Below are 72,089 nucleotides of genomic sequence, written 5' to 3' on the forward strand. Positions count from 1 at the left end.
CTAGTAAATTTATCGAAATTTGTTAAAGAAATGTTAACAATTAGGAATTCTATTCTTAATATGTAATATGTTCATATCTGTTTAACTATTAATGTTATGTATAATGCGGAAGTATTTGTACCATATATGATTATCTCGCTATGACTGTCACCTATTCGTTTATTTATTTGAATTTATAATGACTATGTACCATGTACACGTCTATGAAATAAACTTCTGTTCTGTTCTGATTATAGCATGCATCTGTTAATTTACTAATTTGCTGCAGTTAAATATTGGTGAAATACTGGTTTCTGCATCAATATTTTGTCTCGATTAATTTTGTCTCGATTAATATCTTATCATCTGTTAACAATACTGCTGAATATATATATCATATATATATAATTTATATACTTTTTTATTATACGAGAGCGTAATTTATTTGCCCATGTCTGTGATAGACTTGAAAATTTACAGTACATGGTACCTCACTTACGTACGTACAAATCAAACACATATTTAAAATAATTAAATAAGCATGTAATTTAAATCATTGATTTCTTCGATTTTAAACCATAATTGGATAGGCGCATAGAAACTGTTCAGTAAAATTGACCGAAAGTTTGAATAACGTTAAATTGTATACTGTATATTATTCGTGTAATATTGTTACAGCACACAATCGCCAGAAATTATAACATAACAAGTTCTGTGAACATACAGGTGACAATGAAAATAGCCAATGATGTCTACAAGTAAACAATGCTACAATTAATTTGATATTCACAGACAGAACAATAACGAAATTCATATTTTACATTCTTAGGGCATCGAAACAATAACATATTCTTTCAGCATTTTCACTTTTTTTTTTAAATAATTCCAAAATAGATGAAAAAAAAAAACAACAACAACACTAGACACGCATCTTAATTATTCTTGTTTAATCACTAATAAAGACATCTTATACATGAATTGGTGAAAAATGATTTTTAAAACAGTACATTCATAAGCGTTTTAAATCTTTAAATCGCCATATGACCTAGTGATGGGCCGACAATCGGCGACAATCGAATAATCGTCGGCGTTGCATTCATGAGCGCGATCGCCGACTTCACTTTTCCCTGACCGATTAATTACTTGGCACCCTAAACGGATAATTTAGTTGTTTCTGAACCTTTACTTTCTGGTATTTACGGTTCTTTGGGGGAATTACGCCAAGGGAAACTACTCTATGTACTCTATGTAAAAATGTCTCCCTCCAAAGTCTCGAAAGAAATTGAGGTCATCTGTGATCACGCAGATTTTTGGAAGATATATGGCTTTTACAAAATTAAGCCGGGAAAACCATCAACCTAAACTCTTGACATTAGTATGGCAGTATGCATAGCATGCCGCAAGCATATTAGCTAAGGTATTTTCAATTTTTGATTTTGTGGGATTGAAATCATTCCATTCGTTAACTAAGAATTAATAAATCGTTAATACTTTTTGCCTCCAAATATTTTTAATTTGATAACACAATATCACTGGATAAGTCCCTAGTAAAATAAAGACGAGTACCTGATTTGAAGTTTACTATCTTCACAAATATGTTACTTTTATGCTGTTCACTTACTGTGTTTATGAAGGGATACAATGAAAATAGGATATTTGATGTCAGTGTCGTTCTTTTCTTAAGTAATGACATAAAACATACACTGTGAGGCGAACTTATAGATATGCAACTAGAGTAACCGATTATCCGATTATATCCGATTAATCGAATCGGTTGGCTTGTCCGATTATGCCGATTAATCGGTTGGCAAATCTAACCGATTTGCCCATCACTAATATGACCTATGTGTCGCGGTGTGACGTTCACCCCAACCCCACATAACCAACATAATGGTTCTTTTAAGCAAATATGACCAAAAATAACTATATACGAGCATTTATCCAGAAAGGTTATGAATGCCCCTCTTACATACAAGGAAAGTAAAGAATTGTACGTTTTAGAACAAATTTAGCTTGTCATACTATAAGCAATTTATGATGTAATATTTGATTGTTGTATCGATTGTTTTTGTATCAAAACAACAGGCAACTTGATTAAGAACTTATTTACTTTTTGGTTTTCTTTAATCATACATAATAACTTTATTTATTTTGAAAAGAAAACAAATAAATATATTACCCAGAACTTATTTCTTGCTTGTGTTATCTGTTATACTAAACGCCTTTCTAACTACAAGACTTGACACAAGTCTGAGTTATAACTCAGATACCGTATTATATCAGTATTGGTATGATTAACCAGTGTATACCTTAAAACCTCGTTGATGAAAGTGACGAGTTATGAAAAGACCACGAACAATTTTGGTACAAGTTGTGCGCTACATTGTACGTTTCTATAACCTATGTTGTTTATTGATGTACTGTACAATGAAGAGACTATAATAAATGAATAAATACATGGTATTTTGGAGTTCCACCTGAGCGTGTCTGCAATTCAAGCACGTACTGCTCCTTTTATTTAATTGTAGTAAAGATTGAGCGGAAATGGATATATTCAAAATTTATAATCGATTATCAGCTTTACAGAGCCATTCTTGAATTCATGTGCTAATGTAAATAAGTCTGTCATTTTTCTGATAATGTAATGTGGTCTCTTTCGTTAACACCTACGATTGAAGAAACAATGGAAGATGGTGTCCATCCTCCGAGATGTCATTCGTGAAATACCACAGAATGCTGGTGATTTTTTTTTGTCAATACCATTGGTAACACTTACATGACTAGTATGATTTAGATTCAATAAGGTTAATGTACTGAATATTATGAAGTTCACTTGTCTTTCTGATATGGATCTTGCAACAAGTAAAGAGATTACCAAAAACTAACGGGAAAACGTAAAACTTTAAACCAAAGCATTTGCCTTATACTTTGACATTTTCTTATACGAGGTGTTTTAAAGGATGAAAGTATTAGTTTTGTAGACTTAAGCATAACTTACAACATGCCTGATTGTTCAAGCAGGGTAAAGTGTTAAATTTGCAAAATGTGGTAAATGCTACATACTGTATTCTGTGCAACTAAAAAAAGCTATGCGTGTGTTTTTAAAGTGCTCAGTTTATTATAAGGATATAGGAGTGCACGTTTCTAACTATAACCTATTCAAATATTAATCTGAAATGCCTGTTAACCTCTGTAGTAACATGAACTGCAGTAAAAAGCTCAATTCAATATTTTTGAAAAAGTCAGCTACGCCAACCACTGCCAGGAAAGACCAGATACACATACAAGATAAAATGTCTCTTGCCATCACATGAAGAATATTCTCGACTGCTTCTCTATACTGTATATCAAACAGGACTAAACCTTAAAATCTAACTGGTATAAAATTGCTATAAAGTGTGTGTAAATAATGCAACCTCGAGAGATGACGACTGTTGACAAGCAAATAAAAACATCTGTCAGAGGTTACCATAGATAACAATTTCAAATCAGACTGCTAAAGTTGTTTGCGCTTGTGAATTAAGAATTCTAATATGGCTAACATCACAACAATATTATGTTGACGTCACGTTAGCGTGATATTTAACGCCATGTACGCATCAAGAAATAGCGCTTTCAAATTTCATGAAATATTTTGCTTAATAGCATGTTTAAAACGAAATGTCACATTGCACAAATGTTTTGATTAATTTATACACATTCTGAATTAGTTATTCGCTTTGCTGAATAATTCGCAATAATTTTCGCTCGAACTAAATTCTGCCGCAAGACGTATTACCGTTTCCGGTCCTGGCGTGTTATAACAAATGCCTACTATTGGCGCCATGCTTTCGCGAAGAAACAGTTCCATCGTATTTGATATAAATTTTTCAATAAAGAACATATTAGAGTCGAAATAATTTATAGCAAAACAGTGCTTTATCAGCCCAAGTGTATTTATTTCGGACGACGTATAACTGCCCGAATGTATAAAGAGAGATAAAGCACTGTTTTGCTATAAATCATTTCGATTCTAATAATTCTAATTATTCTATCAGAGGTTGCTTTGACGAATCGCGTTAATCCCCTAATCAAATACGTTCTCAGATATACACCGAATTGCTCGAATACATTCTAGATTAAAAAAAAAAACACTTTCTTTTGGAACCTCCCTATACCCAACAATCCGTAGGAGAGGGAACCTACCCTTGTCCTTTCATGGCTCTACGCGCATCCAACTCCCAAAATATTCTGGTTGCGCACATGATGTAAAAGTACGCTTTAGATTTTAGGTCATTTTACTGTTAAATATATAAGATATTTAAATCCAAATATATTAAATTGACAATTCCCTAACTAAATATTAGAAATATCCAAATGTGTTATTTTCATATTATGACTGCACTTTTCACTACAACACTTCCATGCCTTTATCTGTCCGACATTAAAACTAAACATGATAGAAGTAGCTCAAATTAAAGGAAATAATAATACTTTTTAACTCCACTATTTTTTGGCTAATTTGCTTATATCCCTTTCACATTGAAATCGGAACAAAATTCAATTTTATTCAGATATACAGCGCATGAAAGTTTTTAGCCTATTTCTGGGTGCTACACTTGCCTCTTTGCTCGTGTCTAATAAAATAGGTGAAAGGCGCCATTACGTGCACATATCTGTTTTATTACAGGGCTGAGGACGATTTGAAATAAAAAGGTACACTGAGTGCGTGCTGAGGTAAATTCTGAAATAATATTGTTTATCAGTAATTTGGAGTAATTAAGAAGACAAAAAAAGATTACGAGCAATTTTCCAGTGTTTTATGTGAATGCGACATATTGATCTAATTATTATTTTGGTATAGATTGCTTTTTTGCGTTTGGCGTTGATTTATACTAAAAGTTTTCATGAAAATGCTTATATTCTAGTTACAAATTAAAACCAATTTTGCCAGTTTGTATTTATATATTGTGTGTTATACTTTTTGTTACATTCTTTAATAATCGTATTCAAATTAAACATAATAAAGTGTTTATAGTGTTTTTGTCTTACACCAAGGATAATTTGGTATATATGGCTGTAATTTTCAATAAGATTGGAGCGGTGTTACACACAGCAAAGCACTACTTGTCCGGTGATCTTTTGACATTTCATATATCAGGAACTTTATTTCATCTTTCTGCTTCTCTCTTCTTTTGCGGAAATGTCTGCGACTAATTTCATTATAAAAAGAACATCCTGTAATAACTAGAGATATGTTATAGAAGTTTTGTGGTAACAAAGCTCATTGAAATGAAAGCAACAACCTTATTCATTATAATAACTTTTGACCATTTTATATTTTAATCGAAGCTTCTGTTCAAACAGGATAATCTTAAGATATAATGGTTATTATGTTTTGTGGATTATTTTCATAAAATAATGTTTTATTGCTTTAATCAAACTGTTACATAGGAGAAGTAGAAAATGTTATTTGACATAAGACAGCGCATTATCATATATACTTTCGATTTTGTTAGCCATTTTACAACTTGCCCGGCTTGATTAATTTTATCCATAGCATATTTCTGTTAACAGTGTGTGCGTGAAGTTAGCAGCCAGAGTAGCCAGAATTCAGCCAGAGTAGCCAGAGTAGCGTAACTGGCCAGAGTAGCAAGAGTTCAGTCAGAGTAGCCAGAACTCTGGTAACTCTGGCTGGCCAGAGTAGCCAGAGTAGCCAAAGCAGTCAGAACTCTAGTTACTCTGGCTGGTCGGAGTAGCCTGAGTACAGCCAGAGTAGTCAGAACTCTGGTTACTCTGGCTGGCTAGAGTAGCCAGAATTCAGCCAGAGTAGCCAGAGTTTCTAGGATTTTAACATGAGTAGCAAGAGTAACCAGGATATTATTTGCTCTGGTTACTCTGGCTGGCCAGAGATTATAACATCTTCTGGCTACTCTGGTCAGAGTAATCAGGTCCCGTGTTCACAAAACATTTTCAGTCTTAGCTGACTTTGGTTATGAAACTTAATGTGTCATTTCTATCTAAATAGCATGTTTAAAACTGAATTTCAAGTTCATAACTATTTTCAGAACTTATGGTCAGTTTCAGTTAGAATGTAACCTTCAAGATTTCGTAAAATTGGTATTAAAATTTCAAACTCAAACTCAGCTAAGATCGAAAAATATTTTGTGAACTCATTTGCTCTGGTTACTCTGGCTGGCGAGGGAAATCGGCGATATTATTAAAAATCACCGCTCTTTGTGACCTCTCCAATATTATTCTTCGCTTCCATCATTACAATTGATAGAATCAAGTTGATCGTATGATTTATTCGAACTAGTTTTTGCAAAAACAGCTACGCTAAAGTTATAATTCTTAAATTATAAAAAAAAAACAATGAAGTTGTTTCAGGTTTTGCAGAATGATAAAATGAAATAAAACAATTTTAAGTTTTGGTTCCCAGATGATATTAATGAAATTAACATTACAAAGACTAAATTGTCACCACTGTTTAACAACCAGGCAATCAATAAAAATGCTGATTAATAAAAACGAAAGTGTCAGCTGATTAAACCTCATCTATATTACAACATATTAAAATGACATTCTACATTTCACTTTGAAGAAAAAAAGCTCTATTAGTATCGGATTTACTAGATTAATTGTTTTGTTTTGCTGTTAATTTTTTATATATTTTTGAATTTAATCAAGCTCAGAAAAGGTGCGGAGGCGCATTACGCATGCTGAATGATTCTTGAGCTTTGAACTTTAAGGCTGAATAAGACCAGTTATATTAAAAAACCTAGGGTTTCGTTGGTTAATACTTGTGTAACGTTAGAAGGGGTGGTATTATTAATGTTGAAAGTTTAATTGATTAAAAATGAGTGTTATAAAAGGACAGTTTTGCAACAGAACTGACCATTCCGCCCAATTTTCCAGACAAGGGAATAAAAGCGACAGAAAGCTAAAATACGTAGTAAAAAGAAAAAGTTTTGCCTATCTTGAAGTGTCAACTGCAAGTAAGTGCTTTAGTGCAAAAGCTTTTATTTATCCTTGTAGTTTGAATAGTTTGAACGGGTTTTCAAATAGAATCATATTTGCTCCCATTTGTTTTCTAAATAAAGAAAAGCTTTTGAACACGTCTGCGGATGTCTCTAAATTGTTTTTTGTGCTTGTAGCATGTGTAATGTTGAGTTCTGCTCAACCCGAGGCTAGAGGGCGTGGACGGTGGCATGCATTTCAACTACTGTCCATGAACAGGCTCAATCAAACAAAGCCTGCAACATTTACATTTTTGGTGTGTTGAGCGACCTGTGGCGTTTCCACTTTTTCTATTTTATTCCAAAGTTGAACTAATATGCAGTGTAGCATTAGTAAAGAAGTTTCGGGGAGCACATAAATATATAAATGTCACTTATTAGTACGCAATGTATTAGTAATTACCATAGGAACCGTGTATTTTATTATCTAGAAGTAATATCAATAATAATAATCCATTAAAATGTGTTAATAATTAAAATAGTAAGAATCAATTTACTTATACTTGGTAATCACAATTAGAATAAAATATTTGGTGATGTAGCAGTACAATAATATTTATTAATGTTATCTGCCCTTGAAAACAGATATGTTCCAGATTTTTTCCGACATTCAAGAGCAGGTAACTCATGATCAAGCCTGGGTACTTATGATTTTTAATACATATTTCCATTTTAAACTTGATTCTCAATTAGTATACAAAGTTTAAAGAAATTCTGCTCGTAGGAATTTTTTTACCCTATAAACATAAAGGTAACTGTCCCATTTACCCTTCAAAATACTTTGTTCGGTGACAGAGCATGTACTTAACTGTATATGATTAACACTACGAATAATGTGTACAACAACAATTATTGTTAATGACTAAGTATGAAATTTCTAAGAATCGCAACAGTATACTAGTAATTGTGTAGCCGGTGTCTCATATTTGGCTAAGAGTGTTTTTATAGTTAACTTTGTGTTTTAGAATATGTATATCTCTCTATGAATATGTTAAATAAAAATGAAATTGTAAAATGTGTATATTTATTTATGTATAAGAAAATATAATAATACCAATATATTTTGTGATTATTTTATTTGGTAACCGTAATTTATTAGTAATTATATTAGAAAACATTTTTAGTAGTTTATTAGCATTTATAACAATATATTTCACTTAGCAATGTGTTATATTAGTGTTTTGAAAGTTCTTAATAATATGTTCTTCTTAATTTTAAAAAAGAAAAGGGCGTTTTAATATAGTTATACCGACGTAAATGTCTGATTTTGGCAGATCGTGAAAACTATAGACACGTGTAGGATGACTTATGACATTATTAAAATGTGTTGTTATTTCTACATTCCATTTCGATTTACTTCAAAAGGGTTCTTCTGTATTATTGCTTAGATCTTATAATTTTAATACAACATAATACACGGATATTTACTAGTCAACCCAAGTCAAGTAACAATTCCTATTGACTAATCAGGGTCATTCACAATGTTGTTATTATCTTTTTTAAGATCTCCACGCATATATAACGAGCTTTAATCCGCTAGTGTAACGCTGTAGTTTTCACGATAGAAACTACACATCATTTTAATGTCACACGAGTAGGTGTGTTGTTTTGATGTCAGTAAGTCTGGGGGGGGGGGGGGGGGTTATTGTTTATGAAAAAAACGCTATTTGTGAAATGCCGTTCATTAATTTATTTTTTCATTTATAAATTGAAAATGCGCGAATTAAAGCCCGCGCGAAACAGTCCTTTTTCACATTTGCGCGAAATTTCATGCCAGCGAATTTAAATGATTTCACAGTATAAATGCGCAGTGGACGAAGTTATATTACTTCTGGATCAACCCTCGTATTTGTAATAAAAATCATCTACCGAAAAGACTGTTTTAAGCGGGAAATCAACTATTGAAATTGGCTAGTATATTTTCCCGTTGGTAACTATGGTTCTCATAGAACAGCTATCAAAAGGGTATACCAAGTACAAAGGCATCTTCTTTATGGTGAAGTACCAGCGGACCTACCTATCAAATGGATGCATTCAATACAATCTGTAGAAAGATACTTTGGAAGCAAATAATGCAACCAAGAAGAATGATAGTAGACTCGGTTTTCGTTTTTGGTTCATTCCCTGTTTGATATTTGTCTTTGTTTTATATGCGCACAACTGTGTTGTTTGTGCCGTGTGGCGGCCGTAAAAAGTCTCCCCGTACATTCAATCAATGTTGTTATATATTTCATCCTTAAGGGATTGTTATTCGTTCTAAACTCTCGGCCTCTGTCAAGATGAGAAGTATCTTATGTGTTGGCTTTGTGTGTGCGTGCGTGCGTGCGTGTGTGTGTGTGTGGTGCGCGCGTCTGCGTGCTGTGGGTTTCGTTTTGGGGAGGCTGCGTTTTTGGTGCGTGGCATTCCCTGTTTGATATTTGTCTTTGTTTTTGATTGAGTCTGTTCATAAGAGGTAATTAAATGTGCAACACATCTCACGCCCCCTAGCACCGACTTAAGCGGCACTCTATCACACACATGTTGAATGGACTCTATGGTCCCAAAGGAAACAAACTCACAGCGTGCATTTAATAAAATCAACTTTCGCTACATGTTATAGTCAATACAAATACGAAAATAAACTTTTCCTTCAACAGTCTCGCGACTTTTTTTAAAACAACTGAGGGCATATCTCAGACAGTTTGGTTGAAGCGCAATAAACGGAAAAAAACTGAACACTATCTAGTTAGAATCACCGAAAGCATATCGGACAGGTTACAATCTAGGACTTAATTATGTAAATATCACCCGCGCAATGGTTTTGCAAAGTAAAACATCTTCTTTTCTTTTGGAACTTCCATATATTGCTTGAGTAAACGCCACGTTTTCCTGCATGACATAAAAACTTAACTTTCTCCTTCCTTGAGTTGCTTTGATATACAGGCAACGACAGGTGCTGCGTCGGGGTCAACAACATTTTGCTTTAAATATATAGTTGAAAAGTACAAGAAAACAAGATATTTAACATAGCAACAGTATTTCCTTTAGTTCCATAGTAACAGTGTTCTCGGTTTTAAGAATGATATTTTGAGTAGTTCAAATAAAAATTATTACCATTCCCTAAAACTTTAATTTTATTCATTTAAATATGTGCAGATATATCAGAACTGTTTTCGTTACAGATTTTTCCGATTTTATCACTGCCGTGTGCTTTACTGTGGAAAGCTTGCTGAACAGGTTCCACTTTCAAAAATACAAAAAGGTAACATTCTCACATTACTGTAGTGCAAATTCTGTTAACAAACAATAGCCTAAAATATCATAACAAAAAAAAAACGAAAAAAGGTGAATCATGTAAATATGATCTTACCTTTCTGCTTATTAAAGTACTGTAAACTGATTTTGTCATAAAGCTGCAAACACTATTTTTTTAATATTAGACATTATTTAAGGCTTAAAAAAATTCTTCCTTTCCGGTAACATGCTCAAATATTAGGGTAGGTAGGTCGGAATTTCTGTTTTTTTTTTTTTTTTTTTTTTTGTTTTTTTTTTTATTTTTTTTTTTATTAAGGGAGACTTTTCGGAAATTATTTTTGTGTCACAAAATGAATACAAATCAGGGGATTATGCCTTTAAAGCATCACTAAATTGATTTCTAACATCACTGACAATGTTTAAAGCATAAAAAGTTGAAAAAAAAATTCTCCAAGGCATTTAGGGTCGGGCCAAAAATTTAGGGTAGGTCGGGATACCGGAAACGAACAATTTTTTTACGCCCAATGGAACAAAATCAAATTATTTTGTTTCCTCTATAAACAACCTAGAAGAATTATTTTGTGAAGCTAATTAAAACGTTCTAAAGTGATCCTGCATTCCTCGCATGACTCAAGATCTAATTTGGAAGTGACATTCATATTTTTCTATATATCATTCTGATGTTCTGAGAAATACTAAGAGTGCATAAAAGGCAGCTATCTAAGATCACCTTTGATACTTCTCTTCTAGCATATTTCGTTAGGCCCTTAATTTGTTTTATCAACTTTGTTTTACACCTGCCTGTTACTTTGGAACATGGTTAAGTCTTCGAGTGAGGCTTCATGCACACCATAAACCGGTTATACCCATAAAAGGTATTTTTGCCACAGACCGTTCCAAGGCGGTGTTCCCATTGGGTTATTCATTTGTCGTCAAATTGTTTCACTTTGTTAACGTAAATGTCAATCAGTTATACATTCATACTATGCATGTACTGCTGTAGGATTTCGTTTAACCCTTAGCCAGTTTGCCTTTGCGACTAGTGCAGACCAAGATCAGCCTACAGACCAAGATCAGAGCATTTCCATGGTCTGCGCTGTTCGCTTTTCAGCCAGTAAATTTTCAGTGAACACCCCTTTAAATAATAAGTGATACTGCCAAAATTCAATGATGGACCAGTCCATTTTAGAAATTTAGCAGGGCAAGGGTTAAGGGCATTTTGGATCTTTCTTCTTAGAAATAATCAGTTGGCATGCACTATTCTGTATTGTCAATATATAAATAGGATAATATAATCAAGCCTATGTCTTATGGTTTTTGAAAGACCCTTCCTAATTAGAGTATATGGTACGTCAAAAAGAGCATATTCGTACACGTACACGAACATGGCACACTATTTCCTCAGGGCAGTGACAATGTTTTGTTAAGTGACCCTCAACATACCTTATTTTCAGACTAGCATTTACATTAAAGGTACTGACTTCCAGATTTTGGCTAAAACTGATCTTTCTTTAAAATTGAACTTTGGTCATAATAGTTTCTAAACTATCTCAAAAATGTCAAAACAAGGAAGAAAAGGATTCCCGGGTCGGAAATGAACCAAGACCGCCACGGCAATACAAAGAATTCCGTTGTCGTTGCCAATACCATATAGATATTTATGCGTGCATACTTTCGCGTGTTATTTGAATGTGTCACGTTGTATTTGTTAATACATCTGTTTGTAACATGATGCTTCATGTATACGTTACAAGAAATAAACTTTGAATCTTGAATCTTTATAATTAAGACAGTTTACCTCGAGTAAAGCGTTACAAACGTTTTTCGATTATCTTTGTAACAAAAAGTAAAAACAACTAATTCTGATGCGTTTCCATAACATATTTTCGGTCAGCAATTAAGTTACAAAGCTTTTGTAAGAAATATAGCAATCAGTTTTTCTTTATTTGTTGTCGTACAATCTGGAGTCCAGTGCCTTTAAAGGCCTCCTTAACCAGTGCCAGATAAAACTATCTCGCTGATATGATATGAAATAAAATCACAGGTAAGTAGATACAACAGTGAGCAACAGTTTTATCTCGCTGATATGATATGAATTAAAATCATACTAACTTTCACACAGGTTAGTAGTTTTCATTGTTTGTAAAGCGCTGCTGAGCAAAAAGAAACTTGCGTCTATTTTAGATAATTTGTACTACGGAAGCCTAGTTGTGACATCTGATCTGAACATACTTGTTCGAGAAGGTATCTTAAGAATAACAAGATGTTAAATATGTATGTCAAGCGCATGAGATACAATGTTCTTTTCAAATAATATCTGAGTTGTACGCATGGTATATACATAGTACGCTAGTGTAGTAATAACTATTTTCACATGTCATCGACTGGCGTATCTGATAGGTAAAAATAGTTTGTTCTTTTCAGGAAAAATGATGCCTTTCAATGCTAGTGCAGAAAATTCAACACAGACGTATGGTGAAATCTATGAAGATAATCCTGAAAACGACCAATCAACAAACAGCAGTGGCCAGACGTATTATTATTATTATTTCAATTGGGAATCATTCTTTAGTCAGTTTCGATTTCAGCTTGACATATTTTTGTGGAATTACATCAGTTTTGTTATTACATTTATTTCAGTCTTTGGTAATCTTACTATTGTTTTCGTACTTCTGCAAAAAAGAAGCAGGCGTTTTTCAACGTCAATATTTATCACCAGCCTGGCTGTTGCTGATTTTTTGGTCTGCTTTAGTCCGCTAGAAGGATGGCTTACACTGCATCGATTTATAAAACCCACTTACTCTGACCTGGATTGTAAGTTAAGAATGTTTTTACCAAAGGCAGCCCAGTACGCCTCTGTTTGGATGTTAGCTATAATATCAATAGAGCGGGCAGTGAGCGTCAAAGTACCTCTGAAAGTCAAAACTATCTTCACCGTGAAGTTTGCACGTTGTTTTGTTGTCATTGTGTGGGCTTTAGCCTTTGCTAAAGCTGCTCTAGGTGCTAGCATTGTCTCTCTCATTTCTGAGTTGACCGGAAATGAATGCTATGTCAGCTTGTCCAAATACCACAATCTTTATTATGCGGATCTGGTTTTGTATACGGTGCTGGTGGCAATGATACCGTATCCCATAATTCTTGTTTGTTCTATTCTTACGATTAGTGTCCTTCTACAAAATGCATTGAGAAAAAGTAAATCAAAGAAAACACAAGTAAAATCAATCACTATAACGCTGCTCTTGGTAAACTTAATGTACCTGTTTAGCGTGACTCCCGCCGTTGTTCATGAAATATATACGTTGCTATGGTTACGTTTTAACAAGTACCTACGTTGGACATTTGAAGACTACTACAACCATGTAAACCTCACAAATCTATTTACGTTCGCGGAATTTTTCCACCATGCTTTGAATTTTTTCATTTATTTTCTTAGTGGGTCGAGATTTCGGAAGGAAACGAAAGACTTGTTACTTTCTTGTTGTAGTAAAAAAACAACTATGAATTGAATTTGAACAAACATGGACTATGAAACGGGATTTTGTCATTGGCATTGTTAATATCTGTATTTTGTTATTGCTGATGTAGTGGAGTAGTTCTTTTGTCTGTCTGCTATTAGTAGTATGCTTTGTTTGTGTTCCTTCATTATATTGTTCAGGTCAACGAAAACAGCATTACAGGAGCCACCACAAGTACATGTAACTACGGGATAGAGGAAAATAATTCACGACATCTGAATGGACGAATGCAATACTTTTCTCGAATCTGCAGTTAGGGTAGTGTCTTTTAATTATAATTTAAACCGTTTACGTAATTTGGCTTTGGTGTAAAAACAAAAACAACTTTAATATATTAACAGAAAGTACATTTTTAATGATTGGAGCATACACATTGATTCATTTCATATTTACATTTTATTAAATTTGACCATAAGACAACCTATACTGTATTAGTCGATTCCTTACATACAGCTTGGTCATTAAGTAGTCATTGAGTTCCTTACATACAGCTTGGTCATTAAGTAGTCATTGAGTTCCTTACATACAGCTTGGTCATTAAGTAGTCATTGAGTTCCTTACATACAGCTTGGTCACGAAGTAGCCATTGAATTCCTTACATACAGCTTGGTCACGGAGTAGTCATTGAATTCCTTACATACAGCTTGGTCACGGAGTAGTCATTGAATTCCTTACATACAGCTTGGTCACAAAATAGTCATTGAATTCCTTACATACAGCTTAATCACGAAGTAGTCATTGAATTCCTTACATACAGTTTGGTCACGAAGTAGTCATTGAATTCCTTACATACAGTTTGGTCACGAAGTAGTCATTGAATTCCTTACATACAGCTTGGTCACAAAATAGTCATTGAATTCCTTACATACAGTTTGGTCACGAAGTAGTCATTGAATTCCTTACATACAGCTTGGTCACGAAGTAGTCATTGAATTCCTTACATACAGCTTTGGTCACGAAGTAGTCATTGAATTCCTTACATACAGCTTGGTCACGAAGTAGTCATTGAATTCCTTACATACAGCTTGGTCACGAAGTAGTCATTGAATTCCTTACATACAGCTTGGTCACGAAGTAGTCATTGAATTCCTTACATACAGCTTGGTCACGAAGTAGTCATTGAATTCCTTACATACAGCTTTGGTCACGAAGTAGTCATTGAATTCCTTACATACAGCTTGGTCACAAAGTAGTCATTGAATTCCTTACATACAGCTTGGTCACGAAGTAGCCATTGAATTTGATCTATTATTCTTACTGTACTGTTACTGTTAAGGGTAAATACCATGATTTGCGTGAAAAAAGAGCAATACAAATATCTACTGACGGTGACATATATTAGGCCAAGACAACGTGTTTAATGTCTGAACATTTTATTTAATGTGTGTGGCATAGTTTACACCACTCTGTGTTTGTACAGGGCAAGATAATTATTTAGCTATGCTATTAAACCTAAACTGAAAAAGAGATTGAATAAGTTTGCAAATGAAGTTGTGAAAACACATTAATTCCGGGGGCCTAGATTGTCCAATATGTCTGTACTATACCAGTATTATTTGAATGATTTTCATGTAGGTCACAAAGTTGCGGTGGCTCTTTAGGCCAAGAAGATCGTAGTGTTAACTCTAGTTTCCTAACATTCATAGAACTAATATTGTGCATGTTCGTGTATTGTTGTACTCATTTTCTGTACGTGATTGCATGTTACATTTTAAATCGTTTTGTTACTTGCATGGTCTTAATGCACAAGTTTTGACTTTTTAATTTTTACAATTTTCTGAACACTTATTGTAAGCAATAAGACACTTATTGTAAGCAATAAGAGAAACGATTTACCACATGCCCTGCGAAAGTTCGGTAGTTCTACCTGCCCAGAAGTGACACCCGGTTTCCCCTGTCAAAGCTGGGGATTGACATAATGACCTGAAATTCAGCACATGCATGGCAAAACAGAATAAAAGGCCTTTTATAATAAATATTTGTACAGATCTCCAGTTATATTATTTAAGGAAGGGAACAGTGTAGTAAGTGTAATAAATGTCAATATATCTTATATACGACTTAATCATGTGTATATTGTTATTTACTAGATTGCATCTATTCGTGAGCCATACCATATAAACTGTTGTTGTTTAAACAGACGAACAAAGTGTTATATGAATCTCTATGGAATAAGTTTAGAACAATTTTAAACATGCTGATCTTTTGTTAAAATTCCTATGCCAAATACACTTATATCTTCATATTGTTTTATATTGGTGAATTAAAATCCTATGATTTTTATGGCATTGTGCAAGTACACCTATCTTCATATTGTTTGATTTTGATGTGAGAATTAAAATCTCCTGAGTTTATGGTATTGTTCATATACACATATCTTCATATTGTTTGATATTAATGTAAAAATCAAAATCCCGTGAGTTTTTGCTATTGTTCATGTACACATTTCTTCACATTGCTTTATATTTATTTGAGAATTAAAATCTCATGAGTTTATGGCATTGTTCATATACACATATCTTCATATTGTTTGATATTAATGTAAAAATCAAAATCCCGTGAGTTTTTGCTATTGTTCATGTACACATTTCTTCACATTGCTTTATATTTATTTGAGAATTAAAATCTCATGAGTTTATGGCATTGTTCATATACACATATCTTCACATTGTTTGATATTAATGTGAAAATTAAAATCCCATGAGTTTATGCTATTGTTCATGTACACATTTCTTCACATTGCTTTATATTTATTTGAGAATTAAAATCTCATGAGTTTATGGCATTGTTCATATACACATATCTTCATATTGTTTGATATTAATGTGAAAATTAAAATCCCATGAGTTTTTGGTATTGTTCATGTACACATATCTTCATACTGTTTGATATTGATGTGACAATTAAAATCCCATGAGTTTATGCTATTGTTCATGTACACATTTCTTCATATTGCTTTATATTGATGTGAGAATTAAAATCTCATGAGTGTATGGTATTTTTCATACATATCTTCATATTGTTTGATATTGATGTGAGAATTAAAATCCCATGAGTTTTTGGTATTGTTCATATACACATATCTTCATATTGTTTAATATTGATTTGAGAATTAAAATCTAATGCGTTTATTGTATTGTGCAAGTACACATATCTTCATATTGTTTGATATTGATGTGAGAATTAAAATCCCGTGTGTTTACGGTATTGTGCACGGTCTATTATTAGTACCAATGGCACTGTGCCTAGCAAGCCAAGTAAAGATGATATCAGAAGGGTATATTGAACGTTACGCTTATTGATTTAAATCACATTTTACAGAATGAAAAGTAAATTGCATTTGCTTAGAAGTTTTCTAGAAAATTATATATATATATATATATATATATATATATATATATATATATATATATATATTTGATTTCAAATTAAAAATAAACTCGTTTCGTTTTATTGCGGTGTATGTGAAAAATGGTATTTGTAGTTGTTGTATTATCTTTTTTAAAACTTTCAAGAATAAATCTGTTGCATTTGAAATCATTTACTCGTTCCTTTGTGGGGTAATATCTCCGCTGCCAAAATGTGTGCAACTTCCAAAATATAAATCTAAAATCTATATGGATTTAACATATGAAAATATCAAGCAATGTGCCTATCAAGACCGAGGGTCAAATGTCAAAGAATAGACTTAGATTGTTAAGCGAAAACTGAATTGCAAACATACCGAAGGACGACTAGCAAAATCACATATTTCCACCAGACCACGAACTTTGACGAAGAAACCTAAAACTCAAGAATGATTATGAGGACTGTTCCTTTCCTACTTACGACAACTAAGACATTGACCCACTGACCTCAAAATAACTAGGCCTTGTGGTCATCACCACCTACTACCATATGCCTGCCTGAGATGAAACGGGTTTTGTACTGAAAAATTTAATATGATCATTGATTCTATGACCTCAAAATAAACAGAATCATTCACTATGTGTAATGCACTTGACAAGTTAATAGTGTCATCAAGATGCAAGATACTGCACGTAAACTGCTGTGTTTTGTCACTCTGACCATATTTTTTGACCTACTAACATCAAAACCCGAAAGGGTCGAGTATGACAGACAGACGGACAGACGCACGCGCCATCACATCATACGTCGTTAAAAAGCGTACAAAAATATAAGCCTAAAAACGAAAGTTTTATGATAGCCTTTGAATATCAACAAATTGTCAGCGTATCATGCTTTAAGTACTTTTAAATTACTTTTTGGGATAGACCGCCAATGCTATGAAGTGAATTCGTTAATATTTAGGGCGGTACAGAATAACATAAGAACCACAAAGAGATTTTCTAGAAATGATCAATTAAACTTCAGTAACGTGGTTTACTTCGGTCTAGACATACTTAAGAGTAGGGACTGGGTGGGCGCGCGTGGGGCTGGGATAGCTGCAACTTTGTGGGAAGCTTATAAATGGTAATCTCCTTTGTTGGTTTCTTTCCTTAATTAATGTGTTGTATGTGTTTACAATAGCTGTTTCTTTTTCGGAAGCGGATATTTATTTCTTTTCTTTGCCATTCAGTATGAATAAATACCTTAAAATTCATTGCCATTTTAGATTCATTTCAGTGTTCTAGTCTTTCAATTTTTTTACATTGTCTGCAATCACGACGTATAAATAGCCTGACGACAATACAAAAATTCTTCAATTGTTCATTTTGTCTGACTATAGGGAAGGGCCGTCCGCCAATGTTGGTTAACTTGTGGCCAAAGCAAGTTGCTTTTGATATCCAGTTTATTGTGTTTATTTAGTTTTGTTTGTTGACTGATTTATTTGCATGTATTGTATAGCATTGTACTGCCGTATTTCTTAAGCAATAAAATAGGATTAAACTTATCAAAGGCAATTTCTAGGCCTCTTTTTCAAATATATAGGTTACCTATAGGTACAAGCATTCATATGCGGATTTATCGGGGAAAAAAAGCTAATAGGTGGACAGACGGTGACCATTTTAGAATACATTTCTAAGGGCGTATAAAAAGATGGACTCTTAGTTTGGTGACAAGTTAAATTAGGTAGAAGTAGACAAAGTGGCTACCGAGTTTTGTAATGACTTGAGATGTTGGTCACGTTCGAAATATTTTTTTGGTCGTGGGCCTCTATGCAATTGGCTGAACTACTTGATCCTCACCGGACAGTCTGGAACCTGAACGATTTTCACGTGTGGAAGTCATCCCGTTTGCTTTTGAAAGATTGGTCGTTCTACACGTACCACAAGTGCAACTTAAGACCAATGACTTACTTTATCTTCCAATAAGAGTTGTGTAAAGACATCATCAGAACCTATACGAGTTCACCAGCAACAACAGATACTCCTTACCCACAGAAAAAAACTTTCCATATACGTTTGTTTCAAGTACTTCAAGTACAATATCTTGAACCAGATTAGAAACCTTAATTTTACGAACTTGATACTGTTATAGTTTATTATGTACCTTATTGAAAAAAATACATCTATACATAAAACTTCTATAAAACCAAGGTTATCTTCCTGAAAACACACAAACTGAATTGATTTTCTATGGAATCCATGCATTCAGTCTTGTGTAAGTCTCCTCAGCAAAGAAGTCTCAAAAACTATTATTCTTTCAGTTTTATTTAGTATACATCATACAGCAATATAAATATAGTACAGTAACTGTGAAACCATCCTTAACAATACATTCTGAAATTTTCAGCATAATTTTCAAGTTACTTAAGGCAAAAAAAAACGTTTTTCGGAGAACATGAACCTGATGATGAATTTGCAACGAAAATGGAATAAAGTATATATATACAGCCTTAGTCCATTTCACCTGCCCGACAGTCATCTTTTTATTTCACCAAATTCATAAAGCGCATATAATATTTCTTGTGTGAAAACATAAATTTTCAACCATGCTTGAAAAGATTTCTGTGGGGTACCACAAAACTGGTCGTTTTGTAAATCATATAACAAATGGAAATACATAATAATAATTATACAAAACAAACATTGAAAATGTTGAAGCCAGAAGAAAGTTTCTTATATTGCACATAACATCAATAGGACCTGATCAATATAAGTGGCTCTTCAATCGTCAGCCCACTGCAGGTATCAGTAATCTGCCCACTACAAAATTCAGCAACCTGTCCACTATAGGCACCAGCAGGTTTATCCCCTTTTATATAAACTCCATAAAAACTACAAATGAGCCAGGCTATGAGAAAAGCAACATAGTGCATTTGCGACCAGCATGGATCTATGCTGTTCGCTAACAGTTTCTCTAATTGCAATAGGCTTTGAAAGCGAACAGCATGGATCCTGACCAGACTGTGCGGATCCATGCTGGTCGCAAATGCACTATGTTGGTTTTCTCATGGCGTGGCTCAAATGTTTTTACACCCACTACTTCATTTCTGCAGCAATTTCAGCAAATATTCCATGAGGTCTTGTTTTCATCGCTTCCTCTTCACCCACTGTATCTAAAACCATCTGACGGGCTTCTGAGCGACTCATATCACCTCTACATAACAACAGGTTGATCATCTGCTCAAGTCTTATGTCTGGGTACTTCTTCATTATTCCCTGAAATAGACATTACTTACTTATATAACATAATTCACTCACAATACATTAAAATATATACCTCAGTAAGTAAAATTTTCTATGTCCATTTCTGCTGGGTACCTCTGAGTGTTCACAATTGTTGATCGCTGCTTATTCAATCCTTTCCAGGCTTTGATTCTTTCATGCAAGGGGTGTAGAAATATTCAAGAAAAGAAGTAATCCTGCAGGCATATAGATGATTAATGGTTCTTTTTTTTTTTGTTGGGTTTAATGTTGTACCGACACACCTATCAGTCATATAGCGACTTTCCAGCTTTGATGGTGGAGGAAGAACTAGGTGCTCCTCCGCGCATCATTTCATCACGTGTGGACACCTCGGTAGAACCACCTACCTTCCATAAGTCAGTGGAAGGCTTCCTCACATGAAGAATTCAATGCCCCGAGTGAGACTCAAACCTACATCGGCGAGGGGCAAGTGATTTGAAGTCAGCAACCTTAACCACAGGGCCACAGAGGCATCGATTAATGGTTCTATCGAAGTGTCTGTGTGTACATAAACTAGTATCTAGAGGTACACAGAATGTTATTCTGACATTAAAGAAAAAATCTACCTAGTAAGCAAAACTTTATACCAAACAAAATTGACTGACACCAAAAAATAAAGGTAATGACAGAATTTGATGATATTTCAACCTTGTCATCTTAACAAGCAAATCAAAGAATTGTCATTCTTAGCATGACAGAATTTCCAACCCTATTTCATGTAAGCATTTTTGAATAGTTACCTAGATGTATAATTTTTTAAAACAAGAGCTGTCGGAGGACAGCAACGCTCGACTATTCAACAGCCTTGTCAGTTGAATGAAAATTAAAGTTGAAAAAGGGGAATAATTTTGTAAAATGGCAAAACAGGGTTATGGAAACTGTAAAATGCATATCAGTTCATACCAATGGACAACTGTGTGAAGTTTCAATCCATTCCCAAAAGTGGGTACTGAGATACCAACTTACATACAAAACCTTAACCAAAAACAGCAAAGTCAAAAAAGGAACATAATTTTGTAAAAATGCAAAGTAGAGTTATGTAACCTGTGCACTGCATCTCAGATCATGACAGTGAACAAGTATGTGATGTTTCAATCCACTCCCTTTAGTGGGTACTGAGATACCAGCTTACATACAAAACCTTAACCAAAAATTTTTAAGTCGAAAAAGGGGCATATCTTTGTAAAAATGCAAAATAGAGTTATTGAACCTATGCAATGTAAGTCAGTTTATCACAGTGAATAAGTGTGTGAAGTTTCAATTCATTGCCACCAGTGGTTATTGAGATACCAGTTTACATACAAAACCTTAACCAAATCGGGACGCAGACGCGGACGCAGATGCACGGGCGAGTCCAATAGCTCTACTATTCTTTGAATAGTCGAGCTAAAAATACCTAGATGTACAATTTTTGAAGAAAATTATGAAGGATAAAAGCAAAGTATGAACTCTGTACTAGTGATTAGTGCTGACAATGTTAACTTACAGCTATTTCCAACGACAACATGGAAGTGTCCTTCAGTTTTAGTCCTTCTGCCATCATCGGTAGACAGGCAAATGTTACATCTGACTAAAATACAGAAATTTCCAGTGTAAATATCTTTATAAAATATCATCTACGACACTGAACTCGAAAAACATGGTCAAAAGCACAAGATCCTAACAATACCTTAGGCATTTTGACATTACTGTTTTTGATCAATTTCAATAATAACACCTTTTGGTAGGTTTATAATGTAAATAAAATATATAAATGCAGACATGAAAAAAAACTCTGCATGTAATTTAAGTTATGTTTAGTGATTTAAATATCGTATGAGAAACTAAAGAAACCATGAAAAAACAAGAGCACCAACAAGCGGGGCAATATATACATCTGAGGGGTTATATCAAAAGCAAAATGTAAAGATTTTTTTGCGGCAGGTGGGGCTGGGTGGAGCAGGGTGTGTGTGCACACGGTGGTGGTGACTGACAGGATACTAACGGGCAAGAAACTAAATGAAAGGGGGGCGGGGTGCACTATGAGGGGGTTGCAGTGACAGGATACAAAAGGGTTAGAAACAATGTCGTGGGGGGGGGGGGGGGGAGATGAGGGGGGTTGCAGTGACAGGATACAAGAATACAAAAGAGCAAGAAAGTAAATGAATTTTTTTGGGGGGGGGGGGTTTGGAGCGGTCAAATTGGCACGGATGGAGACATGCATGACACAGACAGACAGATGGATGGACAAGGGCAAATCTACGTGCCCCCACTCCATTTCTTTTAAGAAAAAAGAATGAAATTGCACCAAATGGATCATCCGTTATATTATTGGAGAGATGATCTGAAACAGGTGCATAGTTCATATTAATATGTGGGTGCTATAGTTCTGGACCATGTGTCATATAATGTGGGGTGATGATGACAAACACTTAAAGTTTGAAGCAAATCCATCCAGTATTAACAGACATAAAGGGTAAATGCATCAAAACTTTAACTAAGAATCTGGACGTTGACTAGGTTGCAAGAGTAAGTAGGATAGCTCTCTGTAATCTTTTCTGCAGTTGAGCTAAAAACTGAGCAGACTAGAAATTTATATTTTAGAAATATCATGATCAAACCTCAGTGGAGCAGTCTATGTACATGTCAGATTAGTATCAAATGTTAACCTTTAGCCTGCTGGTGACAGAAGATTCTGCCTTTGCAACCAGTGCAGGCTGATCATGGTCTGCATGTTCACTATTCAGTCAGTCAATTTTCAGTGAACACCCCTTTGAATAATAAATGGTACTGCCCAAATTGAATGATAGACCAGTCCATTTAAGAAATTTAGCAGGCTAAATGATAAAAGAATACTCAAATACTTACAGGTTTGGTGGGTTTAAACTTCTTAAACATGAGTTGCAACTGTTCTGCCTCTCTGATGAGTTTCTCTGCAGCATTTTTCCTTTCTTCATATTGTTTGAATGACAATTTCCTAAGTAATATAAGACATACATCATGACTGAAATCATGTGTTGTTTTCCATTTAAAATAAAATGCAGAAAACATTGTTACTTTATTATGTCACAAGCGTATTTAGTATAAACTAAACTAAGCACAAATAAACTATAAATGAACAATACGTATCACCATCAAAGATACTTGAGCACTTTCCACTGGAAATGTTACGTGAGTAAAGGCACATGATATCACGAATAAAGCCAGACTAAGCTCCAACAAAAGACATCAGTGACTTTTCAAAACCTAACACTCAAATTAACATATAAAAATATTGCTAGGTGCACCTTAGAGCCATATGCAAATAACTATCTAAAAACTAAAGAAGAATGTCAATATATATCATTTCAGACCAACAACTAGATGTGTGTCTAAAGGACAAAGATGCCCCCCACTACTGTCACTGTACATGGTTTCAGGACTCTTGGTGAAATATTTCTAAGATGTTTGCAACACAAAGTTAAGAACTTTATGTGTATTTTTCACTAAGTGAAGGACCATTTACTCTAGCCTAGCTGAGTGAAATCCCAAAGAAAACACCAAGTGCACAACTTCACATGTTATAAAACAATCCTCTAATGTTTTATGATTCTAGGTCAAGTATATTTTGAGATACATGGGGTTACCGTACAACCTTTTATTTTTTGACTAAGTCAAGGGCCATAATTCTGGTCTTGCAAAGTGAGATAAAAAAAAAACTCAGATGCACAAATTCACAGGCTGGATGACATTCATACATTGTTTTATGACCCTAGGTGAAACACGTTTAGGATACATGCAACAGGAACTTTTAAGCTTTCTATGTGTATTTTTCACTAAGTCAAACAGAACAAAGGTTCACAACTTCACATGCTATATAACGATCCCCTAATGTTTTACGACTCTAAGTCAAATACTTAATAACTTGTATCCCATTAATCAAGGGACAAATCCAGAACAAAATCCCAGGTGCACAACTTCACATGCTGAGTAATATTCCTATGATGTTTTTTGACTCTAGGTCAAATACTTTTTTAAGATATGAGTGACATATCACTTTTCCTTCTTATGTAAATGTTTGACTAAGTCAAGGTCCATAACTCTGGTCTGGCTGAATAATATCTCTAACAAAACCCCAGGTGCACAACTTCACATGCTGAATTATATTCCTGGATGTTTCATAGTACTGGGTCAAATACTTTTTGAGATACATGCAACACAAACTTAGGCCCATTTTATAAATATTTTTACTAAGACAAGAGCCACAACTCTGGTCATGCTGTGTGAAATCCAAATCAAAACCCCTGGTGCACAACTTCCTGTGCTGAATAACAATCGTGTGAAGTTCGATGACTCTGGATAAAATACATTTTGAGATATGAACGAGACAAATTTGGACAGACAGACGCACAGACAAGGGCAAATCTAAGTGCCACCCCCTCCCCCACGCCCAAGAACATTTTTGGGAGAACAATTACAGTGAAGTGTTGCTGTCATCTTTTGTAAGCATGTTGACTTCACTGAAACTTTTTATTCAATTTCTGTGTAATACCCCAAGCAAGTAGTCCTAGCTATCTATACGATTATGAACTTGTCTAAAATCAAGCAAGAAATCATTAGAATGACAGACCAGAATTCTTACCTTGATAAAATAGCTTTCAAATATTCTTTCAAAATACTCCTTTTTGCTTTATCGTACAAGGTCTGTTCCAACTTCGGTTTGAGATGGACAAAGTCGGTACCATAATCATGCCAAGTTGCAACTATCACTTCGATTGCTTGAGGACTCTGCTGCCTAAATTTCAACAAATGATTTTAAGGTAGTGGACTTGTGATGACAATCGACAATTTCCATTCATTTACATTTTCAACATTATGGGATTTTAGCATTCTTTGGTTGTAATAAAAGCAGTTTTCTGTTATGGCTAACGGATGTTAAAGTAGCATATGAGAATATGTTATTGCAGGAAAACTGCTTAGTCTTTACTGGTTCACTACCGGACAGGGACATGATATCAAAATTTCAATCTTTTTAAAACAGATAGCTAGCAAATAATATTAGATAAGGAAAATGCTAAGTTGTAGCTAAATACCTTCTATTTTAGCTAAAATCTAAAATCATGTCACATTCTTTTCAAGGCATCTGCATATGCAAATATGTCGTTAAAGTTTAGCCTGCTGGCGGCAAACGATTCTGCCTTTGCGACCAGTGCAGACCAAGATCAGCCAGCACATCTGTGCAGGCTGATCATGGTCTGCACTGTTCACTCACTATTCAGTCAGTAAATTTTCACTGAACACCCCTTTGAATAATAAATGGTACTGCCTATATTGAATGATGGACCATTCCATTTTAGAAATTTAGCAGGGTAAAGGTTAATTTGGAAAATACTAAAATTTTGATATCACTGGCATAATTTACCATGGAACTGTATAAATCTTACCAAGCTTTAGTCATCAACTCATTAAAACAGTGCTCATGACTCTTCAGATCTATAAGTACTTCATCAAGAACATTCTGTACTCTGTAAAATGTAAAATCATTAAAGCATTATATGGCAACAACATAAAATGTACTAATAATCACTGGCATTAATTTTGTACTTGCCAAAATACCCAACATAAATTAACAAAAGGACTATGAGTACTCTATATTGCTGACCTGATGACCTAGAGTAAAACTTGACCTAGACTGCATTTAGATAGCTTTCTGACCATGTTTTATGTAAGTCAGGTAGAAAATGTGGCCTCAAGTTTTCCTAAGATTCGTTCTAATGACTTATTTTACCATAAATCTAGATGACCTACTTTCAAACTGTACCTATATTTTTTTATAAAAACAAACATTCTTATAAGTTTTAATGAAGACAAGGTAGAAAATGTGGCAACCAGTGGGATAAGTTTTTTGACATTTGGACCTAGCATGGGTTTCACAGAGAAAACATTTAGACAAAGATTCAAAAGGATCAGGTAGGAAATGTGACCTCTAGTGTGATAAGGTTTTTCTATTTTTTGATATGATGACCTATAACAATAATAATAATACTTCAGATGACACACTAAAACAGTCTTCTAAGCTTGACCAATAATTTATAAATACAAACATTCAAAGTTTTATGAAAATCAGGTAAAAAAGGTTGCCTCTAGTGTGATAATAAGGTTTTTCTTTGATTTGACCTAGTGACGTCATTTTAATTCTAGATGACCCACTTTCAAACTTGACCTAGATTTCAAAGAAAACAACATACTAACACAGTTTCCTGAAGATCAGGTAGAAAATGTGGCACCAAGAGTGTTAACAAACTTATTTTCTATTATACGACCTAGTTTATGACATTTGAACCAATTTCAAATTGCACAAGGACATACATTCTGACACATTTTCACGAAGACGAAGCGGAGATTGTTAAACAGGTTTTATACTGTTTGATCTATTGACCTAGATTTTAACCCAATATGACCAAGAATCTAATTCATACAAGATTTATCAAGTGAAATATTCTGACCAAGTTCCCTTAAGATCTAGCCAAGGAGTGTTATCATTCAAGCAACAAACATCAGACATAGTGAGACCACATAAGCTTACCTTGAGCAACTTATGCTCAGCTGACCTAAAAATAAGATAAGGCCAATAGTTTTAAACTGATAAAGAAAAGTTATGCTACCTTTTCACTTATACAAATACTGCATCTTTGGCCAGTAATTTCTAAAATTTCAAAAACATTAATTTAAAAATCCAAATCATGGCAAACAGTATGTAAAAATAATGTTCAAAGACTAGGCTTACACCATCATAGCTATCTGGGTGAATCTATCATTTAACACCTGGAACCTGTCCTTCCTTATGTTGGTATCATCCTCTTCCTCCTTGTCAAACTCTGTCTTCAGGTAACGTTTACGCAGATTCTTCATATAGTCCCCAAATGTGAGTAAGTTATTTGCTGTTGCTATCTGCATTATCAGACAAGAGAAAAACTGTCAGAGCTAAAGTTCAGTTACTCTAATAATACAGAACAGAGTACTGTAAAATCATTAAAGTTTGTGATGAACTAATTTTCCATGGATTTCATGACTCAGTCAATCCATGAAATTAGGGGAAGTCCCATAAAACAAGTACAATTTGTGTTAATTTTATATTCAGAAGTTGAAATCCATTAATATACACCCCCCCACACCCACCCCACGAAAAGCGCTTCGGACCAAGACACAAGATTTCATTCCCACGAAATTTAATTATTTCATAATATATACAAAATTATTTGTGTTAGTTCATTTTCATCTAAATTTCAGTTGTTTAAAATGTAATTAATTCAACTATCTCCAGTACACTTCTTATCAATACTCTTTTTGTTTTGAGCTCACAACAAAACATATTGAGACTTTTAGCTTTCTAGCTTTTGATGATATTAAACGAAGTCCCCAGGTGCCTCTCTGTGCGTATCTTCAAGTGGACAACTTGGTAGAACAAAAAATTTTGCAAGCAAACTGAATGGCCACCACACAAGCAGGACACAAACTCACAGACATGAGGAACATGTGATTTGAAGTTAGCAACCTCAACAACTCGGCCATGGAAGCCCAAAAGGAAGGATTGTCACTAAAGTAAAATTCTTTAAAAATGTTTCATAAAAATTTACCAAGTAATGTAGATAAAATTTGGGTTCTCTTCTATCCTGTAAATGTCTATCTCTATAGATATCGATCACACCTGTAAAAATCAATCACAAACATAATTCATATAGCTAATAAAATTTCATCTTTTCCCGGTAACATGAAAACAATTTTAATAAGTACAAACTTTTACTGTTTTGATTTACTTTAAGACCCCCAAAATGATCCAATTTCAAACTTGACTAGATTTCTAACAACAGCTATTCTGTCCAGATTTAATGCAGACAAGGTAGAAAATGTGGCCTCTGGAGTGTAATGGTTTGACATAGAGACCTAGTTTGTGAACCTCGCATGACCAAATTTTAATTGTGTCTAAACTTAATAAAAACAAGAGCTCGTCGAACACGAAATGCCCCCCTTGATGCATTCAGTATTTGCACAAGGAACAGAAATTATAAGCTAACTGTAAACAAAAGTTCAACTGTTCTGGTCCAATCTGACCTTGACCTTTAACCTATTAACCTAACAAGAGATCACAGAGTGATCTTGGCACCGACCACTGAGCCATTTTTTAATGTTCCAAATTTCAAGACTAGCTCAAGATCAGAATCAAGGTTAAATTTCATTTCGGTACAAAACACTGTGCATGTGGTCCAAATTTGAAGGCTGTGGCTTGAGAAATGTGAAAGTAGGTCACTAGATCAATTTCAAGGTCAAAGTTCATTTCGGTAGACAGAACTATGCATGTGCTTCAAATTTGGAGGCTGTAGCTTGAGAAATGTGAAAGTAGATACTAGGTAAAAATCAATGTCAAATTTCAATTCAGAACACAACAAGAAACGCGGCAATGCGACAAAACCAGGTTTTCAACACTTTTCATAAGAATAAAAAAGTATACTGAATCACAGTGCACCACTTTAAAGCACAACCCTAACCCTAACCCTAAACCCTAACTCTTAACCCTAACCCTAAACCCTAACTCTTAACCCTAACCCTAACCCTAACTTAAGTAACAATGACCTTGACCTTGATCCCAGAAACCCCAAAATCAATCCCAAGCTACAACTTTATGTAAGTTTTCTATACACCAAGTTTCATCATGATAGCTCATTCCTAAGTTAAGTTATTGACCGGAAACCCTTTTTCTATTTTAAGTAACAGTGACCTTGACCTTGACCCCAGAAACCCCAAAATCAATCCCAGCCTTTGTCTTGATATAAGCTACATACATACCAAGTTTTATTCAAATATCTTTACCGAAACAAAAGTTATTGACCGGAAACACCAGTTTGACGCCGCCGCCTGCCCGCCCGCCCGACCAACGACATACCCCAATCTAATAACTCAGGTTTTCGTTGAAAACCTGGTTAAAAATAGGCATGCAGTCCAAATTTGAAGCCTGTAGCTTCAGAAATGTCAAAGCAGGTCACTAGGTCAATCTGAAGATCAAAGTCCCATTTTGGTACACAAAGCTATACATGTGGTCCAAATTTAAAGGCTGTAGCTTGAGAAATATGAAAGTAGGTCACTAGGTCAAAATCAAGGTCAAATTTTATTTCAAAACACAAAACTATGCATTTGGTCCAAATTTGAAGCCTGTACCTTCAAAAATGTGAAAGTAGGTCATTAGGTCAATAACAAGGTCAAAGTTTGTTTCGGTACACAAACCTATGTATGTGGTCCAAATTTGAAGGCTGTAGCTACAGAAATGTGAAAGTAGGTCACTAGGTCAAGATCAAGGTCAACTCATGTCAAAGTTCATCTTGCCACTTAAAACAATACATGTGGTCCAAATTTGAATGATGTTATAGACATGAAGATTCTAAGTTTTTCCCTATTTAAGTCTATATGAACCATGTGACCCCCGGGGTGGGGCCATATTTGACCCTAGAGGGATAATTTGAACAAACTTGGTAGAGAACCACTAGATGATGCTACATTACAAATATCAAAGCCCTAGTCTTTGTGGTTTGGACAAGAAGATTTTCAAAGTTTTTCCCTATATAAGTCTATGTAAACCATGTGACCCCCAGGGCGGGGCCATATTTGACCCTAGGGGAATAATTTGGACAATCTTAGTAGAGGACCACTAGATGATGTCATATACAAAATATCAAAGCCCTAGGACCTGTGGTTTTGGACATGAGGTTTTTCAAAGTTTTTTCCTATATAAGTCTATATAAACCATGTGACCCCCGGGGTGGGGCCATGCCATATTTGACCCCAGGGAAATAATCTGAACAATCTTGGTAGAGGACCACTAGATTTTGCTACATACCAAATATCAAAGCCCTAGGCCCTGTGGTTTTGGACAAGAAGATCAGAAACCGTTTAACTGTTCCTGGCAAATGTGACCTTGACCTTTGACCTAATGACCTCAAAATCAATAGGGGTCATCTGCTGGTCATGACCAACCTCACTATCAATTTTCTTGACAATAGGCCTAAGCATTCTTGAGTTATTGCCCGGGAACCATTTTACTGTTCCTGGTCACTGTGACCTTGACCTTTGACATACAGACCTCAAAATCAATATGGGTCATCTGCTGGTCATGACCAACCTCCATATCAACATTCATGATCCTAGGCCCAAGCGTTCTTGAGTTATCATCCGGAAACCGTTTTACTGTTCAGGGTCACTGTGACCTTGACCTTTGACATACTGACCTCAAAATCAATATGGGTCATCTGCTGGTCATGACCAACCTCCATATCAACATTCATGATCCTAGGCCTAAGCGTTCTTGAGTTATCATCCGGAAACCGTTTTACTGTTCAGGGTCACTGTGACCTTGACCTTTGACATACTAACCTCAAAATCAATAGGGGTCATCTGCTGGTCATGACCAACCTCCATATCAATATTCATGATCCTAGGCCCAAGCGTTCTTGAGTTATCATCTGGAGACCGTTTTACTATTCAGGGTCACTGTGACCTTGACCTTTGACATACTAACCTCAAAATCAATAGGTGTCATCTGCTGGTAATGACCAACCTCCCTGTCAACTTTCATGATCCTAGGCCCAAGCGTTCTTGAGTTATCATCTGGAAACCGTTTTACTAATCAGGGTCACTGTGACCTTGATCTTTGACATACAGATCTCAAAATCAATAGGGGTCATCTGCTGGTGATGATCAACCTCCCTATCAAGTTTCATGATTCTAGGCCAAAGCGTTCTGAAGTTATCATCCGGAAATGGATTGGTCTACATACAGACCAGGGAAATAATCTGAACAATCTTGGTAGAGGACCACTAGATTTTGCTACATACCAAATATCAAAGCCCTAGGCCCTGTGGTTTTGGACAAGAAGATCAGAAACCGTTGTTCCTGGCAAATGTGACCTTGACCTTTGACCTAATGACCTCAAAATCAATAGGAGTCATCTACTGGTCATGACCAACATCACTATCAATTTTCTTGACAATAGGCCTAAGCGTTCTTGAGTTATTGCCCGGGAACCATTTTACTGTTCCTGGTCACTGTGACCTTGACCTTAGACATACTGACCTCAAAATCAATATGGGTCATCTGCTGGTCATGACCAACCTCCACATCAACATTCATGATCCTAGGCCCAAGCGTTCTTGAGTTATCATCCGGAAACCGTTTTACTGTTCAGGGTCACTGTGACCTTGACCTTTGACATACTGACCTCAAAATCAATATGGGTCATCTGCTGGTCATGACCAACCTCCATATCAACATTCATGATCCTAGGCCTAAGCGTTCTTGAGTTATCATCCGGAAACCGTTTAACTGTTCAGGGTCACTGTGACCTTGACCTTTGACATACTAACCTCAAAATCAATATGGGTCATCTGCTGGTCATGACCAACCTCCATATCAATATTCATGATCCTAGGCCCAAGCGTTCTTGAGTTATCATCCGGAAACCGTTTAACTGTTCAGGGTCACTGTGACCTTGACCTTTGACATACTAACCTCAAAATCAATAGGGGTCATCTGCTGGTAATGACCAACCTCCCTATCAACTTTCATGATCCTAGGCTCAAGCGTTCTTGAGTTATCATCCGGAAACCGTTTTACTAATCAGGGTCACTGTGACCTTGACCTTTGACATACAGATCTCAAAATCAATAGGGGTCATCTGCTGGTGATGATCAACCTCCCTATCAAGTTTCATGATTCTAGGCCAAAGCGTTCTGAAGTTATCATCCGGAAATGGATTGGTCTACATACAGACCAGGGAAATAATCTGAACAATCTTGGTAGAGGACCACTAGATTTTGCTACATACCAAATACCAAAGCCCTAGGCCCTGTGGTTTTGGACAAGAAGATCAGAAACCGTTTAACTGTTCCTGGCAAATGTGACCTTGACCTTTGACCTAATGACCTCAAAATCAATAGGGTTCATCTACTGGTCATGACCAACCTCACTATCAATTTTCTTGACAATAGGCCTAAGCGTTCTTGAGTTATTGCCCGGGAACCATTTTACTGTTCCTGGTCACTGTGACCTTGACCTTTGACATACTGACCTCAAAATCAATATGGGTCATCTGCTGGTCATGACCAACCTCCATATCAACATTCATGATCCTAGGCCCAAGCATTCTTGAGTTATCATCCGGAAACCGTTTTACTGTTCAGGGTCACTGTGACCTTGACCTTTGACATACTGACCTCAAAATCAATATGGGTCATCTGCTGGTCATGACCAGCCTCCATATCAACATTCATGATCCTAGGCCCAAGCGTTCTTGAGTTATCATCCGGAAACCGTTTTACTGTTCAGGGTCACTGTGACCTTGACCTTTGACATACTAACCTCAAAATCAATAGGGGTCATCTGCTGGTAATGACCAACCTCCCTATCAACTTTCATGATCCTAGGCCCAAGCGTTCTTGAGTTATCATCCGGAAACCGTTTACTAATCAGGGTCACTGTGACCTTGACCTTTGACATACAGATCTCAAAATCAATAGGGGTCATCTGCTGGTGATGACAACCTCCCTATCAAGTTTCATGATCTAGGCCAAGCGTTCTGAAGTTATCATCCGGAAATGATTGTCTACATACAGACCAGGGAAATAATCTGAACAATCTTGTAGAGGACCACTAGATTTGCTACATACAATACCAAAGCCTAGGCCCTGTGGTTTTGGACAAGAAGATCAAAGTTTAACATGTTCCTGGCAAACGTTGACCTTGACCCTTTGACTAATAAGACCTCAAAATCAATAGGTCATCTACTGGTAGACACCTCACTTAATTTTCTTGACAATAGCCAAGCGTTCTTGAGTTTTGCACGGAACCATTTTACTGTTCCTGGCATGTGACCTTGACCTTTGACTAATGACCTCAAAATCAATAGGGTCATCTGCTGGTCATGACCAACCTCCATATCAACATTCATGATCTAGGCCCAAGCATTCTTGAGTTATATCCCGGAAACCGTTTTACTGTTCAGGTCACTGTGACCTTGACCTTTGACATACTGACCTCAAAATCAATATGGGTCATCTGCTGGTCATGACCAGCCTCCATATCAACATTCATGATCCTAGGCCCAAGCGTTCTTGAGTTATCATCCAGAAACCGTTTTACTGTTCAGGGTCACTGTGACCTTGACCTTTGACATACTAACCTCAAAATCAATAGGGGTCATCTGCTGGTCATGACCAACCTCCATATCAATATTCATGATCCTAGGCCCAAGCGTTCTTGAGTTATCATCTGGAAACCGTTTTACTGTTCAGGGTCACTGTGACCTTGACCTTTGACATACTAACCTCAAAATCAATAGGGGTCATCTGCTGGTAATGACCAACCTCCCTATCAACTTTCATGATCCTAGGCCCAAGCGTTCTTGAGTTATCATCCGGAAACCGTTTTACTAATCAGGGTCACTGTGACCTTGACCTTTGACATACAGATCTCAAAATCAATAGGGGTCATCTGCTGGTAATGATCAACCTCCCTATCAAGTTTCATGATTCTAGGCCAAAGCGTTCTTAAGTTATCATCCGGAAATGGATTGGTCTACATACAGACCGACATCTGCAAAACAATATACCCCTCCTTCTTCGAAGAGGGGCATAACAAACAGCGTTTATGTAAAAAATCAGGCCTTTAATATGTTAAAAAGAGTTTTCTAGATTTGACCCAGTTACCTAAGATAAACATCCTGACAAAGTTTCACATAAAGCAAGTAGAAAGTATGGTCACCAGAGTGCAAACAAGGCTTTTCTATATGATCTGACCTTGTTCTTGACCCCAGATATCCAGTTTAAACATCATAGACTTAATAAAGGTTATTATTTTAACCAGGTTTCATTTAGGTAATGTAGAAATTATGGCCTGTACAGTATTTACAGGGTTTCTCTATTATTTGGCCAATTGACCTAGATTTTACTCCAGATGACCCAGTTTCAAACTTGACCTAGATTCCGCAATTTTCACAAAGACAAATATCCCTTGTAACTTTGAGCAATAAAATTTTTACCTCTGGTACAACTACTTTAATTTATTTATGTTTGCAGAAGTTTAACTTTTCAAATTGAAAAACAAAAGCTAGATACCTTTAAGTTCCTCAGCAAAGTTGCTAAGTACATCAACAAACTGTTCCAAACTTCTTAATACTATACTCTCTCCTAACATGGTTGCAACTTGGATCTGAAAATACATACAATACCGGCATAATAAAACAAGCTTCAAGATTTACCATTTTTTAGACAGTGTTTCATAAGTTACTAACTAAATATGACATCATTAATATTCCTGAGGAACCAATATTCAAGGATTCTGTGGTTTCATCAATCCCAAATCTTAAACCTAACAAAGGAACAAAATTCCCATTCATTTTATTTCGATAGAGGTAATCCACAAATTAATATCCCAGTAAAATAGCCGTTTAGGGTAAAACCATGACTTCACAGCATTTATAAAAGCAGAGATAAAGTCTATAAAATATGTACAAAACCTCTCAAAAATGTTCAAGCAACAGAAATCAATTTGGCATGTATTTGAAACAAAGATGTGCACGTATTTGAAACAAAGATGTGAGTATCCTCAAACAAGAGTGCCAGACTGTCACAAAATACGCCTGTCATTGAACTTGGTCTAATTCAAAGGCCATGATCCAAGAGTGCCTGGGGTGATTTGAGTGGCTATCAAACTTGACCAATTCAAGCATTTTATGCCATAAAATCTTTTAATTAACAAATATAACAGCGATCATATAATTTATGGTTTTATTTGGTTCTATTCTATTCTATTCTGATAGTCAGAATGGATAAATAATTTGGTAAGCAAGATTTCTTCCCCTTTAATACTCTTCATAATGAAAGTCAAATGAATATTAAAAGTTACACATGAATAACTTTGTATTCATCCGCTGATAGTTTAAATCAGCTGTTTTGCTGGGACTACTTTACAGTTTTTGTTTGACACGATACTATACACATCGTTTTAGAAAATCTTTGTTGAATTTGGCGGTCTTCACTGTGGCCATATTGAAAATTGGATCACTTTAGAAAATTTAAAACAGAAATAACTTTTGATGATGGACTAAATTTTAAATTCTTGAGTGAGAGTTTCCCAGTGGGGAATTTCATTGTATAACATTTTTTAAAAAACGGCGAAATCCAGTGACTTTGTTCATGAAGAAAAGTGAAAGATCTTCCAGAAAGAAGATAGATTATAAGAAGATGGCGTCGGGGTTAAGCCCGGTTACCGAAGTGAAAGAGGAGAAGAGTAAAATCGCCGAAGTAACAGCTCCCGCTGGAGCCTCAATAGCAGATAAACTTTCTGAGCCGAAAGACACATCTACACCGGTAAAACTCACACTTCCGGTGAAACCAGGTGATGAAAAAAGTTCGCTTCTAAACAAGTTAGCAGAACTGGATAAGAAACAGAAACAACTCCAAGAGAAGAAAGAACTAGAAACGTTACGGAAACAGGTCGAGGAACGAGAGGAGGCGGTGCGTGAATTAGAGAAATCCCTCACCGAACCGGTACGTAAAGGTAAATCCAAAGAATCATCTTCAGGGGAATCAGGCGGTGCCAAGCCGAAAAAACACAAATCAAGATTAGCAGCTAGTTTTCAGGAAGGACAAACACCATCTACCTCAACAGAATCAGGACAATCAGGTACGAGTTTATTAAATATTGATACGTTGAGGCAGATGCCCAACCTCAGAGAACAAGTCAGAAAAGAACTGAAAAAACTAGGGCTTGAGATTGCAGACTCTTCTAGCAGTAGCACTGACTCTAGCTCAGATTCAGATAGCTCAGAGGACGAAATTGATGACACAATGGTAGAACAAGTGTTAAAACGTAAAAAACATAAAAAACACAAAACAAAATCTGGCATTACGTCCAAGTCATCAGATTCAGTGAAGAACAAACAAAAATACCCTCATTCGAATCTAAGATATGATTTTGTAAACAGGAACATCTCTTTTGAAAAAATCGAATTCAACCTATTTATAGCGGGAGAGTTGGAAATCATTACCTCCACAAAAACAGGAACAAAAGAAAAAGAAGCACGATTAAAACTGTTAAAGAAATTAATGTACCTTAACAGTTCTTATGAATTTTCGGTAGTTAAGTCATTATATGCCGCTGTTCTGAGGGAAATCGAATTAGGCCATAGTCAATGGGGAGATGACTTTCAGTATGTTGAATCGACGGTTTTACCCAGGTACAAAGTACGTTATAGTAGAAACCCAGAGCCCGTTTCACTAAGACCTAAACCGTTTTTTGAATTACCCCAGGAAAGCACAAGTACTGGTTCAAATGAAGAACCTAGAATATGGTTCTGCAGTAAATATCAGAGGAATAAATGTCCTCAGAAATCTTCACATATTATTGCACTAAAAGGAGGTAAAACTCGTTTTGCAAAACATGTTTGTGCTACGTGTTGGCAAACAGACAAAAAAGAATTAGTACACCTGGAATGTTCAAGTGCCTGTCCTCATGCCAATCCGTGACTCTTTAATGATATTCAGTCAATGTCTTCAGATTCAAAACATGGAAAAAGTTCAAATGAATTAGTTGATATTTTCTTACCAAAATTTTGTAAAAAATCTATGAATGCTCCAGATTCAACTAATAATAAATCTTGGTCAACTGATTGCTTCTGTAATCACAGGAAAGATTGCAAAGTTTGTTCATCTGTTAAAAAAGAATTATGTACTACGTCTCAAAGAAAAATTGAGATTAGTGAAACAGTAAAAGCATCTGGTAAATGCAATTTTGAAGGATGTAAAATTCCTGTAAATGAAAAGATTGATACTGAATTTCTTCGTAAAATGTTGGGTGGTTATACAGACACATTAGTATGTGATTTATTGAAATATGGATTCCCTATTGAAGTAGATCAAGAAGATAAAAAGGTTTTAATTTGCAAGTCAAAAAGTGTAAAAAATCATACGGGTGCCCTAGCTTACCCAGGTCACATGTTAAATTACTTAAAAACGGAAGCCTCACATGGTGCTATTATTGGTCCATTTACTACATGTCCTTTTCAAGAAGGTATGGTTATTTCGCCCCTCAACACAGTACCTAAGGCAGATCCTAATAAACGTAGAGTTATTCTAGATTTAAGTTATCCAAAGGATGGTACTGGAGTTAATGAATTTGTGTCAAAAGAGTTATATCTGGGTGAAAAAGTAGATTTGGTTTTTCCAAAGATAGATGACTTTGTGTCTTTAATTAAGACTAAAGGTCAAGGTTGCCTGATGTTTAAACTTGATCTTCAACGGGCTTACAGGCAAATTAGTATCTGCCCGTCCAGTTATAACTTGGTAGGATTTACTTGGAAACATCATATATTTTTTGACACTGTTCTGGCCATGGGTTTAAGGTCATCTGCTCATATTTGTCAGAGAGTAACTAATGCCTTTGCCTTTATGATGTATAAATTTGGGTTTTGTGTCTGCAACTATTTGGATGATTTCTGTGGAGTTGAAAGAAAAAAGGAAGCTATATTTGCCTTTTCTTTGCTCAGAGAACTGTTCGTTAGGAGTGGTATTGAGGAAGCCTTAGATAAAGCTTGTCCTCCTTCAGAACTAATGGTTTTTCTTGGTGTTCTTTTTAATAGCCGTACTATGACAATGGAGGTCACGGAGGAGAGACTTGAAGAAATCAAACAACTAGTTTCAACTTGGTTAAACAAAGAAACTGCCTCTTTAAAAGATATTCAAAAATTACTAGGAAAATTGAATTTTGTAGGTGCATGTGTTAGATCAAGTAGGATTTTCGTGAATAAAATTTTGAACTGGTTACAGGAATGTTATACTGATACAAAAAGTGTGTTTGTAATTCCAGTTGAAGTTAAAAAAGATTTATTATGGTGGCACAAGTTTTTGCCTTTATTTCAGGGGAAAGCACTCATTGATTATGGAGAATGGTTACAGGTAGATTCGGTTTTCAGTTCTGATAGTTGCATGACAGGTTGTGGGAGTATTTGTGGAAACAAAATTTTTCATAATACTTTCCCTGAATTTGTTCTCAACCAAAATCTGAGCATCACTTGCTTAGAAATGTTGACAGTTGTTGTTTCTGTGAAGTTGTGGTGTGATGATTTACGTGGGAAAAGGGTGGTTATCTTTTGTGATAATCAAGCAGTATGTATAGTTATCAATTCAGGTAAAGCCAAAAGTATCTTTTTACAGAAGTGTTTACGTGAAATCTGTTTCATTGCTTCAGTAAACGAGTTTCAACTCAGGGCAATACATCTCAGTTCTAGTGAAAATCGTTTATCGGACTGTTTATCCAGATGGGATTTAGATCCTATATACAGGAAGCAATTTTATGATCAGATTTCTCATGTGTCTCCTCTAATAGATGTCCCAGTATCGGAAGATCTTTTTAGATTGAACAATGATTGGTGATTTTGTTGTGTTTCAGAGTCACAGATTGGAATCTTGAGGCAGGACCTACAAAAATCCCTTAAATCAGCCTTTGCTGAAGGAACGCATGAAAATTTGCGTATTCAGTGGGAAAGCTTTATTTTATTTTGCATATATTTTAAACTTTGTTTTTTACCTGCATCAACTGCTACATTACAGTTATATGCTCAATTTTTGAGCAGATCCTTTAAATCAGTTCAAAGCGTGAAAAATTATATAAGCGGGGTCAAAACGTTACATTTATGCCTAGGTTACAATATTGATCATATTAATACTTACTTATTAAACTTATCCTTTAAAGGAATAGCTAGATTGAATCCGTGGTCTGTTAAACGGGCTGAGCCTATAACATTGGAAATTTTGATAAAGATATTTTCAATTTTGGATTTTTCTCATGTAGACAATATTGTTTATTGGTGTTTATTTTTATTTGCCTTTTTTCTGTGTGCAAGAAAGTCTAATTTGGTTCCCACATCTTTAGATGATATTGATAAAGGTAGATTTTTAAGCACTGATTGTGTTCAACTTTTTGACAATTACATTTTAGTACATTTTAATTGGTCAAAAACCATTCAATTTGGTGAAAGGGAAGTAATTAATCCATTATTAAGATTAAAGGATAAAAGGTTATGTCCTGTAGCTGCATATGAGCGTACGCTTGCATTAAAAATTCCTTATCATAGAAAGGTATTATTTACTTTAACCAATGGATCAGTAATTACCTATTATTTATTTCAAAAGAAGTTAAGGGACTGTATAAAAAATATAGGATTAGATGCTGACCAGTTTTCAAGTCATTCGTTTAGACGAGGTTTTACTACTTTAGCTCATCGTCTAGACATTCCACATTCACATATACAAATTCTTGGAGATTGGAAATCTGATGCTTATAAAGCATACTTAGAACTCAATTGGTTTGATAAAGTTACAATTCTCTCTAAAATGTTCAATATTGAAAAGTAGTCAGGGTTGGTCTCAAGTCCCTTTTTGTTATTACATGTGTAATGGTTCATATTATTTCGGATTCAATTGCCAAGGATGTGGGTGCTATTTGGCATACTAAAGTGATAGCCTTTCCTGGAATTGGTATTACTCGTCTATCAGCAAGTATTCAAAGTTCACCTTACTTAGTTTCTAAACCCTTCACAATTATACATGTGGGTACAAATGACATAAACCCTAGAAATCCCAACGAAGAATATTCTGTGGACGATATTATTAGTTTTTATAATAATATGATTACATTGATCAGAAATGTTAACCCACATACTCATATTGTTTTTTCATCCATTTTGCCACGTCCATGTGACTATGAACAGACTAAGGATAAGATCAAGCAGGTTAATCAGTTATTAGAAGTTAAGTGCAAAGAAAGATACTGCCAATTTATTCACTCATTTAGACCATTTTTCAAATATGGCAAACCAGTACGTGCTCTTTTTGCTGTTAGAGATAAAGGCCTCCATCTTAATCTGGAAGGTACTCGGCAGTTACGCAAGTTTTTCATTAACACAGTATCTCACTTACTTAAAGGTAAACTTGCAATGTAATCCTTAAAACATACTAAGGGTATCACCAACACATAGCACAAACAGATATATCCTTATCATTAAATATCAAATAAAAAATTTGATTCATTGGATAAGGACATAAAATGTGGTTACAATACATTATTTGATTCTTAGAATACGTTTTTCATTACTCATTAGATTGTACTGGAAGTTTTGATCGTTTGTGTGTGTTATGATTTCAAAGTTTTGGGACTTGATAGTTGGACTTACAGGGTTATGAAGGAAGTACTTTATTCCTTTAGACCTTTACACTTGTAATGATAGTACCTTTATATCATTCTAGTGAATTTCTCCTTCTGAAGAAGGTACCTTTACTTCTTTGAAGGTTTAAGACATGTGGTAATGGTAGCTTTCACGTTACTCATGTCTCACTAGGACTCCTTTGATGTTGAGATCATGGCATTCACAATCGACCAGGGCTTATATCTTGTATGGTTTTTTATTTAATATTGTTATTATAAACATGATGTATATAGTGTCATTAGTAACATCTTGTCATGATTTATTACTTTGCAGTTGTAACAGTATGCAGTCATGTAAGTGATGTTCAAGTTGCATAAATATTTAATAATTTTTGCTTCATTGACTTCCTTCAATTTAATTACCATGTTTTATTTATTTTGTCTTATTTGCTTCATTTCATTTGCTATAATTTCTTTAATTTGCTCTTTTTTTGGTTTGGCGGGTTTTGGCGGGATTTGCTCAGTATAAGCTCTTTGGCTTATTCTTGTTTATTGTTAACATATGATTTACATTGAATTTCATATGGTATTTATTAGTTAGTAATAATTGATTGAATATTACTGATTCATATAAAATAGTTTGATATTTGGTATCGTGTCATGCATTTAGATCTAATAAAATTCATTTTGATTATTTATTCTATTTGTTGTTTTGAGAACTGGTTATGAGATAATTTCAAGCATTTTATGCCATAAAATCTTTTAATTAACAAATATAACAGCGATCATATAATTTATGGTTTTATTTGGTTCTATTCTATTCTATTCTGATAGTCAGAATGGATAAATAATTTGGTAAGCAAGATTTCTTCCCCTTTAATACTCTTCATAATGAAAGTCAAATAAATATTAAAAGTTACACATGAATAACTTTGTATTCATCCGCTGATAGTTTAAATCAGCTGTTTTGCTGGGACTACTTTACAGTTTTTGTTTGACACGATACTATACACATCGTTTTAGAAAATCTTTGCCACACCCGCCCACCCAAATTTTGTTTAATCTTGTTGCTTATAGTTTTTGTCTTTGTATATTGTATTTGTCTTGCTTGTATTCCTATTTGTGTTGCTTGTATTGCTATTTGTCTTGCTTGTGTTCCTTATAAATAAGGACTTATCTGAAGTTAAGCAGTAGTGTACCCGTGATTCATATTAGTTTGATTGCTCAGTATAAGCTCTTTGGCTTATTCTTGTTTATTGTTAACATATGATTTACATTGAATTTCATATGGTATTTATTAGTTAGTAATAATTGATTGAATATTACTGATTCATATAAAATAGTTTGATATTTGGTATCGTGTCATGCATTTAGATCTAATAAAATTCATTTTGATTATTTATTCTATTTGTTGTTTTGAGAACTGGTTATGAGATAATTATTATGCCCACAAACATTGTCAGCAAGTTTGGTGAAGATCGGATGAAAACTGTTCAACTTAGAGAGTGGACATGGCAAAATTTGTAGTTTTTCTAGTACTTCAAGGGCCATAATTCAAGAGCGCCTGGGGTGACTTGGCTGGTTATCAAACTTGGCCGAGATATTAAGCCTACAAACATTGTAAGCAAGTTTGATGAAGATCGGATGAAAACTATTTGATTTAGAGAGCGGACAAGGCTAAATTGGCAGTTTTTCGAGTAATTCAAGGACCATAATCCATGAGTGCCTGAGGCGATTTGGCTGGTTATCAACTTGACCGAGATACTGTGCCCACAAACATTGTCAGCAAGTTTGGTGAAGATAGGATGAAAACTGTTTGACTTAGAGAGTGGATATGCTTTGGATGCCCACCGCCCGCCACGGGTGTTCACATAATACACCCCCGCTCTTTCAGAGACGGGCATATAAAAATCTTGCAGTTTGTTTTGCCACAAACTGTTCAAATTTTAAGATATACAGTTGGAATTTGGTATCTTGAACTCTCTTGTTACGAAATTCTGACTACCTAAAAAACTCCTTATATTTGTATTTTGAATCCATGACAAATGGCAAAACACGACACTAAACAGTAGTCCCGTCTGTCAAAATCCTACAATTTACATCTCAGTGTATTGCAGTAAGAAAAAGTTCTTATCTGATCTAAGCAGTGAAGACAGTAAAGTGAGATCATGCATTGCTTATTAACACTTTTTAATGTAAAACAATAACCAAGCTTATAATCATATATCATGCTTCTAACACATGGTAAAGATTGTGTATTAAATTGTTTTTTTAAAGGATAATCTGACAGAAAAATTTTGAGGCATGTATTAATTATGTTAATTTTTTCGAACAAAAAAGTATTTTTTAAAAAAATGGGCTCTTTCCCCTTGAAATAAAATCCTTGGTCCCTTGGAGTTCAAGATACTGAATTTGTACTGTATATATATTATTCTTACATTTTGTTCAATCATCTGGAAGATTATTACAGGTAAAGACGTGTTGTAGAAACCTTCTCCGTCTTGATCAGGGCCTTCATCTTTAAACCAGTCCTGAAATTTAAATAATCTCATTTAAAAGCTTTTCAAAACAAGCCATATTCGTTGATAAAACAATTAGAAAAAACAATAATTAGAAATTATTCTAAAACATTCATTAAGATTATTTCAGCTGTGAGAACTTACTGTGACTTTCAACAAACTAATGACACTTTGGTCAATATTTGATTAGCTCTATAAAATAAAACAAATCTGAAATTCTAACAGAACATAGAATGAATTCTCCCTAAAGCTAATGAGAACCAAATGAGATCTTGTTTACAAATGAACATACTTTCTTTTTAATTTACTTCACAAGTGTTTAGGTGTTTGATGTATTTATCACAGAGATATGAGATTTCATGAGAAAAATGGCAGATTTCAATATCATGCAGTATATTATATCTTTGATTAGTAGATCAAAGCCCACAGACTTAATGAATATCACCAGAAAATAATGAAAAAATGTAACATAATTAATGCCCCTACCTTTTGTTCTGTTTTCAGTGTGTTACCAGTCCATTCCTGGATGTTGGATTTCATGTTTCTCAGATACCTGTACAACAGATAGAGCAAAACTAAGATAAATTTATGACTTTATGTCTGTATATTGTTATATGTAGACTTTTTGTAATAAATTCAATTCAAGCACCCAATGGGCCATAGTTTAGGAAATTAAAATTTTGATAAAAATTTGAGGTGCATGTTAAGAAAAAATTTCACGTAACCATTTAAAACATTTACATGAACCAAAGAGACAATTTATGGCAGATAGCTCTTGCTACAAATGTAGATTTCCTATACTTACTGATAGTAAAATTTGTGCCCATTAATAATCTGTTGAGTAGCAGATATCAAAATGACTACTTACAGATGAATCATTGGTTAAAGCATGACTTACTGATTTTGTAACTCTTCCACCATGTTGTTATCTAGAAGAGGTCCAAGATCTTTTGTATCAATGTTGAGTGATGGATGTTTCATCAACTCAGGGGAACTGAAATATAGAACAAAATATACAGGTCTTTCTATGGTCCATTTTTCATTTTGGGAAAATCTGTACTACTACTAGCATCAAAATTTGAAATATTGAACACTGAATTCACAAAATCAAACATAAAACTGTTCCGAGGCAAAATGAATAACAGTGCACTGTGTTTTTTTGTTGGTTTAATGTCATATCTACACAGTTACAGATCATATGGCAACTTTATAACCTTTTATGGTGGAGGAAGATCCATGGTGCCATATAAACATTACTTTTGGCATGGCTGGGCAGCCAGCTTAATGGCTTCCTTACATGAAAATATTCTACACACCAAGAGAGATTTCAAACCCATTGCAGTGATGGGCAAGTGATTTGAAGTTAGCGACCTTAACCACTCTGACCGAGGACCCTCCAAGACTGGTGTATCACAAAAGGACTGGGAAGACTATAATTTGTCATTTACACACAAGTCGTTGATCTAAAGCAGTTAATTTTCTATGAAACTGTCAGAACTGATGAGAAAATCGTTGCCTTTGAGTAGATATTTTGCTGTAACAGAGATTATTTAGTGAAGTTTTTGTAATAATCTACATGCTACTTTGATTCAATCTACTTAATATATTCAAACTCACTCATAGCTGTTCAGCCACTGCAGCAATGTTACAAACTCATTGCCTTCTAACTGTTGCCCTATCATCTCTTGAATCTGTAACAACAATAAACATTTCAAAATATTACACCATCATATTTCACATTCACTTAATGTCCAAAACTTCACAATCTATAAGAAAAATCTTAAAAGGAACCATAGAATGCATCCATGTGAAATAACTGCAGACTTGATTTCATTGAGCATTTTCATGCAAGATGATAAATGTGTAACATCTATTTTGCCATGTAACACTGGCATTAGCAAAACTCTGTTATACAAATAATTTGAACTGACATTATGAACCCAAAGGACCAGGGAAGATAACAACAATGAGTCCAAGCACACAGGGAGTGACTTTTTTTACAGCCAACACAAGGCATCATAAGTCTATTGCTGAAGTTACTACATCAACTCTAAATTCATCTATCATCTTATACAGAAACAATCCTTACATGACAATATAATGTTGCAGGGCATAGAATCTATTGCTCAACTTTACCAGTACATTTCTATACCCATACATTTATACAGAGCAAAATACAATATGAGCCGTGCCATGAGAAAACCAACATAGTGGCTTTGCGACCAGCATGGATCCAGACCAGCCTGCGCATCCACGCAGTCTGGTCAGGCTCCATGCTGTTCGCTTTTAAAGCCTATTGGAATTGGAGAAACTATTAGCGAACAGCATGGAGCCTGACCAGACTGCGCGGATGCGCAGGCTGGTCTCGATTCATGCTGGTCGCACACCCACTATGTTGGTTTTCTCATGGCACGGCTCATATAAAGACTTTTGTACTGATTCAATCTAAGAACAAGTGTCTAAATGACTGTTTCAAATCTATCAATACCATGGTGCACTTTGAACCAAATAGAAGTAAGAAGTTAAGAAGAAATAACTTACATGTTTTGACAGGGCTTTATGGTACATCCAGACAAACTTGCTCACTATGTTATAGTTTGGTGGAAACACTGGCGGCAACAGTGACTGTGAACAGACAGAAGATGGCATTTAATGTTTAAAGATTCAACAGAAAATACTTGACAAACTGTAAAATTTCTTTAAAGTCATGTCCTACAAAAACATCAATATAACATTAAAGAGGAACATGCTCGCACAACAGTGAAACCTGTATATAAAGACTATGCTTTTAAAAGCCCAAAGAACAAGTGCTCTATATTCACAAGTTAAATACCACAGCAAATTAGTGGTCTTTACAGCCAGTTTTCTCTATTCATGCATGGTCTTTCACATCTGATGGACTGTATAATCACTCATCCCATATTGTAGGCTGGATAATTGGTGTGATACTGTACTCAACAGATTTTTAATTTTCTATAATTATAGCAATATATTTGAGCCACGCCATGAGAAAACCAACATAGTGGGTTTGCGACCAGCATGGATCCAGACCAGACTGCGCATCTGCGCAGTCTGGTCAGGATCCATGCTGTTTGCTTTTAAAGCCTATTGGAATTGGAGAAACTGTTAGCGAACAGCATGGATCCTGACCAGACTGCGCGGATGCGCAGGCTGGTCAGGATCCATGCTGGTCACAAACGAACTATGTTGGTTTTCTCATGGCACAGCTCACTTAGGGAGAACACTGACCCTGTACTTTCACAGAGTTGCTCAAAAATAGCTGGGAAGACAAGGCTGTGTGGGTAGAGTATTTCTGGTACCTTATAGACCAGCTACATGCACCAACTGATATTCAACTTTCAATGTGTGATATATATTTAACAATATCATAAGATTCTTACAATACACTGGTTAAGCCAACCATTGGCTAAGTTTGGAAGTCTTTTCTATACAAAAGGCATTGGATCAGAGGAGATGAAATCAAACACTAATTTTCAGTGGTCATAAGTGGTGAAATATGACTTAAGGAAATTACATGAAGAAGCAAAGTCAACAGCAAGATGACTGCGTTACCTTGGCAACTTTCAGATCTTCTAGCATGATCTGTCGTGTGACCTCTAGATGTCGTACCAGCCACATTTTGTTGCTACTTCTGTCCTCCATCTGATTTCCTTCTATCCTAAATTGAAATCAAAATTTCAAGCTTTAAAATTTGAGCACTTAACATTTTCCCTCCTGTGAATATATCAGGTCTCTCATAAACACAGATCTTACAGTTTCACATGTGACTATGTCACCCATGAAAATATTACATTCTGATGTTCACTGAGTGAAAGATATTATGATATTACACTGAAACAAACAAACATTCTCTACATTCTTTTTATTATAAGGAAACGGAGTATGACAAAAGCAACTAGTGCATATAAAATGAGATATGGAACAAAAAATCTGTATAATATGCCTTTTAGGAATAGAAACAATGATCTGTAGTCAAATTTCACTGCAAATGAGACTGATATCAAAGACAAGGAACCTTACAATGGATTAACAAAGTGTCAATTGAAGAAATATTAGAATTTATTCTGTAAAGACTGAAAATTTAAAACTGCTTACCTATTTGAGATCCATTCCTCTATTACTGAAAAGCACTTGTCTCTCCAACGTTTAGGTCTATCAGGGGGCATAAATCCTGTCTGTTCTTTTCGTCTTAATGAAATCTGATCCAGCCTGGCAAAAAATGTGAAAGATGTATACGAAATTTTAAAGCTAAAACTTGCTCAGCTCAAACTCTTGTTTACTTCTAGCAGAGATAAAATGTAAACTCTTATTACCTAATAGTATAAAGAAAGACAAGAGATAACAATTTCTGATGAACAGATTTAAAAAAAAATTATGAAATTTTCTGAAAAAAAAATCCCATGAATTCCTGGAAATAATACCCCATATCCACAAAGAAAAACATGATCATGTACATCTGTTTTATATTCACTGGCACATCACTAACTTGAGCACTGACAGCTTAAGCTCCCAGGCCCCTAAAATTTTCTGCATAGATTACTAAAAGCCGAACACTGTGCATATATTCTTGTGACCTACAGCAGTAATGTTTTGCTGTTACGCTAAATCTCCACAAACAGTCAACTCTTGTTATTAACTATTGCAGCTGAGCACTCATTAAAGTGTTTAGATTTTTAATACAGTGTATAGGACATTGTATACGCTTATTGAATGGCTTGTCATTCAATAGACAGAACTATTGCCAAAGTTCGACAAAAATTTCAATAAGCGTTTTATAACATGGCATTATAATATTTTTTTTATTTTATTCATCAATTTTGACTTAAGCCGCCCGGAAAAGTTGTATTGAATACATGCAGTCAAGGCATATATCACAAACTTATTATTTATATGGTCAAAAAATTTATATATGTAGTCATGTAAATATGTTCTTATAATCATTCCCTCTTTATCAAGAAATGCAGAGGAGCAGACAGATCACATCTACCACTACTATATCCCTTTTCCTTTGCCTGTCAATGAAATTAGAGGTGGATCAAGTTTTAACAAGACTGGTATATTTCTTTGGAAGTGTTTCCTATGTGATGCTGAGGGCTAAGACAAGTTATTTAATTAACTCTAACAGCAGTACAAAAGAACCAACTTTTCCTCTCTTTCTATGATTCTTAGTGCTGACACAATCAATGCTGGTTCCCGTCTCACAGACATTAAAACCCGCTGCAGAATTATCCATAACTGTTTCCCAAGGGTCACTGACAATTTTTCTACCTGGGCAAAATATTTCTGCAGAGTCTGCAATAAAAATTACAAAAAGTTCAGTCACTAAGGTTGTTAAACCGAGTTTAGAGACCAGTAAAAAATGCAGCATTTCCACTGATCAATTTAATATTTGTATTTTCATATACATCTGTTTCTGACATGACACTATGAAACATGAATGGTTTTACACAAATTCAAGCTTTTTTTAGTGGGGGCTGTATTTAACATCACACTGAGACACTTATCGGCCATATGGCGACTTTCCAGCTTTTGACGGCGCAGAAGACCAGGAAGACCCCAGCTGTCCTTCTGGGCATTATTTCTGACACAAGCAAGCACCTGGGTAGAACCACCAGCCTTTCACAAACAAAATCAAGCTAAAAGGTAATATCTTACATTATCATCAGTTGGGCTCCTGTGTGGCTGTTTATGTAACTCAAACAACAGATCATCTCTGGCCGTCTCAAGTTCTGTCAGGCTAAAACACAATGCATGTACACATGTATGTAGCAACATATTATACAAATCTCTTTTAATTCCGTATAAAAATCATGCAGTTCAAAATAAATTTGCTTTTATTGAATTTAATGCTGATTTTTTTCCAGATAGTTATGAAGAAGTCTGTATGTTACTCTAACCATGTTCCTACACTATGGAATCATTTACTAATGTGGGCACGGTGGGCATGAAATTTTATAGGATTATGAATTAATGAATTCCAACTTTTGAAGACTTGGGAATTTTACTATTTTTATGTATTTGTTTGGATTTACATTTTTTTGACACATTAAAAAACTCAAATCTTATTCGCCAAAGAAGTTTAGTGATTTCTAAACTTGTAATAAAAAACTGTTCTTTGCAAATAATATGAAATCCTTTAACTTTACTGGCATACAGTTTTAAGGTTTCACCCATGGTAGGGATTAGAATGCAAATTCTCTGCCACAATAAGAAACAGACTTTTTGGAATCAAATTTTAAAAATAAAATATGGGGGAATTTCTTTTTTTCAGTGGGATTTAATATTATGGGTTAACACAATCAGGAAATCCAAGAAAAGCATTCCCCTATAAATAAAATTATTAGATAAAACACTTGATGTCCCACTATAGACTGAACTCACAAACCATTAATGGAGGTCCAAACACACTACCTGATTCAATAGGTAAATAATCTAAACACTTAACACATGAAATTAAGTTCTGGAGAGAAACTTGGGTGTAAGTTTATGTATCTAAATGTATTTATACACGCTACTAAATAATAGGTGACTTCCCCAGAAGGATGTTTGTCATACGAGGTTTTGGGCAGATGGAGCAAATTACAAAATTGAATGATGCTTTTCCTGGTTCCTTTGCATACTTGGTCGAAAGTACAAATACAAAAATCCTAAAATTTTGGTTGGAGAAGTGGCTTAAACTTGTGACCACAAGTTTCTTAAGTTTTGTGTCTTACCATTTACTTCTTAAAATTTCAGGTTTATTTTAAGTCAAAATTTGGTATTTTAAGATTAACCATAGTTAACACTTACTGTTTATGTGCCAGTAGAAGTTTTCCTTCATCAATAAGGGCTTCGGTTTTACGTACACTCTCTGGTACAGTAAATATATGCTTCAAATTCTCCATTGCAGTTGCCAGCTGAAACAGAATAAACATACACTATGCAGAAAAAAAAACATGATATAAATACATTCTATAAACTTGATAATTCACAGACAATACAGTTTTATTGCAACTTGGGTAAATTTCATAAGGTTTCCTGGTGACATCTAACACAAAGGAGGAAATCTGGCTGAATCGAGCCCTATTCCTGACGAACAACTTTGTTAGAATTACCCACATTGTCAAATCTTGTATATTTTTGTTTGGTTTTGTTGGGTTCAAAGTCACACAAATAAATTTTCAGTAATCTTGCAACCTTCCAGCTTTTGATGGTAATAAAAGACATCATGTGTCCCTTAAGGCATTATACAAGTAGTACTGCACCTGGGTAGAACCACCATCCACCTAAAGGTTCTGAATCCATGTCATTAGCCCTTACCATGCTGGATACAATTTATTCTGCCTTTGTGGCCAGTGTACATCATGATCTGCTTGTTGCACATCCATGCAGTCTGATCATGTTCTGCACTGTTCGCTATTCAGCCAGTATCTTTTTAGTAAGCACCCCTTTGAACAGTTAATGGTACTGTCCAAATTAGAAGATGGACAAGTTCATCACAGAAATTCATCAGGGTTAGGGATATATGATTAGAAGTCAGTGACTTTGCCTATTTGGCCATGAAGACCCCTTAAAATTTTGATTTCTGGTTAAAATATTCAACAATACAAAATATGGCTCCCACTCAACTAGATGAGCTTTGCACTGCTTAATAAGTTTGTTTTATCAAAATGTGAGCTGTGCCATGAGAAAACCAACATAGTGTGATTGCGACCCGCATGAATCCAGACCAGCCTGCGCATCCAAGCAGTCTGTTCAGGATCCATGCTGTTCGCTAAGGGTTTCCCTAATTGTCTGGATCCATGCTGGTCGCAAACTCACTATGTTGGTTTTCTCATAGTGCGGCTCATATATATTTAATAGAAGTGTCAATGTACCTGACAGAAATTTTTGTTTTCTGCTCTAACTGTAGTTATCTTCTCCTGTAGTGGTTTCAATGACTTGTAGATCTCATCCACCTGGTCCAGACTGAAAATATGACACATTCATCATACTACAACATCTACATTCAATACATTGAGATAAAAAGATCTGAAATGTAATGAAAGCATCTGAAAAACAGAACTTTTTTATACAATTTGACATGGTGTAAGCTAGAAAAAATCCTCTTAGTTGCAAGCAAGATATCACACAATAACCTAGTTTTGAGTAATTTTTAGATCTATAAAAAAATCTTTTCCAAGTCGACCCGCTCTCATTTAGTAAAAGTCAAAGTATCCTAAAATGTTTAATTTACAGAAGTTGCAGCTACTTTTCTTTAAATTTTAGGAAGCTACCGTTAGCTTTATTTCATTTCTTATAATTGGCAGTTGTATCTTCCTATTTTACAAAAAAAGCTGTAAATTCAACAATCAGCAGTAACATCTTCTCAAACTTTCAAAAAGCTATACATGTAGTAATCTTTTGTAAATATTAGAAAAAGCTAAAGATACATTTCTCTGAAGTTTCACTGCACTGTTCGCCATTCAGTCTGTATCTTTTTGGTAAGCACCCCTTTAAACAGTTAATGGTACTGTCAAAATTGAAAGATGGAAAAGTTCATTATAGAAATTTAGCAGGGTAAGGGTTAAATAAGCTACAGTTACCTTTCCTCGATTCTTAATCTGCAACTGTAACTTTTCTTTGATTTTAATTAAGCTGCAATTACCTTTCTCTCATTTTCAAGAAGCTACAGTTAATTTTTCTGTTACTTTCATAAAGCTACTGTAACCTGTCTTTAATTTTCAAAAAGTTACAGTTAACCATTCTTTTACTTTCAAAAAGTCACAGTTAATCTTTCTTTTACTTTCGAAAAGTCACAGTTAACCTTTCTTTTACTTTCGAAAAGTTACAGTTAATCTTTCTTTTACTTTCCAAAAGTTACAGTTAATCTTTCTTTTACTTTCCAAAAGTTACAGTTAGTCTTTCTTTTACTTTCCAAAAGTTACAGTTAATCTTTCTTTTACTTTCGAAAAGTTACAGTTAACCTTTCTTTTACTTTCAAAAAGTCACAGTTAACCTTTCTTTTACTTTCGAAAAGTCACAGTTAATCTTTCTTTTACTTTCCAAAAGTTACAGTTAGTCTTTCTTTTACTTTCCAAAAGTTACAGTTAGTCTTTCTTTTACTTTCGAAAAGTTACAGTTAATCTTTCTTTTACTTTCAAAAAGTTACAGTTAACCTTTCTTTTACTTTCGAAAAGTCACAGTTAACCTTTCTTTTACTTTCAAAAAGTCACAGTTAACCTTTCTTTTACTTTCGAAAAGTTACAGTTAACCTTTCTTTTACTTTCAAATTGTCACAGTTAACCTGTCTTTTACTTTCGAAAAGTTACAGTTAATCTTTCTTTTACTTTCAAAAAGTTACAGTTAACCTTTCTTTTACTTTCAAAAAGTTACAGTTAACCTGTCTTTTACTTTTAAAAAGTTACAGTTAACCTGTCTTTTACTTTCAAAAAGTTACAGTTAATCTTTCTTTTACTTTCAAAAAGTTACAGTTAACCTTTCTTTTACTTTCAAAAAGTTACAGTTAACCTGTCTTTTACTTTCAAAAAGTTACAGTTAACCTGTCTTTGATTTTCAAAAAGTTACAGTTAGTCTTTCTTTTACTTTCTAAAAGTTACAGTTATCTTTCTTTTACTTTCAAGAAGTTACCCGTTAACCTTTCTTTTACTTTCAAAAAGTCAAGTTAACCTTTCTTTTACTTTCGAAAAGTTACAGTTAATCTTTCTTTTACTTTCAAAAGTTACAGTTAACCTGTCTTTTACTTTTAAAAAGTTACAGTTAACCTGTCTTTGATTTTCAAAAAGTTACAGTTAGTCTTTCTTTTATTTTCGAAAAGTTACAGTTAATCTTTCTTTTACTTTCAAAAAGTTACAGTTAGCCTTTCTTTTACTTTCAAAAGTCACAGTTAATCTTTCTTTATTTTCAAGAAGTTACAGTTAACCTTTCTTTTTTTCAAAAAGTCACAGTTAACCTTTCTTTTACTTTCGAAAGTTACAGTTAATCTTTCTTTTACTTTCAAAAAGTTACAGTTAACCTGTCTTTTACTTTTAAAAAGTTACAGTTAACCTGTCTTTGATTTTTCAAAAAGTTACAGGTTAGTCTTTCTTTTATTTTCGAAAGTTACCAGTTTTTCTTTCTTTTACTTCAAAAGTTACAGTTAGCCTTCTTTTACTTTCAAAAGTTTACAGTTAACCTTTCTTTACTTTCGAAAAAATTACAGTATCTTTCTTTTACTTTCAAAAAGTTAAGTTAAACCCGTCTTTTACTTTTAAAAAGTTACAGTTAACCTTTTCTTTTACTTTTAAAAAGTTACAGTTAACCGTCTTTGATTTTCAAAAAGTTACAGTTAGTCTTTTTTTTACTTTCAAAAAAATTACAGTTAATCTTTCTTTAAATTTCAAAAAGTTACAGTTAACCCTTTTTTTTATTTCAAAAAGTTACAGTTAAACCCGTCTTTTACTTTTAAAAAGTTACAGTTAACCTGTCTTTTACTTTTAAAAAGTTTCAGTTAACCTTTCTTTTACTTTCAAAAAGTTACAGTTAACCCTTTTTTTTACTTTCAAAAAGTTACAGTTAACCTTTCTTTTACTTTCGAAAAGTCACAGTTAACCTTTCTTTTACTTTCAAAAAGTCACAGTTAATCTTTCTTTTACTTTCGAAAAGTCACAGTTAACCTTTCTTTTACTTTCAAAAAGTCACAGTTAATCTTTCTTTTACTTTCGAAAAGTCACAGTTAACCTTTCTTTTACTTTCGAAAAGTTACAGTTAATCTTTCTGTTACTTTCATAAAGCTACTGTAACCTGTCTTTAATTTTCAAAAAGTTACAGTTAACCATTCTTTTACTTTCAAAAAGTCACAGTTAACCTTTCTTTTACTTTCAAAAAGTCACAGTTAACCTTTCTTTTACTTTCAAAAAGTCACAGTTAATCTTTCTTTTACTTTCGAAAAGTCACAGTTAACCTTTCTTTTACTTTCGAAAAGTTACAGTTAATCTTTCTTTTACTTTCCAAAAGTTACAGTTAATCTTTCTTTTACTTTCCAAAAGTTACAGTTAGTCTTTCTTTTACTTTTGAAAAGTTACAGTTAATCTTTCTTTTACTTTCGAAAAGTTACAGTTAACCTTTCTTTTACTTTCAAAAAGTTACAGTTAACCTTTCTTTTACTTTCAAAAAGTCACAGTTAACCTTTCTTTTACTTTCGAAAAGTCACAGTTAATCTTTCTTTTACTTTCCAAAAGTTACAGTTAGTCTTTCTTTTACTTTCAAAAAGTTACAGTTAGTCTTTCTTTTACTTTCGAAAAGTTACAGTTAATCTTTCTTTTACTTTCAAAAAGTTACAGTTAACCTATCTTTTACTTTCGAAAAGTCACAGTTAACCTTTCTTTTACTTTCAAAAAGTCACAGTTAACCTTTCTTTTACTTTCGAAAAGTTACAGTTAACCTTTCTTTTACTTTCAAATTGTCACAGTTAACCTGTCTTTTACTTTCGAAAAGTTACAGTTAATCTTTCTTTTACTTTCAAAAAGTTACAGTTAACCTTTCTTTTACTTTCAAAAAGTTACAGTTAACCTGTCTTTTACTTTTAAAAAGTTACAGTTAACCTGTCTTTTACTTTCAAAAAGTTACAGTTAACCTGTCTTTTACTTTCAAAAAGTTACAGTTAACCTGTCTTTGATTTTCAAAAAGTTACAGTTAGTCTTTCTTTTACTTTCTAAAAGTTACAGTTAATCTTTCTTTTACTTTCAAGAAGTTACAGTTAACCTTTCTTTTACTTTCAAAAAGTCACAGTTAACCTTTCTTTTACTTTCGAAAAGTTACAGTTAATCTTTCTTTTACTTTCAAAAAGTTACAGTTAACCTGTCTTTTACTTTTAAAAAGTTACAGTTAACCTGTCTTTGATTTTCAAAAAGTTACAGTTAGTCTTTCTTTTATTTTCGAAAAGTTACAGTTAATCTTTCTTTTACTTTCAAAAAGTTACAGTTAGCCTTTCTTTTACTTTCAAAAAGTCAAAGTTAACCTTTCTTTTACTTTCGAAAAGTTACAGTTATCTTTCTTTTACTTTCAAAAAGTTACAGTTAACCTGTCTTTTACTTTTAAAAAGTTACAGTTAACCTGTCTTTTACTTTTAAAAAGTTACAGTTAACCTGTCTTTGATTTTCAAAAAGTTACAGTTAGTCTTTCTTTTATTTTCGAAAAGTTACAGTTAATCTTTCTTTTACTTTCAAAAAGTTACAGTTAGCCTTTCTTTTACTTTCAAAAAGTCACAGTTAACCTTTCTTTTACTTTCGAAAAGTTACAGTTATCTTTCTTTTACTTTCAAAAAGTTACAGTTAACCTGTCTTTTACTTTTAAAAAGTTACAGTTAACCTGTCTTTTACTTTTAAAAAGTTACAGTTAACCTGTCTTTGATTTTCAAAAAGTTACAGTTAGTCTTTCTTTTACTTTCGAAAAGTTACAGTTAATCTTTCTTTACTTTCAAAAAGTTACAGTTAACCCTTTCTTTTTACTTTCAAAAAGTTACAGTTAACCTTTCTTTTACTTTCAAAAAGTCACAGTTAACCTTTCTTTTACTTTCGAAAAGTCACAGTTAATCTTTCTTTTACTTTCCAAAAGTTACAGTTAGTCTTTCTTTTACTTTCAAAAAGTTACAGTTAGTCTTTCTTTTACTTTCGAAAAGTTACAGTTAATCTTTCTTTTACTTTCAAAAAGTTACAGTTAACCTTTCTTTTACTTTCGAAAAGTCACAGTTAACCTTTCTTTTACTTTCAAAAAGTCACAGGTAACCTTTCTTTTACTTTCGAAAAGTTACAGTTAACCTTTCTTTTACTTTCAAATTGTCACAGTTAACCTGTCTTTTACTTTCGAAAAGTTACAGTTAATCTTTCTTTTACTTTCAAAAAGTTAGTTAACCTTTCTTTTACTTTCAAAAAGTTACAGTTAACCTGTCTTTTACTTTTAAAAAGTTACAGTTAACCTGTCTTTTACTTTCAAAAAGTTACAGTTAACCTGTCTTTTACTTTCAAAAAGTTACAGTTAACCTGTCTTTGATTTTCAAAAAGTTACAGTTAGTCTTTCTTTACTTTCTAAAAGTTACAGTTAATCTTTCTTTTACTTTCAAGAAGTTACAGTTAACCTTCTTTTACTTTCAAAAAGTCACAGTTAACCTTTCTTTTACTTTCGAAAGTTACAGTTAATCTTTCTTTTACTTTCAAAAAGTTACAGTTAACCTGTCTTTTACTTTTAAAAAGTTACAGTTAACCTGTCTTTGATTTTCAAAAGTTACAGTTAGTCTTTCTTTATTTTCGAAAAGTTACAGTTAATCTTTCTTTTACTTTCAAAAAGTTACAGTTAGCCTTTCTTTTACTTTCAAAAAGTCACAGTTAACCTTTCTTTTACTTTCGAAAAGTTACAGTTATCTTTCTTTTACTTTCAAAAAGTTACAGTTAACCTGTCTTTTACTTTTAAAAAGTTACAGTTAACCTGTCTTTTACTTTTAAAAAGTTACAGTTAACCTGTCTTTGATTTTCAAAAAGTTACAGTTAGTCTTTCTTTTACTTTCGAAAAGTTACAGTTAATCTTTCTTTTACTTTCAAAAAGTTACAGTTAACCTTTCTTTTACTTTCAAAAAGTTACAGTTAACCTGCCTTTTACTTTTAAAAAGTTACAGTTAACCTGTCTTTTACTTTCAAAAAGTTACAGTTAACCTTTCTTTTACTTTCAAAAAGTTACAGTTAACCTTTCTTTTACTTTCAAAAAGTTACAGTTAACCTTTCTTTTACTTTCAAAAAGTTACAGTTAACCTGTCTTTTACTTTCAAAAAGTTACAGTTAACCTGTCTTTTACTTTCGAAAAGTTACAGTTAGTCTTTCTTTTACTTTCGAAAAGTTACAGTTAATCTTTCTTTTACTTTCCAAAAGTTACAGTTAACCTTTCTTTTACTTTCAAAAAGTTACAGTTAACCTGTCTTTTACTTTTAAAAAGTTACAGTTAACCTGTCTTTGATTTTCAAAAAGTTACAGTTAGTCTTTCTTTTACTTTCGAAAAGTTACAGTTAACCTGTCTTTTACTTTTAAAAAGTTAGAGTTAACCTGTCTTTTACTTTTAAAAAGTTACAGTTAACCTGTCTTTGATTTTCGAAAAGTTACAGTTAGTCTTTCTTTTACTTTCAAAAAGTTAGAGTTAACCTGTCTTTTACTTTTAAAAAGTTAGAGTTAACCTGTCTTTTACTTTCAAAAAGTTACAGTTAACCTGTCTTTTACTTTCAAAAAGTTACAGTTAGTCTTTCTTTTACTTTCGAAAAGTTACAGTTAATCTTTCTTTTACTTTCCAAAAGTTACAGTTAATCTTTCTTTTACTTTCCAAAAGTTACAGTTAATCTTTCTTTTACTTTCCAAAAGTTACAGTTAACCTTTCTTTTACTTTCAAAAAGTTACAGTTAACCTGTCTTTTACTTTTAAAAAGTTACAGTTAACCTTTCTTTTACTTTAAAAAAGTTACAGTTAACCTGTCTTTTACTTTCAAAAAGTCACAGTTAACCTGTCTTTTACTTTTAAAAAGTTACAGTTAACCTGTCTTTGATTTTCAAAAAGTTACAGTTAGTCTTTCTTTTACTTTCGAAAAGTTACAGTTAATCTTTCTTTTACTTTCAAAAAGTTACAGTTAACCTGTCTTTTACTTTTAAAAAGTTACAGTTAACCTGTCTTTGATTTTCAAAAAGTTACAGTTAGTCTTTCTTTTACTTTCGAAAAGTTACAGTTAATTTTTCTTTTACTTTCAAAAAGTTACAGTTAACCTTTCTTTTACTTTCAAAAAGTTACAGTTAACCTGTCTTTTACTTTTAAAAAGTTACAGTTAACCTGTCTTTGATTTTCAAAAAGTTACAGTTAACCTTTCTTTTACTTACAAAAAGTTACAGTTAACCTTTCTTTTACTTTCAAAAAGTTATAGTTAGAGTCAGTGTACCCGGTTTCGCACACATTTCCTAAGAATACTTTCCTATTTAGCCAAAAATGATTAAATTTGAATTTACCTCTACATGTTTTAATAAATACACTTATTTTGGTTTAAAACACGCTTACTTTCCTTTCCCACTTCAATGACGTCATACCTCTTGGTGAACTTGATTCGGATAACATATTTTGACCAGTTTTTGCATTTAAGTGTACCCGGTTTCGCACACCATGCTATTTATAGAATTCAGTGATAGTAATACATTTACCCAAAAGAAAAATTTCAATTAACTTTTTAAGTATTTATTCTATTCAATTTAAACATGTATTCTCCAATAAAACATCTGAAAGTGAAATTAAAAAGCAGTTATGAAAGTGAAATATAGGGACCAAACCCTGTTTTTACTGCTTAAAGCAGAAAAGGCTAAAACAGCTGAATACATGAAACAAAAATAAACAATATAAGCTGCTGAATCACAAAAGACCCCAACAAGTCTTGTCATTCGATTAAGTTCTCTGTTTTAATAAAAACGTAAAGCAAACAATCAAGTTGAAGTCATTTTGCAGGTTGGGAGAACTTCAATATCTGTTGAAATATTTTTCATTTCGGTAAAGTAATGGGTAAATACCTACATGTATGAAGGAAAAGTGATTTTTCAATTTATTTTACACCTTGTTGTTGTTTGCTTAGTCATTATTTTCATAAAATTTAATATTTTTCAGCTGACCTACTGGCCTCCATTAGTATTGTTATTGTTTTCGTCTGCACTTACCAGAACGAGGCTCAAGGGGGGATGGACCCCTTGTGTCAATTTTGTGGGGAATAACTAAATTTTAGTGAAATAAAAACAAAAATTTGTTGAATTTTCTGCTTTTTTTTCTCAAAAAAGCAAAAATGAATTTGCTGGGTGGGGCAAAAACCGCGACATGCAAAAAAACCGGGGTACACTGACTCAAATTTTTCCCTTTACTTTAAAAAAAAATTACAGATAATCTTTTTTCCTTTAAAAAATTACAGTTAACTTTTTTTTTAAACTTTCAAAAAGTTACATTTAAACCTGCTTTTTTATTTTCAAAAAATTTACGGGAAAACCTGTCTTTTTACTTTCAAAAAAAGTTTACAGTTAACCTTCTTTTACTTTTAAAAGTTACAGTTAACCTGTCTTTGTTTTTTTAAAAAAGGGTTAAAGTTCCCTTTCTTTTTGATTTCAAGGCAAAACCTTTAAAGAGCCTCGGTAACTGATTTAGCCCGTCCCAAAACCCATCCCACGGAGACTGAACTGCTTCTTAAACATGGCCCCCTACAGATCCCTTTAAATTAGAAAAAAAAAATATAAAGGGATTCATAAAAATTTATCAAACCCAACCCAGTGTTGTTCCACTTTTTTGACTAACTTGGGTTTTTAATCAAAATATAAAAACAATCTTTGTTAAAAAACACTGATCCCAAATAGAAAAACCATTTGGGTACAATGCCCTCAGGGTTTAAAAATTTTTTCCAACATCTGAATTTGAAAATGGTATAGAAAAGATAAACCTGAAAAGGTCTTGCAAACTACATTAGGCCATTTTAAAACCCCTGAAAGGGGCTAAAGAAATTTTTTTGATAATAAAAAAACCTTTTTTCCTAAAAAACTCATCCCCTGTTTAAATAAACCCCCCGCTCAAGCGGTCGGGGACGTGGGGGGAATAAAAAAAAATTTTAAAACCCAAACATACATGTCCCACTGTAAAAGGGAAATTAAAATTAAACCATTCCATTTTTTTATTCAATTACAAACTTTCCCCCAAAAAGGGCCTATCCTAGTAAAACCCTTTAAACTGCTTAACTTTTTTTACTTTTTTAAATTTTTTGGGGAAGATCATTAAAGACCTTTCCCATAAAAACCAACATAGTGCTTTTTACCACATGGATCCAGACCACCCGCGCATCTCACAGCCCAAAGCTTTTCGCTTTCCCAAAGCGTATTGCAATTAAAAAACCCCGTTAGCAACAGCATGGACCCAATGCGGTCGCAAACACACAAAATTTTGGGTTTTTTTCTAAGGTGCGCCCCATTTCTGATTTATGAAAATTCTTTTAAGGGTTTTTTTTTTTTCCCTTTTAGCATAAAAATTTGGGTTAAATTTCCACTTTTCACCTACAGAAACCCGGGTTTTTCTTTTTTAAATTACTATGCAATTATGCAATACAGAGATTCTAACCCATGCAAGTTTTTAAAAAGTCCCTCCTTTCCCTTTTCTCTTAAAATTTTAAATTTTCATTTAACTCGACAAAACTGTTTAATATACAAAATTTTTGCAGTCAGTAAAAAAAGCATCATAACTAACCTTAAAAAATTTTGCAAACATATTTTGTTGAAAGGAAATTTTTAAAGCTTCAGATTCAAGACCCCAAAAGACCGGGGGGTGCTTGAGGTGTTAAAGGAGCCTCTCCCTTTGCTAAAGTACATTTTTTTACCCAAACGTAATAAAAATCATAAATTAAAAAAGAAATTTTTCCAACATGAGCAATAAAATGTCTTTGGAAAGGGGAGATGTTTTAAAGTGATCTTAGAGGATAGTGCTATTTTAAAAAGATTCCTGATTACCAAGCATCCCTTTTTTACAGCTTTCCCCCCTTTGTAAAGTTTCCCTTAAAAAAGGGAGTCTTACTGAAAGAACGGAGACATTTAGACTCACTAAGATCAAACTATTGCCCCGTTGGAACCCCCTTCCAGTGTCTTAAAACCAGGGGAAAACCCTTTAAACCCCAAATAAACAAGATTTTAAAACATACCCCATACAGAAAAAACCCAATTTTAAATTTTGTGGGAAAGGGGAAAATTTTCTTGTTTTTTAGTCCAAAAACGGCAATTTGTGGGGAATTTTAAATTCAGGGTTTTAAAACTTTTTGAACATACAATGAATGGGAAAATTTTACTTGTTCTTTGGAATAAAATTTCGTGGATTGATTCAACCAAAAAAATCCATAAAAAATTTAGTCCCCACAAAATTTTAAATTTTGCACCCAGCCGTCTTAAGCAGCCAGTGTCTCTTTTCCCCAAAATGCCCCATTCCCCAAAAAATTTACCTGCTTAAGCAGTCACCTACGGAAAAGCGCCGCTTTTCCCCCCACTAAAATTGGCGGTTGCTTAAGACGGGTTTTACGGAATTTCAAACCTTCAGATATTTTAAATTTTCGGGGGAAAATTTTTATAAAACTTTTCAATAAATAAAAAAAATTAAATTCCCTTTTAAACTTTTTTTAAAAAAACAAAAAAAATTTTCCTTGGGGGTTGGGAACAAATTTTTCCTACACATTTTCATTTTTTGGGCTCCTTTATTCCCAAAAAATAATATTTAATAAATGAAGCCCACACTGCACAAACTCAGCTCCTTCCACACCCGGGTTGTAAAAGCACCCGCTTTTGTAAAAAAAATATGGGTTTCCAAAGGGGCCCCTAAAAGGGGGCCCACAAAAAAAAATTAAATTTTTCCCCGCGGGAAAACCCAGTACCCGGGACAAAAAATTTGACGGTTTTTTGGTTTTTAAAATTTGATATCAAAATAAGTAATTAAACTATTTCTTTTTTTTTCTTATTTTTCATCTCTTAAAAATTTTCACATGAAACAAACCCGAGCTTTCAAACACTACGAAAGCAAACCGGGGGTTACTATAAAAAAACTCGAATTTCGTCTTTACTAATTCTTAAAATTTCCCAAAAAGTTATAGAAAAAATTAGGGGAAAAAAAATCGCACCCCTGCACTTACGTAACTTTTAGGAAATTTAAAAAAAAGAACTTTTTTTCAGCAAAAAAATCATTATTATTTTTGGGTTTTTCCCTTTCCCCCACTTGATACCTGGGCATGGGGTGAACTACTGCCACCCCAAAACCTATCTTCACCCCGTTAAGACAAAAAAGTTTTTTTAAACGCATTGATTTATCATTAAAAACCCAAACTTTATACACCTTATAAAATAGGGGTTTGTTTGGGCCCTGGAACAAACATCTAAATGATCTAATAAAAAATTGCATGAATAACAACGAAAAAAAAAAGGGGATTTTTCACTTGCCCCCAAAACGGTCCATCCGAAAATATTCCAAACCAGATCTTTTACAGAGAAAAAGACCAAAACGACTGAAAATATGCCTTTCATACTGTTGTAAGACTTGCTGAGGTTTATAAAAAGTCTCATAAAAAACAACCCTTTTTGTATGGCCCTTTTTTTCCCAATTCTTAAAAATGAATTTTACCCCCTCTACATCCTTTTTAAGTGTCTTTTGGGGATTATTCATATTTTTTGGGGTGGGTATCCACGTAATGATAACTTAACTTACACATCAGAGTTTCAAAAATCGTCTTTCCCTTTAAACGCAACAAAGCCAAAACAAAATATTTTCTTTAAAAGTACTTCAAACCCCCTTTCACCAAAAAACCCTTTTTGCATAATCAAACTATCGATTAAAACCTAGCAGACAAACCCATGAAAAAGTTGAGTTATCAGGAAAAGGCATCATATTCTGAGTGCAACAGTATAATGCCAAAAAAGGAACATTTTTTATACTTTTCAGCCCAAATCTTGAGACCGTTTGACTACATGAAAAATTTTTGGGGCAAAAACCAAACAAACAAACATTCATTAAACATTTGAAATAATAAAAAGATTTCCCTTTTATAGAACAACGGGGGTGAACAGCAAATGTAAAATAACACACATAAAATAATTTTCTGCATAGGCAGGGCAAAGGGTCCCAGTAATCAAAAATTGAATACTGAAAACTGTGTTAAAGGGCAGCCCATTTTTAAAATCCTAAAAATGGGGATATTTAAAAGTTTTGTTCTTGTTTTTTTCCCTCTTTTAAAACATGGACGTCACGGAAACAGATTTTTTAATTCTTAAATCCAGAAAAATCCAACGCAAAACTTGAAAAAATAATTTATAGAAATTTTGTACCCCCGTAATCGAAAGCTTTTTATTTTTTTCCTCAGCCCTGGTGAATAAAAATAAAATTTAAAATATTTTCTTCATTTTTTAAGACAGGATTTTGCTCAGAATATTTTAATTTGTTTACTGCTTGAGTAAATAAATAATGGTACTTATAATTACGGAAATCCCTTTTAAAAAAATTTCTTTATTCAATATTTTGTCTCAAACTGTAGGGGAGAGCAATTATCATTAAAACTTACAAAAATAAACGTAATAAGGGCAACAAAAAAGGGACAACTAATCAAAAACTTTTCCCTAATTCCCCTTATACTTTTGTATTACATAATACATTTTAAAATTTAATTATCCCCCCTCAAGACCTGGGTCTAGAGGCCCGGGTTTACATTTATCTTTTTTAATAAACCCTAAAACAATTAAAACAATTCATGACCCAACCAGGGCTTAAATACTGAAAAAATTTTATTTTAATTCATCAGTCCCGAAAAAAACAATAAAAACTCCGATTAGGGGCGTACAAAGGCTATTAATTATTTGTTAAATTTCACTATCCTTTTTTTTTCCCCCGGGTTTTAAAGAATTATAAATTTCTGTTTCCGCCCTTTTTCCACTTTCATGTTTTTTAAAAAAAGGGAAAAAAACAAAAAAAAAATTTTTAAAAATAATCCCCTTTTTTAAACTTAATTTAAATTCTCCCAGCCTTTGTAAAAACCTCTCATATTCAAAATTGTTTACCGGCCTAACCTCCCTGAAAGGGTTTGTCTTTGTGTCCGTATTTTTGACCTCTAGAGCCCCGGGCCCCGTTTTCAAAAAACTTTTTCAGTCTAAACGGGGGGGATTTTTGATAATAAACTTTATTTTAAACTTATGCTAAAAACATTTTTAAAAACAAAATTTTTTAAGTTAAAAACTATTTTTCAAAATGTTTTTTAAAGAAATTGGGATGACTTTTCCCATCGGGAAATTTAAGTTTTTTAAAGTTTTAGTAAAACGGGAAATAAAATTTCAAACTCAAACCCCGCTGAGATCAAAAAATTCTTTGTGAACCCCGGGGCCGGGCCCCCATATGGGTGTTTCCCCCAAACACTAGTACAAAGAGAGAATTTTTTGCCCTTTTCCCCATATGTAAATATTTTGACCCCCTGGGGCTGCGCATTTAAAAGAAATTTTAATAAATTCCCCAATGTAAAACTTTTCTAGAGAAAGGCGATTCAAAAAATTTAAAAAGGCGGGAAATAATTTAAAAATGAAACAAAAACCCTATGAACTATCAAAATTAATGCCATAAACCAAAAGGTTAAAATCTCTATACCCAAAAATTGTCCCTTTTTAAATTTTAAAACTTTTTTAAACTGATCCATTTTTAAAAAGGTTTGAAATTTTTTAAATTTTTGACCCTTTTTCGGGGAAACGGGGACTTTCGAGACCCCAAAATTTTTCCCCCCACCCACATTTATTCACAAAGGGCAAACAGGAACGTTTCGACTATTGGGCGAAATACAACCGGAGTAAAGACATCGTTCTAAAACCCTTTTCGGGTTCATTTTTTATCAAATTACAACATTGAATTAAAATTTTATTAAGGGTAAAAACTAAATTTTTTTAAAAAATATTTTACTTACTTCTGTTTTACATTCTGTCAGCAGCCATTAACCACCCCCCCTCTCGCGCCCTAACGAGTTTTCCCCCTTACCGGGGGACGTCACAGAAAAACTTTCCCGGAAACCCATTGGAACGAGGTCTAACGTTGGGGGGTTTAAAAGCACGGGGTATTTAGGGAAAAATGGAAAAATAAATTTTCACCTATTGTAGTTTTTTATTTTAAGTAAATTAGATCATTTATGTAAATTTTACTTTCATCGTGGCTAACGCCTTTTTCTACTTTGGGTTTTAGACTTTTTGGGAAGCCCTCACCGGGGGTCCTAATTTAGCATAAATTAAGCATTTTTTGGGCCCTTGGCCTTTTGGGGGCCCTGTTTTTCATTCTTTAAAAAATAATCATAAAAAAAAATAAAAAGCCCAGGGCCCCACTTCAATATTATTTTTTGATAATTCATGATTAAAAGGCAATTTGCAACCCCGGAGGGAAAAAGGGAAGAAATCAAGGCAGTAGTACCCATGTATATCGGAACTGGTAGGGCAAATTTCCTTTTGTGAAAATTTTACCTTTAAAGTAACTTGGTACTGTAAATATTATAATATTAAACATGCTTCCCAAAATTGGGAAAAAATTTTGTTCGGGGCGTAGTCGTCATGAAAACCCAAAGTTTTAAATTTCTTTTAAAAGGGATTTAACCCCCTCTTAACTTCATATTTATGCAGTGATTTGCCAAAAAGTGACACAATACATCAGGTTTGAACGCATACCAACTATATCCCGAAATTACTTGTTAGTGCAGTCTTAATTCTCCTCTCTAAATGAAAAAAAAACCCGGGGTTTTTTTCAAAAACCTAAGATTTACACTAAAAATTAACGATTACTTTTTAGTTATAGTATTTTTTTCATCATTGATAAATCCCAAAATTTTGAAATATTTTAATTGTCTGGGAAAAAAACCATTTTTTTAGGTAAAATTAGTTTTCCACGGCATTTTAATACATCGGGGATCCAGGGGCCCCGGACCCCCCGGGAAAAATCCAAAAATAAAAAGAAGAAAAAGGGCAACTTTAAACGCCCGGGAAATTCAAAGGGGAAATAAGGGCTGCTGCAAACATATGACCCTAAAAAACCCAATTTTTCATTTTAAATGTTAATTAAAAATTTTTCTCAAAGAAACAAAAATTTTTACCTTTTAAAAAAAAGGGAAATTTTTTAGACTCTTTTTTTTTCCCAAAAATTTTAACGGGTTTCCCCCAAAAAAATGTGAATTTAAAGATGAAAATATTGATTTTAAAATTAAAGGGAAAAAAGGGGTGCCCTAAAATGCGGGAAATGAAGTACGACTTTAAAAATTTTTCTGGGGGGCTGGGGGTTTGGGGGCCCGCCCTAGACCCCCCCTAGCGGGCCCCTTTTACTTTTTTATTTCAGCCTTTTCCCAACAAAAACTTACTAAACAACCCTGTACTTTTTTTTGAAATAACTTGTTAGAAAGAAATCCACTTTTGGGTTAATAGTTTTTAAAATTTCCCAAAGTAATCCTGTGAAAACCAGGGGGGGGTTCCGCCTAGCTGGTGGGTTACTTTTTAGCTCAGCAATGCTAAAGCGGGTGAGTTATTTTGATATTGCCGTTTTCCGGGTCTGTCGTCTGTCCAATTTAGCTTGTGTAGGCGATAGAGGTTTGAAATTTTTCCCAACTGTCTTCATGAAATTTTGTAAAGAATATTGCCTTGAAAATCTAGCGAGTTTAAAAATTTTTCCGTCTGGGGCAAAACTGGGTTACTGGGTAAAATCAAAGAAAAACCTTGTGTACGATAAGGCTGAAATTTTTTTAAACCTAAACTTCTTAAATTTTTGTCAGAATGTTTACCAAAAAATAAATGAAATCTGGGCCAAATTTTTGAAGTTTAGGCACCTGGTCAAAACTAGGTCACTAAAAAGGGTCAAATCAAAAAAAAACTTTGTGAAGGCGATAGAGGCTGAAATTTTTCCCAACTGATCCCCTTGAAATTTTGTCAAAATTTGATTACCTTGATGAAATCTAGGTAAATTTCAAAAATTTGGTCAGGGGGGTCAAAACAGGTTCCCAAACCCAAAAATCAAAAAAAAAAACCTTGTTAGGGCATAGGGGGCCCTGGTTTTTCAACTGATCTTGGGAAAAATTTTGGTCAAATCATTCCCTTTGATGAAATCTCCCCCCAAATTTCAAAAAGGGGTCATGGGGTCGAAAACTAGGTCACTGGGTAAAATTTCAAGAAAAACATTTTGAAATGATAGAGGCTGATTTTTTAATTGATCTTCAGGAATTTTGTCAAACATTATCTTGATGAAATCCCCCCAAATTTTAAAAAGGGTTTTTTGGGGGATCAAAAAGGGAGGTCACTAGTAAAAATTAAAAAGAAAAATCTTGTGTATCGAAAAGGGGCCCTGCTTTTTTTAAACTGATTTTCATGTTTTTTGGGCAGAATGATTACTTTGTTTGAAATTTGGGCCCAAAGGGTTGAATAGGGGCCCATCTGGATCAAAAAAAAGGTCCCCAGTCAAATCAAAAAAACCGTGAAAGCATAGGGGGCCGTTTTTTCAATTGATCTTCATAAATTTTTAGCCCAAATGATTGCCTTAAATAGTATCTGGGTTCATTTCGAATAGGGTTTCATCCAGTAAAAAACTAGGTCACTATGTCAAATAAAAAGAAAAATATTGTTATGCAATAGGGGTTTGCATTTTAAAAACCGAACCCTTTTTAAAATTTTAATCACTCGGGGCATCTATTTTTAAAAGCTAAAACCCAAACAGGGGTAATAAAAAAAATTTCAAACCCTCCCAAAAAATTAAGGGAGTTTGTAACACAAAAACTCTTTGAAATTTAAAATTTAAAAAAAATTAAGAAATTTAAATTTTGTCTCTATATATTGTAGGACATTTTTCATGGAAAAGGGGGCACAGCGACGGCAGTGGGGGATCTGTAAAACCTTTATTTAGGTAGGGAATACTGCCACATCACAATAAGAAATTCTTAAAGTTTGGGCCCTTTAAATTTTTCGCGGGTAGAACAGTTTTCCAAGAAAGAAATTTTTTCCCAGATATTCCAAGCTGGTAGAGCCCCCCCAAAGTATTAACATCACTTTTTTTCGGTTTATAGACGGAAGGGTTTTTTCATTTTTCTACACTGGCAGCCCGGGACAGCTAAATTTTCATTAAAAAACTAAACTGTAATGCCCCTTATTTTCAAGTTGAGTTAACTTGGGCACATTTGAAAAAATTGCCCTACGCTGGGGTTTTGGACATCATATGGGTGAAAAAAAATCAAATTGGCTTGCTGAACGTCATTTTTTTTACACAGATTACAAGGGGGCTGAAAAAAATGTGACTTAACAACCACTTTAAAATTTAAAAATTCCTGAGCTTAAGAAAAAAACAAGCACATATATTTAAGAAATTAAAAGCTGGAAAAATATTTTGGGGTATGATGAAAATTTTGGGATTTTTGTTAAAATCGAAATTTTTTTTCGTAACCTTTCCCCAAAAGGTATCCCAAAAAAGGGCAGGGTTTTGTTTTATGTATTTTCCAGTTTTTTTTTCCAAAACCAAAAGACAATGAATGAAGGTAGATAAAGGTAAAATTAAATCAAAAGGGAAGTAAAACCTAGATCGATAAAATTAAACATAACAAGCGTGTTCTTTTTTCAGTATTCACAAAACAGAGTTTTCATTTGCCCAAAAATAAACCCGGAATTAAAAAATTTCCCGGGCATTTTATAACCCCAAAAACATTTTACGAAAATCTAAACAAAGGGAGTCTTAAAGACGGGAAAAAGGCCTTTCGAAAAAAAGGCAAAAAAAATCAGGTATTTTTGGATTTTTGTTAAATTTTAGCTCAATATATTTGATGTCGGTTTTTTTAAAGGTTTCTTTTAAAACCGGGGTAAAGGGAGTAATTCCAAAAATTTTAATATACACTAACTTGCAATAAGGGCTTTTCCCAAATTTAAAAAAGAGTCCCCCAAATCGCCATTTTTTTCTTTGGGTTTTTGGGACAACCTAAATTTAGAGGGAGGGGGCAAAGGGTCGCGGACTACTTAAACCCGAAAAATTTTCAAACAACACTAAAAAAGTTATCTCCCTATTTGATAAAAAAAATTAGTGTGAAAATTTTACCACCGTTCACGGTCGGGCCAAAAACCTTTTGTTAAATTTAGCAGGCAAGTACATAAACTATCATTTAAAGGCGAATTATAGCTTTGAAACTTTTTTTTTCCTTTTTGGCTAGGTTTTTTAAAACAGCCCCAACGGGATCAAGCCCCATAACTCTTAAAATAATTACCCAAAATTATGATTCCCCCTTTTTTTTGGCCCTTAAAAATCCGGGTTAAATTTGATGCAACAACTACCCCAAAAACAAATGCAGATATTAATTGAAAACCCCACTTTTTTTTTGGGGGTTATAAAATGGGGTATAGAATCATTCCATAACTCGACATGCTTTTTTCCCAAATTATATCCCTTTTGTACTTAAAAAAATCCGGTTAAAATTTTTGGGGCATCAATTTTAACATATCCTTTTTACTTACACCTTTTTACAATTTTTTTTTTTTAAAACCTTTTTTTTTTTCTTTTTCTGGGTGGGAAAAACCAACCCCACAATAAACCCATGTTTTTTCTTAAAATTAGGCCCCCCTTTTGGCCCTTAAAAATAAAGGGTTTAAAAGTTTTGCATAAATTTTAATTACTACTTCAAAACAAAAGTAGATAAATTTAAAATTTCCTTTTTATTTTTGGGGGGTCAAAAAATTTGGGTGATAGCACAACCTAAATTATTTTGGCCAAATTATCCCCCTTTTTGGACTTAGAAAATTTTGGTTAAAAATTTTGCTTTCCATTACTACCCCCCCAAAACAAATCCCAAAACGGGATTGAACCCCAATAATTTTTTTAAACTTTTTGGGGAAATATTCTTTTTCGGGGAACAACAATTCGAAAACTTCGACTTGGCTTCCCGGACAGCTCTTGTTATGATTCCCCATATACTGACCTCTTAATTTTAAATGGGGTTATACTCAAAGTACTAATTAAAGATTTAAAATTTCTTTTTAAAAATTTCCAAATTTAAATTTTTTTAAAATTCTTTTTACTCTTATAAAAAGCCAAAAATTTATATGAAATAACACCACATTTGTGAAAATTTTTTTAGACATATTTTAACCCCGGAATTTTAGAATCTCCCAACCATGCTAACCGTGAACGGGTAGATTAAATAAAAGGGGGGGGAAAACCCAAAACAGCGACACCATTTAGTTTTTAACAGACTCTTTCCCAATACATAAATTATTATCACCAACCTTGAAAAAAAAGGAAAAACCAAACGATTGCCCCCCACATTACTTTGCCAATGACCAATTTTTTAAGTAATAAATCAAAAATTTTAACTACAATTAAAAAAAAAATGCAAATTTATGGGAAAAAATTAAATCTACCCACAAAAAAACATAGAAAAACCCATACGGGAAATTTCTTTCTAAAACTTAGTTTTTAACCCAACAAAATTTTGTGAAAAAAGTATCTTGTTTTTCATATGGTAAAATGACTAAACTTGGGGGAAACTTGAGACTCGGGAAACCTTTTAAAACCAGTAACCCGATTGCAAAATTTTACCATTGTCCCGCTCAACCAATCAATTTAGTCCGAAAAAAGGCCTCAAAACGCAATATAAACTTGAAAATTGAAAAAATTTTTACTACATGTTTTAAAAAAAAGGGGGGGAGTGGGTTTAATAACTTTGATTAAGAATTTTAACAAAAATTTTTTCCTGTTTTCCTTTTATTCTGAAAAAAATCAACTTGCCATTCATTAATAATAATTGTTTTTATACAAAATTTTTTACACCATGTTTGGGTCAAAGACCAATCAAAATGAATATTAAAGGCAAATCTCTCTTTTTCCCCGGGATCTTGGTTTTTTAAATGGGTTTCAATTTGAGTTAAATTTCTCTATTTTACAGAAAATTAAAATTTGTTGCTTTTAAAACAACAGAAAAAAAAAAAAACTAAATTTGGTATTTGGGTTTTTGTGCAACCCAATTTTCAAAATTGAAAGTTGTTTATGCCAAAGAAATCTTATTTATATTTTGGAAGGAAAATTTTATCCCCGTTTAAAAAACCAAACTTTCCCCCAAATGTAAGGGGATCATTTAAAAGCAAAAATTTATCGACAATAAAAGGTGTTTGAAATGTCATATAGTGTAAATAATGGGTTTCCATGGCAATAAAAAGAAATCCTAAATTTTCCCCTCTATTTGCATTTTCATTTAAAGGCCCAAGCTTAATGACAAATTTGTGCTTTTTTATTCTGTATTTATACTGAATGACATAAATTGAAAAAAAGTCGCCAGGGAACCAAAAAAAGAAAAAATTTAAAAAATTAAAAAAGGCTGTTAATTCTCCTTTTTTAAAATTACTGAACTTAAAACTGAAACATGTTCTTTCAATAAAAAAAAATCCTAAAAATCCTCCAATTAGAAAGTTCCCCAAGTGCTGTATTTTTTTTTTTAATGTAAGAAATTAAGTTTGGAAAAATACCATTCAACAAAACAAAAAACCCAAATAAAAATCTTAAATTTTCCCGCAACTTTTATTAAAATTTTAGCTTTAGTTTCTTCATACTAAATGAATTAAAATTAAACAGTTGCCATAGCAACAAGAGGGGGAAATTTAAAATTTATCACAATTTGGGCATTGTCATAACAGCCACAAACTTTTAAATTGGCACTGTTTTCTGGGTATCCATCCCAAATTTGACAATGAAAACCCCAAATTTTTATCTTTTTCTCTATTTTACAAAAAGTCCAAACAGTGACAAACTTTTTAAAGGGGACTGATCTTAATTTTTGTAATTTTTTCTGAATGAAATTAAGGTTTGGGAAAAAGTTTGCAAAACAACAAAAAAAAACAGTCCAACTTTAACATCCTTTTTTTCAAATATATACAGAACACCAGGGGTTTTTAATACCCAAAATTTAAAAAATTTTTCCCCTTTTGTAACTGGTTTACCAGGGGATTTTTAAAAACAAATTGAACCCTTGGGCCCCCAAACAGAACAAAACCAAAAACTAATTTTCATGAATACTTAAAATTTTTTTATAAATATATAATTTATACAGAAAAAAAAAAAGTTTGGAACAAATTTTTTTTCAAAATTTTTTAGCTCGCCAAAGCGGGAAAAAATATTTTACCCCTTCTACTCACTCCCTGGCCGGCGTCCCCACCCCCTTTTTTTAAATTTTTTTCATGCAATACATACCCGGCCCATCAATTTAAAGGCATAAAGCTTTGGGAAAATTATTTTTTTCTTTTTTTATGGGCAATTAAAAACCAAACCCCTGGGGCAAGGGCCCATAACCTGCAAGTATTTTTTAGCAAATTATCCCCCCTTTTGGAAATTAAAAATTTTGGTTAAAGTTTTTTCATGGGAAGGGTTTTATCCCCCAAAAAATAAAAGCCGAAAATTGATTTTAAACTTCACATGTTGGGCTTTGGGTTTATAAACTTTGATA

The 72,089-nt window shown here is 33.7% G+C and overlaps 1 protein-coding gene across 1 annotated transcript; it reads right to left on the reverse strand.

Annotated features, from left to right (window-relative positions):
- Positions 1-19,512: 19,512 nt before the first annotated feature.
- LOC128549693 (exocyst complex component 3-like) lies at positions 19,513-51,091 on the reverse strand. Its single transcript, XM_053527015.1, has 19 exons — positions 50,960-51,091; positions 49,893-49,999; positions 48,759-48,840; positions 48,247-48,395; positions 47,199-47,312; positions 46,656-46,761; positions 45,624-45,707; positions 44,700-44,773; positions 43,981-44,076; positions 43,569-43,635; positions 43,002-43,094; positions 34,476-34,569; positions 27,954-28,024; positions 27,104-27,267; positions 25,761-25,841; positions 24,959-25,111; positions 23,206-23,314; positions 21,845-21,928; positions 19,513-20,331 (listed from the first exon to the last, which is right to left on the reverse strand). The coding sequence occupies exons 1-19, from the start codon at positions 51,065-51,067 to the stop codon at positions 20,152-20,154; spliced, it is 2,016 nt and encodes a 671-aa protein (XP_053382990.1). The 5' UTR covers positions 51,068-51,091; the 3' UTR covers positions 19,513-20,151.
- Between the last annotated feature and the right edge of the window lie 20,998 nt (positions 51,092-72,089).

This window comes from Mercenaria mercenaria, chromosome 16 (assembly GCF_021730395.1).
Source record: "Mercenaria mercenaria strain notata chromosome 16, MADL_Memer_1, whole genome shotgun sequence".
In the NCBI taxonomy this organism is placed as follows: Eukaryota; Metazoa; Mollusca; class Bivalvia; order Venerida; family Veneridae; genus Mercenaria; species Mercenaria mercenaria.

Bases quoted from the DNA above. Each gene is read 5' to 3' on its own strand.
- LOC128549693 (XM_053527015.1), bottom strand. From the start codon at position 51,067: ATGTGTCATATTTTCAGTCTGGACCAGGTGGATGAGATCTACAAGTCA. The intron at 47,313-48,246 runs GTTGGTTCTTTT...ATTTTTTGCCAG, and splicing joins ATCATAGAAAGAGAGGAAAA to GCTGGATCAGATTTCATTAA. The intron at 27,268-27,953 runs GTAAATTTTTAT...CTGATAATGCAG, and splicing joins AATTTTATCTACATTACTTG to ATAGCAACAGCAAATAACTT.